At 53.2% G+C, this 69,234-nt stretch overlaps 3 protein-coding genes and 1 long non-coding RNA gene across 4 annotated transcripts in view; 2 read left to right on the forward strand and 2 right to left on the reverse strand.

The window, feature by feature from the left end:
* Window positions 1-5,095: 5,095 nt before the first annotated feature.
* LMCD1 (LIM and cysteine rich domains 1) lies at window positions 5,096-29,035 on the forward strand. Its single transcript, XM_069027568.1, has 6 exons — window positions 5,096-5,133; window positions 17,131-17,219; window positions 18,415-18,670; window positions 23,182-23,517; window positions 27,253-27,468; window positions 28,487-29,035. The coding sequence occupies exons 2-6, from the start codon at window positions 17,131-17,133 to the stop codon at window positions 28,640-28,642; spliced, it is 1,053 nt and encodes a 350-aa protein (XP_068883669.1). The 5' UTR covers window positions 5,096-5,133; the 3' UTR covers window positions 28,643-29,035.
* A 14,169-nt stretch (window positions 29,036-43,204) lies between these two features.
* On the reverse strand, window positions 43,205-46,746 carry LOC138117621 (uncharacterized). The gene is made up of 3 exons (XR_011154739.1): window positions 46,537-46,746; window positions 44,777-45,060; window positions 43,205-43,336 (listed from the first exon to the last, which is right to left on the reverse strand). It is a non-coding gene; the product is annotated as an uncharacterized lncRNA (long non-coding RNA).
* Window positions 46,747-62,856: 16,110 nt separating this feature from the next.
* CAV3 (caveolin 3) lies at window positions 62,857-68,782 on the forward strand. Its single transcript, XM_069028105.1, has 2 exons — window positions 62,857-63,021; window positions 65,841-68,782. The coding sequence occupies exons 1-2, from the start codon at window positions 62,908-62,910 to the stop codon at window positions 66,180-66,182; spliced, it is 456 nt and encodes a 151-aa protein (XP_068884206.1). The 5' UTR covers window positions 62,857-62,907; the 3' UTR covers window positions 66,183-68,782.
* A 28-nt stretch (window positions 68,783-68,810) lies between these two features.
* Window positions 68,811-69,234, reverse strand: part of OXTR (oxytocin receptor) — a 6,121-nt gene continuing 5,697 nt past the window's right edge. Inside the window, exon 2 of the mRNA XM_069028104.1 lies at window positions 68,811-69,234. This exon is cut by the window's right edge and continues 804 nt beyond it. The gene's annotated coding sequence lies outside the window, so the exon portion shown is untranslated.

The following is a 69,234-nucleotide window of genomic DNA, read 5'->3' on the forward strand; positions in this document are numbered from 1 at the left end:
GCCTGGCCATGGTGCCACAGTCCCCGAGCAGCCTCCAGCTGGGTTTGGGCAGCACAGGCTGGCCAGCCCCAGTGGCATCCACATGCCCCAGCACAGAAGCTGGCTGTGCCAGGCAGCCAAGTCCAACAGGTCCAGCTGCACTGGAGCAGCTTCCCCTGGGCAGCACGGCAAGGGCAGAAGTAAAGGAAGTCCTTGATTCAAAATAAAAGGGCAAAAGGTAATTAATTTTCTTCATGAACATTGCATGTCATTTCTCACTTTATAGACAGGCCCACAGAGTTCCAAGCCTCCAACTGATTCATGATTTCAAGGGCTTTACTCACTACAAATAATCTTATGATGATGAAACCATTGCGTAAACTTTGGAAGAAAGACCCTGCATGAATATAGCCAAATTAGGAAAGCCCTACCATAACAGCTGTGTTCAAAACCACACGTATTGCTGGTTTATTTTTTAATCTACATTACTGAAGCTATTTTTGACTACAAACGGGATGACTCATTTGATCACAACCAGTGAAAAAAACATTGTGTGTGTGTGTGTGTGTGTGTGTGTGTGTGTGGCTGCAAAATATTTCTTAGAGTGGATGCAGTATTTTCTTTCCTTCCTACTTCAATCCTATATCTCTTTAAATCAACCACAGGCAAAATCAGCACATACAGAAATTTAGGTTTTCTTAGTCAATATTTAATAGAAAAGGAGCTGCCTGGATTTAAGTGGCCTTTGTCTGCCTTTTTGATTTGTTTCTTCCATTTATTTTCCTGTCAGTTCCCTTTGATTGCTCTGCTCCAACTGGGGATCCAGGAGATGAAAATTTCTTCAGAAATACTTCAACCAAATCTGTAGCTTTACTACTATGCTCACGGAAGGGGGGAAAACACTTAACTGAAAGCAGCTGCAGAGCCGTATTTTCAACTTCATTTATCCCTTTATGTTTTTACAAAAGAGAAAAATTGAAAATTAGCCAAGAATGTAATACCACAGATTCTCTCCCTAGAAAACACGGCAGAGTTTGCAGTAATCCCTTTAGCCACAGCACCAGCGTCTCTTTCTTCAGCACACAAATGCTGCTCTCAGAGGGGCAAAAGCCCCGTCCCACGAGGTGCTGCTGGGGTGGTCCCTGCTGGCACCTCAGGGTGTGCTGGCTGCCACCTCACCAACCCACAGCATCAGAAATATTCATCACTTTGGGCCATTTCTGTTGTCTGTGGGTCAGATTTGCACTTGAATTAATCAAGGAGCCATTCAAGCAGCTCTTTTAAATGGACACTCTTGGTATGGATTGCCCAGGAAGCATCAGGGCTCCGTGGGCTCATCAGCTCCAGAGCCCCACTGCTTCAGTCTCCTGGGGGACAGCAAACCTCACTTCCAGCTGCCAGGTTTCATTCCCTTTCCTCACAGATGCCTTTTATTTCTTCACAACAAAGCAGGTCAGCATCAATTCCAGGCAGAAGTTTGGCCCTTTCTTGCATGTCGGATTCCTGAGGAAATAGTGAAATCCTTAAGAATCTCTTTCTGTGCCCCCCACTCTGCCACTGCCCTGTGGCCGGGCTCCAACCTCATTGGCCTGCTCCGTGCATGCCTGGTCCCCCAAAGCCCCCCTCAGTCCCCAGCCAGGCAGCTCCCAGCTGCCATTCTGACCAAGAGATACGGTGGCTTAAGGAGCTTTAAATCACAGAATGGTGTTCTCACAGAGGATCTCATACATCCTTTCCTCTCCTGTCCTTGGTGACTCCAATAAACTCCTGGCCTCATGGACCGATGAAGACGAGCTCAGAGGAGCAGGGCAGTCTGGCTGCACCTCCAGCAGCTCATCAGAAACGGCCAGGAGCAGAGCTGGGATCACACACCACTGCTGGTGCCATCCTGCCAGCAGAAACGGGATTGCCCAGGGACAGGCTGCTGCCTCCAGAGCTCAGCAGACCCCGAGGGCACCTGAGGAAGCCCTGTCTGGTGACACCTCTGCGGGGATAGTTTTGTGCTGATAAAAGCTGCCAGTGAATCAACAGGAAGCTGAAATCCCTGATTCTCATAACTGAGCATCTTTGCCCGGTTGTCAGCAAGTGACGGGGAGTGACTCCTGCAGGGATCAGCTGTGTTTAGTCATAGGATGATTCTGTCTCTTCCTAGCAGAGAGCTAAGTATAGCCCAGCCTCATCACTCAGCAGTGATCCCCGCTGCTGGCGTCCCTCCCATGCTCGGAGCCGCCTGGAACTCACCTCCACCTCTCCCTGGCTGCCCCACTCTGCTCCACAGCCTGCCGGGATGCTGCAGCACATTGCACCCTCGGGGACAGCATTTACGGTTGTTTATTCCTGTTTATTGACAGGCTGAGTCGTTCAGAAACCTGGAAACTAAAATAGTCCCCATCAGCTTGGCTGCATTTCCCATCCCAGAGAGCTCCCACCATCAGGGGCTTCCCAAGGAGGTTCTGAACACTGGGAATAACCTGCCCTTGATGTGCCTTCTCACTCTGCCTATGTTTCACTGTCACTTGTCATGATTTGTGTTATCATCAATTACAACCGTTCCAGATGTATTTTATTGTAAATGGAAGCATCTAGAAGGGTTTTAACTCTTATTCTAATGTTGGTTTTATTGTCTTCCAACATTCAGTAAGCACAGAGCCTCATTACACCCTGTGTCGAGCTGTTTCCATGCTGCTGGAAAGCCTTGGCTGCCCAGTCCTGCCCAGCACCTGCAGCCTGCGGGGGCACAGCTTTGCAACTGCTGTTTAAAACTAAAACCAACAAACAGAAACCCACCCAAATCTGTCACTTTTACATGTAACATCTCCCTGCTACATGAATTTGCCCCTCCACGCTTGTCCCACGCATGATCTCAGTTCCTGATGAGCACGGGAGATGACAGGGACCTGTCACAGTGGGAGGCAGCATGGCAGTGCCACTGCTCCTGCTGGGTGCTGGCCTGTCACCCCGTGCCTCGTGGCGCCCTGAAATCCCTTGGTAAGTTCTTTCCTAAGTCCCAGGTCGCCACGTGCGTGTGTGCCTTGGGAAAGGGAGATAATGTCACCCCATTGCCATGTCAAACGTTTCCCGGGGCTGCCAAGCCCTTCATGGGGTTTGAAAAACAATATCCCTGTGCTGTTTGTTCTCTCTGCTCGCTCCCAAAATGCCTCTGGAAGGTCAGGTTCAAACACCCTCCCTGGAGGGATTTTATCTCTCCAGAATTTCTCTTCTGCCTTTGCTTTTTAACCCAGATTTTTTTGAGGATGTTCAAATACCTCTTCTAAAAATGTTCAGACATTCACTCAGGGGCACATTCCTGCTCTGCGGAGGGGCTGCCAGCCCCCAGTGCCCTTGGCCTCTTTGCTGTACCTCCCCTGCTCCTTGCATTCTCTGTCCTGACGAGGATGAATCCCTTCTCCCAGGGCCGGATCCCGGGAGCACTGCCCGCTCCGTCCTGCGCCGGGGGGAGAGCCCCACCAGTGCCCGGGGCCGCGAGGGCGATGGCATTGCTGTCCCAGCGGATTCTGGGGCTCGACTGGAGAATTCAGTGACCCAGCTGCCCCTGCACGGAGCCGGGCAACACATCCCACAGCCGGGAGCAGCAGAAAGTCCTCTTCTTGCTGGGGAAGCAAAGCGGGGTTGGGGACGGCAAACACAGTCCTCCGTGCCGCGTTCCCATCTCCCCCCAGTGAGGTACCGGCTTCTGCCGCTGTTCACTCATTTCCCTGTCCACAGGGCTGCTGTAAATTCTATTCCTTCATTTGGAAAAGCATATCCAAGTCCAAATGATCCTGGGATATCTGTTTCCCTGTTCCCCTTCTGTGCAGGAATGCTGCGAGAAATCTCAGAAAAAAAAATGTTCCAACATGGGAGAAATTAAATCTACACGAGTTTAGGATTTTTTTTCCAGTTCAGCTCTGAGCAGGGCTTGTGCTCCCAAATCACAATAGGCGGCTGGATCCTGGTTTCTGTTATTTCAGGGTTTTCCCTGGACTCAATGAAGGCACAATGAAGAAGGGAGAATGGCTGGGATCAGTGGGAAATGGAGAAGCGGGGGAGTGAGCTGGGAGCATGTGGAGCCCTCCCTCCCTCACCTGCACAAAGGGGCTTTGTGCTGGACCTCCTGGCCACAGCAGGAGCAGGCAGGAATGTTTGTTGGAGCAGGCAGGAATGTTTGCTAAAGCAGTAAAGACCTCACCAATCCATGTTAAAAAAACCCCAAAATACAAAAGGCAATAGATTGTCCTTCAGTGCTCTACATCCATTGAAATAACAAGAGAAATATGGTTTTGGGCAGTTTCTTCTGCTAAAAACATTCTGTGTCCGTCTGCTGTGATAAACTGCCCCAGCACATTCCTGTCTGATTCGGAAATCCATTTCCCTGCACTTGGTGTCAGAGACTGGGATGGGAGGATGGTGGAGCAGTGGGACAGAGGGACTGCGGGACAGAGGGACCGCGGGACAGTCCCAGCCCAGCCACAACAGGCAGCTTGGCTGGAGAGCTGCCAGCTCACTGCACCCCAGCCAGGGGCTGCACAGTGCTTGGGTACCCACAAGCAACAGCCCCATCCCTCCTCTCCGCACCCCTCTCTGGCACCGCAGCTTTGGGGCAGGAACGCTTACAAATACCATTCTTTTCTTTCTTTGCCCTCTTTTTTTAAGCCCCGGGGGCTGTGCTGTCCTAGCACAGAATCCCAGAATGGTTTGGTTATTGAAAAGGATGACCTTTATCCACTTCCATCCTCCCTGCCATGGGCAGGGACACCTTCCACTGTCCCAGGGTGCTCCAAGCCCCGTCCAACCTGGCCTTGGACACTTCCAGGGATAGGGCAGCAGCAGCCTCTCTGGGCACCCTGTGCCAGGGCCATACCACCCTCCCAGGGAAGGATTCTTCCCCAGTTGCCGATCTCCCCGTGCCCTCTCTGAAGCCATTCCCCCCGCCCTGTCCCCGTCCCCCTTTCACGATCCCCGTTCCCGCCGCGGGCACGCGCCCACGTGCGCGAGTTCCCCGCGCGCCCCGCCCCCCGCGCGCCATTGGCCAGCAAAGTTCCGGGGCGGCGTCGGATTGGCTGAGAGCGGCGCGCGGCCCCCGCGCGCGCCAATGAAATGCGGCGCTCGGGGAGCGCGAGCGGCGGCGGCGCGCGAGCAGCGGAGCGGGCGGAGGTGAGTGCGGAGGGACAGCGGGAACGATCCCGATCCAGGGACAGTTCGGGAGGACACCGGGAGCGATCCCGGTGCCGGGGCAGCCCGGGGGGACACCGAGAACGATCCCGGTGCCGGGACAGCCCCGGGGGACACCGGGAGCGATCCCGGTGCCGGGGCAGTCTGGAGGGACAGCGGGAACGATCCCGGTGCCAGGGCAGCCCGGGGGGACACCGGGAGCGATCCCGGTGCCAGGGCAGCCCGGGGGGACACCGGGAGCGATCCCGGTGCCGGGGCAGCCCGGGGGGACACCGGGAGCGATCCCGGTGCCGGGGCAGCCCGGGGGGACACCGGGAGCGATCCCGGTGCCGGGGCAGCCCGGGGGGACACCGGGAGCGATCCCGGTGCCGGGGCAGCCCGGGGGGACACCGGGAGCGATCCCGATCCAGGGACAGCCCGGGGGGACACCGGGAGCGATCCCGGTGCCGGAACAGCCCGGGGGGACACCGGGAACGATCCCGATCCAGGGACAGCCCGCGGTGGACAGGATGCGGTCCGGTCGGGGACCGGCCGAGTGCGGTGCCCGGGGCCGAGCGCTCCCTGCCCTTCCCGGGGGCTGCGCCGATCGGGAGCCGCGTCCGGAGGTGCCCGGGAGGGGCGGGTGCGCACCGGGCACCTCACGGCTGAGAAACGCCGGGGGTTTATTTTTTTTCCCAATATCTCTCAACTCCTGGTTTTCTTGCCCGCGTAGCCCGCCCGGTACCGGCGGCTGGGCATGGACGGGACAGACATCCCCACTCGGGGCCGTGGGGGACAGACCCCGTCCCTCAAGTTCTTCCCTCCTTCCTGCCCTTCCACAGGCACCTGAGCCGTGCACTGCAGTCCCCAGACCGGCTCTGGGACTGCCCAACTCCGTGCTTGCCTTTGTGCTTTTTTCAGTGCAAAAAATCACCCCACCAAAGCTTTTGCTGGGAAAGCAAGTGTTTGTTGTCTGAATTAACTCGTGTACGGCACAGCTGTGCTGAGCTGCAGCCTGAGGGAGTGAGGGAGTTGCTTGTCCCCTTCTAGACCCTCTGGAAAGTGTTTACTCCAAGAAATCCCGGCTCTTAGCACAGTGTCCTGTGAGCCGGCAGGCACTGAGCTGGATGGAGGGGATTCTAATTGCCGGATAAAAGCGTGTGGAACGGGAGCAGCTGCTCTCATGACCTTCCTCGCTGCACCTTTGTCACCGCGTGGTTTGGGGATGAGTTCAACACCCCATATCAGCCTGGTGTGGTCCCGTCTCGCTGGGCAGTGCCCAGAGCTGTGCCCTGGGACCAGTGGCCAGGGATCTCCCAGGGCACAGGGGCACCTCAGACCCTTCCACATGGGGGATGGTTCCCTCTGCCGTGAAGTTTCTTGCCAGTGCTGGCCTTGGGGGTCCATCCTGCCCGTCGGGATGGGAAGGTCAGCCTGGCTGTTGTCGAGGTGTAGCACCTTCTGTCCCATTAGGTTTGAACTGAGCCGCTGCTGGATCCCAAGGAAAACTGTGTACCAGGTTTTACTGAAAACTGGCTGTTCCTTGCAGGATAGGCGGGCAAAGGTTGGTGTTTGGCAGCAGGAGCTGCTGTCTGACACGGTCTGGGTGGCCGGGCTGTGCTGTGCTCCTCAGCATCCTCCTGTCCTGCTCTCCCTGAAATACACAGTGCTTTGAGGTGGGACTGAGGGATACAGGATTCCTCCTTCCCTATCTGCTGACCCTGTTGGCTGCCCACCATGGGGACATGGTCAGTGCTTGCTGACAAGGGCAGGCACCCCCAGCGTGGCACTGTGGGGTGGCCCTGTCCCTGCAGGAGGTGGACCTGCTGGTGTGCCATCGCAGAGACTCTGAGCAATGTGTCCTCTGCCAGCAGGTCTGTGCTGCTGATACCTCAGGCATGTCCACAGGGTGCTGCCTGCCACAGCTCCCGTGGGTGCCAGCTGGAGCCCTCGGGAAGCTCTTGCCAGGCACTGAATGGAGATGGATCCCACGGGAGTGAAAACTGAGCCTTTTTCATGGGGCTGTGTGCTGGCTGCTGGGCTGTGGTCAGGCTGGGTCTGCTGCAGCAGCTCAATTCCTGCCTTGTCTGGAGCAGGGGGGTCTGAGCAGGGCCAAGCTCCTGCCTGCAGCCCCAGGCTGAGGGTTCCTCAGGGGAGGGAGTGCAGGAGCAGGGCTGGACTTGGACAGCAAGGAGGGCTGAGCAGGTCCTGGCTGTGGGATGTGCCCTGGCAAAGCTGTTTCTGCACTGGAGCCATCTCCCAGGAGCTTCTCAAGCATCATCTGCAGGGAACAGAGCAGGGAGGGCTCACACTGCACCCCAAAAGGCTTGTGAATGCAGAAACCATCCGAGACTTCCCAAAATGTGCAGCTGGACCCTCAGCTCCCATCGGTGGCAGGGCAAAGGACAAGATGTCACGTTTAAAGTCACTTAGATCTGAGGCAGTAGCACAGATTCTGCAGTGCAAGGGGTAGTTCTGTGGGGCACCCTCTCGGGGCTGCCGTGGGCAGTGCTGAGTGAAGCCCCTGCGTGGGTGGGGGATGCCGGGCTCTGCACGTTTCTGCTGCCCAGCTGCCTGTCTCCTCTCACCTGAACACTGCAGCATGAAAAAAAGATGTCCCAGCTAGTTTGTACTTCAAAAGGGATATGAAATGACGTAATGAAAACAAGGAAAAAGAATAATACAGACCCTGGATCAGTGTCTGAAAAATCTACGTCCAAACATAAATGGGTGTCTCTGCAGTAGACGGCTGTTTAATTTCCTGAATCCTAAGACGGGCACTTTTTCTGGGCACGGTGTGGAATACTGTCAAATTTTAATTTAGCTTGGCAGTGTCACACAGCCAGTCTGAGCAAGTCGGGGAAGGCAAGTCTGGAACTCATTAGAGCTTGTTGCGAGGCCCCGAAAATTTGATTTTCAATCACTGTTGGGTTTAATTATTGTTGATGTCTTGCCTAGCGTATTCTGGGATTCTTTCTGAGGAAATTAAAGCAGCATGAGTGGGACAGCATTCTGTTTGGCACAGGGCTTGTTTAGATTAAATTCTGAGTGGAGAGTTAAAGCTCAAAGCAGGGAGAAGGCGATGGCTGGCACGGCGCGAGCACTGGAGCAGGCCCAGCTGGCCGGGCGGGCCCTGGGGCTTGTGTACTGTTCTCACTAAACTCTGTCCCTTCTTGTCAGAACAAAATAACCCACGAAGCTAAAAGCACCCATCAAAGCCAAGGTAAAGTTTACTCAGTTAATACAAATTTTGGTTCTTTAACTTTTTCTTTCTTCGGTTCTTCAGTATGGGACTTGCAAACATCCAAAGCATCCTGCAGGACAGGAGAGAAGTGCTGCTGTTGCAGGGATAAATGGGCTCCAGGGGATGGTCTGGGGGTCTTGGTGCCTCAGGGGAGAGGCAGGAGCTCCCTTTTTATCAGCCAAGTACCTGGATGCTTGAAGAGCCCTCTGCGTGTATCTGCAGATGTGGATGGGAATGCTGGTAGGGACTGCGAGTTTCCATTGGTAAAGTCCAAAAACTTGGAGCTTTTAAAAACTTGCCATCACAGTTAGAAACTCAGCTTTGTCCTTCATGTTTTCACAAACTGGGTGCCTTGGTCAGGGCGTGCAGGGTGCCTGGGCTGAGCCCCGAGCTGTTCCTGTGGCCTGGCAGGTGCCCGGCTCTGTGGGAAGGATGCTCAGCTCCCAAATAACAGGGGGTTCTGCCCAGAGATTTTCTGTGGGACACATCTGAGAAGTCTCTGTCGTGTCCCCGAGCTCTGTGAGCAGTTTGGGTGGGTGCTGGTGAGGATGCTGAGCAAGGGGCCATGGAGGCAGTGCCCGAGTCCCTTGAAGGTGCTGCTGCTCTGTTGTGTAAACGTTGTCAGGGCTGCAAAACAGCTTCATCCCAGCTCTGTGGGGTTGGACCACGGAACTTTGAACAGTTACACGCCTGGGAGTTGTTTGTCCCTTGCAGAGTTTTCATGCCTGTCATTTCTGGTTGTAGTCCCCTCTAGCAGAAGCTTGGTTTCATTATGGAGCTGGTACTGTCTCTGCAGAGCCACTCCTTGAGGATGAGGAGCTTGGTCCCAGTGCTGGGGACAGGTCACACATGGCTGGTGGCCTGGGGAGATGGCTGTGACCTGCCCTGAAAGCTGGTTTGTCCTCATGGGACTAAATCCCTGCTCCCAGAGCAGTGTCCACGTGCTGGAGCCCAGGGGAGGAAGCAGCTGCCACTGGGAAGCAGATGTGGATCTTAATAGAGAAACCTGCTCTGGGCAAGTATTTATAGACATGAAATCATAAAGCAGCACAGGGGTTAAAGACCTTATTTTGGGACTTGGACTCAGAGCTAAACTGAGTCCAATAAAATGCAATTTACAAATTACAAAATCCCTCTGGTCCTGCAGAGAGGCAGTGTCTGGCATATTTGTTTAGGCTGGGGTTTTTCTCCTTTTTTTAAAAGAAGGAAATACTGTATTTCAGCCATCCAGGAAAGGCAGTACTCAGATGTCCCATCTTGGAGCTACTGTTCCATTTAGAGATGGGGCTCAGAGAAAGGGAAAGGTTTCCAGGCAGCTATTTGCAATTTTTGAAGAGCAGGAGTTTCCTAATGCTGGTACCAGCTGGATTCCCCACACTTTTACCATCTCACCTACTCCCAGCACTTTGCCTCCGTCACTTGGTTCCATCAGATGAACACAGGAAAGTAAATTCTCTCCAAAGCATCGTGGCTGGTTGCCTGTGTCTTGCCAGTATTTGGGGTGGCACAGTCCCTCAGCTTCTGCCTTGGTTTCAGGGCATCACCAGCCACAAGATTCACTTGGACTTGTTCATGTGCTCTTTCTGAAAACCTGCAAATGTGTTGCTCAAAACCACCGCACTTTATTTTCCATCCAAAAGGGAAACTTGTGTTGAGATGGTGAAGCTCAGGGCTGATACAGAGAGGCTGCAGTGCAGGACAGGGTGAAGGAAAGGGATGGGGGGCCCAGGCATGGCCCTGCCCTAGTACCCACCTTCAGCTTTCTCCTGTTTCCTCGACTGTAAAGATCCTTCTACTGCTGAGAAGGTACTAAGTCCTAAATCAGTTGTTATATGGAAATCTGCTGGAAGCAGCTCCATCAGTGCATCCTGTCAGGGTTCTGAGGGCTCCCCATTCCCAGTGGCATCCAGAACCTTCTCCTCCTGTGGGAGATGGGAGGACACAGCTGGTTCTGGGCAGGTAACTGGAGATCACCAAGGCTCTTACCTGAGTGCTCTGGAACTCTGCACGTCTGCTGTTTTAATTAGGTGGGGGGTGGGGTTCTTCCCATTCCAGACACTTCCTCGCAGCTTGGTTTGGGTTTATAATTAAGTCCAAGTATCTGAAGCACTGTCTGGCTCGTGAAAAAATCTGATTTTTCAGCATTTGCCCTTCTCTTATCATTAATTCACACATTGTTAGTGAAGAAAGGAATGCTGCCAGCTATGTGCTCTTGGAAGAGGGAGATATTTGCAGAGGCCCTGGTTGTTGGAGCTCTGTCATCCTGTAGGTTGGGATCTGGCAGCTCCATTGAAATATTTTCCTCCAGTATCAGTGCCTTTTCCTGGTCTTTATGTTGCTAAAATAAAAGGCAGCAAACTTCTTACTCTGCAAAGTTTAATACAATAAGTGCTTCCAGTATTCGAGATGATATCAACTCATTCACTGGTGCCTTGAATAAATCCAGTGGAGAGAATTTGAGATGAAAGACAGCCTTTTGTAAGGGAATTTTTTTCCTGTGAGTGTGATAATTGGGATAGCGCTTGCTTGGAATCTGGCAGGGAAACAAATTGCTTGCAGGTCATGACTACAATGGATGTTTTCTATGAAAATGAGAAGAAAATAAAACATCCCTTTGCTGTTCTCAGAACTGCAGTAGTGAATGTGTGTATTGGTTAATGCACTTCTAAGAGCAGTTGCTTGCCTTGCACAGGTTTATTCCCCTTGCAGTTGCTGTCAAGGAGCCTCTCCTGAAATCCAGAACAGCCCCAAGTGTCCCACCTGAGCTGAACCCTCCTGCAGGAGGTTCAGGGGATGTTTTGGACTGTTCTGTGCCAGGACTGGGAGTTGGTTCCTGAGCACACCTGAGGCTGGACCTCACCAGACATCAGGTGCAGCCAAGGAGGATGTTGAACTTTAAGGTCTCTTTCAGCCCAAACCATTCTGTTTGTTGGGCATCAGCAGGAGAGGAGAAATTGAGCCAAATGCCCGATATGTGAACTGGAGTATGCAGCATTCCCCTTGCTGGCACAGACACCTCTTTTGTTAGATGTAAACCTTTGCACCCTCCAGTTGCTGGAAATCCATAAGGAACTTTGAGCTAGCCCCAAATCCATAAGGAATTTTGAGCTAGACCTCTATTATTATGCAAGCTTAGCTCTATTATAGTCAATTAATGACAACAAATGATCTGCTGTCCATCCCTATCCCGAAACTCCTCAGCAATTGTGCTCAGCAGACTGGTCCCACCCATGTGAATATTGTGTGGCTTTTCCCTGTTCCTTTGTTCAAGGGTCTATTTCAGAGTTGGTTGTTAATCTTCCAAACTCGTTGCAGCTGGAGGAACCCCCCAAAGGGCTCTTGAGGTCCTTCAGCCTCCCTGGAGCTCTCTCCTGCCACGGCTGTGATTTAGGGGTAGGGTATCTGATCCGAGGCTGCAGGGAAGGGTTTGGATTGAGCCTGTCATGGCCACTGGGGAGCACTGGCTGTGGGGAGAGGTGAAATGAGGACCTCAGCTGTGAAGGGCTGTTGTGAACTTGGAGTAACTTTTTGGAAACCAGCTTTTCCTCTTCCCTCCCTAAAAAGGAGGGGAAAACATACTTGAGGTAGTTACGTGTCTCCAGCACCGTTTTCAGTCTCCAAATAGGGTGTTGTGCAATAAATGCTTTCGGGATCCAGAAGCCTCTGTGGAAGCAGGAGGGCCCCCTTTGCCAGTTCCTTCTGGACCTGTGGCTGTGGCACTGTGTCCCCAGAGCCCTTCTGGGGGCTGGAGAGCCGCAGGTGACTCAGGCAGCAGTGCCAGGAGGGATAACTGCTGTGGGATACCCTTCACCCTGCCCATGGACCTGCCCTGGTGACACTCGTGCTCTGCTGGCATCGAGCACAGCAGTGGGAGAGAGCCAAGTCCTGCCCTGTGTCCCGTCCTGCCCGTGGTGGGGACGGCTGTGCTGGGATGTGTGATGGGTCCTTGGTGGTCCTTGATTAACCACCACACTGGCCAAGCTTACTGAAACTCTGAATGTGATTTCAGGCCTGAGTTCTACAGTTTCTGCTGCCACTGAGGACAGTCCCTGGCACCAAACCCAACTGTCTAACTGGTTGCAGCAGAGCCTTCGGCAAAGGGTCCTTGGCCAAGGTGTGCTGGGCTGGCCAGAAGGTGACAAAACAAAGACCCTTCTGGAGCCTCAGCTGAGCAGCAAACAGAGCAGGCTGTGCAGCTGGAGCCTGACCTGCTCATAGCTGCTAGCCAGGACTCCATCTCACCAGACCTGCCTGGGAAGCTCAGTGCTCCTTTCCAGAGGAGTCCTCGAGCTCTAAACCAAGGTGGAGCCATGTTTGGGTTCTTTCCTTGTCACTTGTCACTCTGGACTCTCTATTTTCCAGCTGCTCAGGGAATGATGGCCCTGCCTTTGGCCGGTGTAACAGCAAACCATGGCATTACTGGTGTGTTCCTGAGACTGCTCAGCAATGTTTTTGTGGGTAGAACAGCCTCGATTTCCTATCATTTCACTACCCAAGAATTTCCTCTGCCCTGACATGCTTTCTCTCTTCTAGCAGCAAGAATGCTGTGAGGCACAGAAAGCCAAAACAGAAATCTTGCAAGGAGTGTCTATCTAGTCCTGGTGAGCAGGATTTGCTTTTCTTCACCCAGTCAGTTGACACAAGCCTGGTTTGGGGTTTTTGGCCCTTTTTTAAAGCATTACAAATGTCTCCAAACTCTTTATCTTAAGGTGATGCCGAAGTTCAGCTGCAGTTCCCGGATGGGCTTGGGCATAGGTGGAGCCTGGGACAGTCGGAGCATTTGTTTCACATTATCTTACCGGCTTTGGGGTTTTTGCAGTATCTTGCATAATTTTTAAGAAGAAATCTCCTTTTATGCCTATGTGAGGAGCTGTAGCAGAGCACAAGGAGAAGCTCCGTGCCTGGGCAGGACATGCAGTGACCGGGCACTGGCGCCTGTTGTGTTTGGCCCCCGCTCAGGGATGGGAGTGAGTGTGGCTCAAATCTCCCTCTGCTTCTGAAGGAGTGAGAAATAGCACTCTCCTGCAAACAGAACCTGCCTGGGCTTTCAGAACCTCGAGGAGATGCTGCTCAGAGGGGTCTGAGCTTGCTGGGCATGGCAGTGTCCCCTCCCCACATGGGGTGGGCTCAGGTGTCTTTGCCTGGGCTGCTCCTGGTGCTCTGGAGAGGTCTGCCCACGCCACAGCGATGTCCCTGAGGCTCCATGGGATCACTTGAGCAGCAGTGGGGATCAGCTGCCATGTCAGCACCTTCCCCTGCTGCTGGACACCTGCACCTCCAAGGGCAGGGAGGCCTGAGCCATCCTGGAGCCACGTGTTGCCTTGAGGAGCCACCCAGTTTGCAAGTGTTCCCCCATGTGTTTTCCTGTTGCTCCAGCTCAGGTGAGGAGCCTCCTGCTGCTGACACTGGTAACAGGAGGTCCCCAGGTGATCACAGAATGGTTTGGATTGGAAGGGACCTTAAAGATCATCTCATTCCACCCCTGCCATGGGCAGGGACACCTTCTACTATCCCAGGTCGCTCCAAGCCCTGTACAGCCTGGCCTTGAACACTTCCAGGGATGGGGAGGTCAGATTTGGAGCCTCTGGTCTCACAGGTATGGTCTGGTCCTGGCTAGAGCAGTGCCCAAGGGGGAGGGCTTGTGGGCAGGTCTCCTGCATGTGTCTGGAGCTGTTTGTGCCCAAAAGTAATGGCTCGGACTTCATTAGTCTTGTCTTGAGGAAATGGGTTCTCAGCTTTTGGTTATAGCCCCAAGGCCCCTGGGATTGGGACCACTGGTCAGACCTGTCCATCCATCACCCCCAGTGACCCCAGCTCTGCCCCCTGGGGGCTGCAGGACACTCGCCCTGCCCTTGGCAAGGGACAGCCGGGCCCACGCCATCACTGGCAGCGTTTGGAGCACAGAGCAGTTAACCTTGGTTAAAGCTGGACCTTGGACAGGGAGCAGGAATTGTGTTTGGACAAGCAGAATAAGTCACCAGGAAAGGGGCTGGTTCCCAGGGAAACAATGCAGTGGCCCACAGGGTTTGTGCCTCCGTGTGGAGGTCGCTGGCTGGTGCCACCCAAAGGGCTGCGAGTTCCTGCACTGACACTTCCATGACCCCAGTGTCAGGTTGTCTGGGGAGGTTCCGCTGCTGCCTCGTGCTCCTGACCACACTTCTCCCTGTGCCTTTCCCTTTGTCTGTAATGAACCTTTTCCAAATGAGTTCATTTAATCCAGATGTTTATGTTTTAGATAAACCACCACTCGCAGTCCCTTGCTGATACTCAGCTCCTGTTTGACTCACTAAGATCAGAGTCAGCTAAGCCCCAGCAGTCGGTGGGTACCTGGCACATGGCTCCAGAACTGGCAGGGTTGTGAGTGGCCTGTGGGAATCTTCTGTGTCTTTATCTGTCCTGGAGAGCTGGCATATGGCTGAAGAACCAAGAACATCCTGTGTTTGGATATTAGAGGCAGAGGGGAGTGTTTGGGCATATTAGGGCCATTTTTAAGATGAATTTTTATGAACTCTGAGGGTAAGAGGTCTTTTCATTGGCTTCAAAATATTGGGACAAACTGCAGGTGAAAATTGAGATGAAAATTACAGATAAAAGGTGAGGCAGAAATAAAACAGCAGTCCCTGGGGCAAAGGGAGCTGAAATAGACCATTCCCTACCCCTTGGGCTGGGTTTCTCCAGGATGAGCAGCCTTGTGTGGAGACTTATTAGTTCTGGGCAAGAAAAAAAGGCATGTAAATTCTTGTCATCTACCTTGAAATTGGCAGACAAACATCTGGTCATTTCTAGAACATTTGTTTATAAAAGCTTTGTATTTGTTAGCAACATCGTGTTTTCCAAGTAAGTGAAATATCTTTCCTGAGTGCCATCAAGTAACCTTTTCCTCCCAAAAGCTGCAAAAGGAGTTTGAACATCAGATGAGAGCTCAGGATGCCCCAGGTCCATGCAGGAGCTTTGAGGAGCCTGGTGCTGGAAGTGGGACAGGTGGATGTAGGAGGGAGCAGGAGGAAGGAGGGCTGCCAGCATCATCACTGGGTTTGCCTCTGAACAGAGATTCAGAGCCTGGAGCTGCTGGACACAGCTTGGGTCAGCCCACGGTCCCCATGGGGCTGGGGAGCTGCATCTGTTCTTTGGCTTCAGTCCTTTCACTGCTGTTTATCTGTCCCTTTGAAAATAGGCTTTGGCAAGGACAGCCTCTTCCGAGGTGCCAAAGAGAGATTTAAATAGTGCATGACCTTGTAATGAAGGACTGTGACAATGCAGGGACTGGGGTCAGGTTGCATGGGCAGGTACCAGCCCTCTCCAGCACTGGGCACCTCCACAGCCTCACCCGTGCTCTGCTGGGGTCTGAGCTCCTGAGCCTGTCCTGGACCAGGGAGATGCAAGAGGATGATCCCTGTGGGTCCCTCCCATGTCAGATATTCTGAGTCAGACAGGCTCTCAAGGTGTGTGCACAGCTGGATAGTCAGTTCCTAGAACAAGCTCAGGTCAGAGATTAAAGACCTTCTACAAAATCTGATAAATGGCCCAAAAAAGGCCGGGAGTTGCAAGAGCTGTGTGTGTTCCCAGGCCCTAATGGGAAATGCCACCTGTGATGCCCAGAGTGGTCAGAAACCTGCCCAACCCTGACACTTGGCAGTGCTTCCTGGGGCCCGAAGGTGTGGGGTGTGCTGGAGGGTGGGTTAAGCCGTGTGCTTTGATCTCTGACTGCACAGGGTCGGATGTGCTGGGCTGGGGTGACGCTGCCGTGGTGCTGCCATTGCTCCTGCTGGGCCTGGGACTGCCCTTGTTTTCCTTCAGCTCATTTTTACAGGGAACAAGCATGTCTTTCAGGCAGGAGCCTGACAGCTCCTGTATAAACATCCAGGCTGAGATAAATTCAGTGTCTGGTGGTGTCACCTTGCCCTGATGCCTCCTGCAGCACTTTGTTTTTGTTTCCTGCTGTACCCCCTGCATTCTTCACATTCAGAAAGCCATGTTTGATAAATTCATGGGGCAGACACTAGGTTTATTTTCTGATGTTACTGGCTCCTGGTGTGGATTTTTGCTCATCTTTCTCCTGCTGGGAGGTTGTTAGGATGTCTCTGCAGCAGTGAACACCCTTGGATGAGTGACTTCCGTCTGTTTTCAGTGAGCAGTGAAAAGGGCAGCACAACCACAGCCCCCCATGTCGTTCCACCACCACCTCTCCTCCCCAGAGCATTTCCCCACTGTATTTCCTGTTCACTGTGGAAACCACCCATGAAGTCCAGTGCCACAGGCATGGAAACATGCCACATTGCCAAAATACACTTGGAGAAAGACCAAGGAGGTCCAAGGTGCAGTAAAGCAAGTTTAGCATCAGGTTATGGCAGCACATCTCCATGTCTCCTGCCTGATCTTCTGACTTGCACAGATCCATGTGCAATATATGAACCCTATAGACTGGATCAAAACTGCCCTTAAATGAGACCTGAGGTCTCTGTGGGTGAGGTTAAGGTGGCTGCCCAGTGTGTGGGCAGGTTCACTGGGTTTGATGTGCCAGCCCCTCCATCTGCCCTCACTTGGAAGTGAAAACCTTCATCCTGAGCTTCCTTAAATAAACTCACATCAGGGTTGCATGGATATGGTCATATGGTGTTTGGGAGATTGGAGGCTTCTTGGGACACAAGGAATGGCTGAAGAAATGCCTGTCTGAAGGACAGTATACACTCTCAGTGCTGTCTCAGGTAGCCTCTGAGGCTAAAGCCTTTCCAGCCCGGTGTCCTGCTCTTTTCCAGATGTCGGGGAGCCAGCCACAGATGGGAAGAGGTGTGCCTTGTTTGCGCTGCAGAGGGCTGTGCACGGGCTTCGAGCCACACTCCTGGAGGTAACGTTGGTCCTGTCCTGCATCCTGACTGAAACGGGCTTAGTGACAGAACATCTCGTTATTTGATACTTTATTTCCAGTTTTTCCTCTTAAAAACACAAATTTGGGTAAATAGCCCCTGTTAGCAGCAGCTGGTGGGAGCAGACCAGACAGTGCCTGGCTCAGAGCAGGGCAGGGGCTGCTCCTTGCCCCAGCAGGACTACAAAGGGGCTTTAAAATGGAATGCAGACGTCCAGGTATCAGTAATTAAAAGAGAATTGGTGCCCTCTGAGCTGCCTCACAAACACTGGGCTCCTCTCTGCTCCTGGGGAGCTCCCCAGGCTGCGTGGGCTGTGGTGGTGGTGCAGGGAGGCTGTGGTCCAGCTGTGCTCCCACTTGTGATAACTCAGCTGTGTGAAATCCAAACTTTAAAACATTCATTTGGTGGAAGCACAACTTTTTTTTTTATTATTATTATTTTTTTTTTATTGACTCCATTAAAGGCTGGTTGGACTCATTCTCACTCCAAGATCCTGCTGAAATGCTCGGGGTTGTGTCAGAGTTACTTTGCCCCTTTTGCTATTAGTGTTTGATGGCAGTGCTGGCCACCAGAGTGTCCTTAAACACTCGTCTGGGTGATTTATACCTATTATAGTCAATTAAGCATCAGTTCCTTCCAGCAGTCACTTTTTTAATGGCACATAAAGCTTCATAATAGGCGAGGCTGGTGCTGGGCTGTTGCAGTCTGGTGAGGAGACCAATCTCCAATTTAGTGATGCTTGAAGGGGTTTCCAAAGTTCAGGGGAAGCTGCAGCTCCCCACAGGTGGGAGGCAGCAGATTTTGTAGTGCCAGAGGGCAGGGTTAGATGGGGTATTGGGGAGAAATTGTTCCCTGGGAGGGTGGGCAGGCCCTGGCACAGGGTGCCCAGAGCAGCTGGGGCTGCCCCTGGATCCCTGGCAGTGCCCAAGGCCAGGCTGGACATTGGGGCTTGGAGCACCCTGGGACAGTGGAAGGTGTCCCTGCCTGTGGCAGGGGTGGCACTGGATGGGCTTTAGGGTCCTTTTCAACCCAAACAATTCCATGGTAAGCCTTCTGTCCTTGCTGTAAGCCCAGGCTGTGTTTAACCCTTGGGATAGGCTGACGCCCCATGACTGAGCCCTTGTGTGACCCCGTGGCCCAGCTCACACCCCGGGGATGCTCTCTTGTCGGGCACAGGAAGATCTGCAAGTCGTGCAAGTGCAGCCAGGAGGAGCACAGCCTGAGCTCGGAGCTGGAGGATGACCGCAAGATCGGGCGCCTGCTCTCGGACTCCAAGTACTCCACGCTCACGGCCCGGCTCAAGGGCGGGGACGGCATCCGCATCTACAAGAGGAACCGCATGATCGTCACCAACCCCAACATCTCGGGCAAGGACCCCACCTTCGACACCATCACCTACGAGTGGGCTCCCCCAGGGCTCGCCCAGAAGCTGGTAAGGGGATCCCCGGCGGGCTGCGTGTGGGCTGGGGTCGCTCTTTCAGAACAGAACTCGGCTCTGGAATAAAGTAATTGGGGAAAAGTGGTAAATCATGGTTTGCCTCAGAGAGCAGAACTGTATAGAGCACTCTGTGTTTCGGAAAACTGTGTAAATAAGCAGAGTAGGTAGGAGAGGGGGATGGAATGCCTTTGGGTTTTATGGGTTTGTTTACATTTCTAGGAGAAGTCTTAATGGATTTTACAACTAGAAAGCTCCCTCTTTAGTGAAGCTCATCTGCAATAAAAGCATGGCTGAGGAGAGATCCCATCCCTGCTGTCCTGCAGCCCTGTGCAGCCCCTGCCTGCTCCAAGGCCTCAGGCTGGATGTGAGAACAATTCCTCCAGGCCTTCTCGGGGTGTCTGGGCTGGGCAAGCAGAGGAGCAGGAAGGGGTTTGGCTTCTGGGGAGCAGCTGGGTGGTTGTGCCTCAGGGCTTCTCCTCTCCTGCTCACAGAGAGCATCCCTGTGCTGCTGGGGGAGTCCTTCCCTGGAGCAGCGGGCTCAGAGGCCCCATTCCTGGGGTCCCCCCTGCTCCCTTTGATGAAGATCAGCAGCAGCCCATCCCTGTTCCAGCAGCCTCATGGAGATCCTGCCCCCGGGAACAGGAGTGGGAGGGCTCCTTGTGCCAGGGCGTGCGAGCCTGGCCGCGAGCTCAGCTCTGTGCCTGAGAGCTGCTGCCTGCAGCTCCTGTCTGCGTGGGCAGGAGCTCTGCCCAGTGCTGCTGCCGGCAGAACCACTCTCACATCCAGCTCTGGAGCTGGGAATTTTTTTTCCTTACAGTTTAAACATAATCTGATCTAAAAAAATATATTTTATAATGAGAACTCAGGGTAAAAAGGCGAGATGGGGAGTGTGGTCCCATTTCGAGGGCTGGGTCCAAAACCAAGCCCCCAGCCCAGCTCCACCTCCCTCCCATGCCTGGTTTCCATCTGGACCAGCTGTGTGGGAAGGGGTGGAAGTGGTTTTCAGCGTGTGGAAGTGTGAGCCAGCAGAGCATTTCTTGCGGGAAAGCATTTAGCTGGCTTTTCACTGTGCCATGGTATAAAACCATTCTGTATTCCACGGTCAGGAGTGGGCAGTGAGGAGCCTCTGCTCCTCAAATGAAACAAATAGCTGCAAGCTGTTGATAACAAACAGCTGAAAGCTGCTGAAAATGCAACCTGACTGTTTTAAAGAAGAATTGGGGATACAGATGTGAAAGTGCAGCCACAGCCCCCAGTGGTTAATTCTGCTGAAAATTCCCTTCCCTTCCCTTCCCTTCCCTTCCCTTCCCTTCCCTTCCCTTCCCTTCCCTTCCCTTCCCTTCCCTTCCCTTCCCTTCCCTTCCCTTCCCTTCCCTTCCCTTCCCTTCCCTTCCCTTCCCTTCCCTTCCCTTCCCTTCCCTTCCCTTCCCTTCCCTTCCCTTCCCTTCCCTTCCCTTCCCTTCCCTTCCCTTCCCTTCCCATTTGGAGCTGGCCCAGCAGGAATGTTTGTGAGCAGCCTTTGCCTTCCGCAGGTCCCAGGGGGAATCAGGGAGCTGCTGAGGGATGGGGAGAACAATGGTGGCACTGTTCCAGCAGCCTGGTCACTGAGCACGCTGCCATCCTGGGATTGTCAGGAACCCGGGTTCCATGGGCTGCAGCGTGGTGCTGCTGGTGCCTCGGGCAGGCTTGGCCCCTTGCCCTAAAGGATGCCCAAACTCTGTGGCTCCTGGGCTGATTTCATCTTCCATGGCCCTGAACCCACCCTCCTGGGGGTGTGTGTTTGGGGTGATCCTGAATGCAGCCCTGGGGAGCCCAGTTCTCCCTCTCCTGCAGTTTCCAGCTCCATCCTTGTGCTGCTGGCAAAGGGGCAGCTCCGAGGGTACAAAATATATCTGTTTAGGTTTTATAAGGAGAACTCAGGATAAAAAGGGGAGATGGGGAGCTGGATGCAAAACTAAACCCCCAGCCCAGCCCCACCCTCCTGATGGGGGAGGTTCAAAAACTTTATGAAAGCTTTTGATCTCGTTATAGTGCCTGGACAGGCTGGAATATATCTTGGTTCGAGTAAACAACAAGCAGGAGCTTTGGAGACAACCTTGATAAATTCCGGCTTGCAGATCAACTTGACAAACTTTGAGGAGAAGTGTTGGATGTCAGCCACTCTCAGGATAGTTTCAAAGGGATTTGGGCCAAAAAGCTGTTAGTGCAGAACTGCCTCGCTCCAGTGGTTTCCTCCTGAAGGCAGCCAGGAAACTTGGGATGGCTTTTAACCTTGTTTTGCTGGAGTGGATGGTCGATAATTGGAGGAAGTTCAGGGCATGTTCTCTTTAAGCCGTGCCTGCAGAAGTCATGAAGTAGATACTCGGGTCCTTGGGGAGAGTGAAAAGAACAGATCATAAAATAGCTCCAAGATCCAGTAGTGAGCAGTGAAAACCTAAAATGCTCTTCCTCAAAATTACCTGCACTCAGGCAGCATAGTGAAGCATTGGCCATAACAATAAGTGATAGCAGCAGATGTAGCAACTTTTTCTTTTTCTTCATGGCAGTTTTTGGTGTCAGGTTGGATTTTTTTCCACCCCCTAATCTTTTCTCTGGACACATTTTATGACATCTGCAATTATAACTGTAAGCAACAGTAAGATCAGGGAGTGAAATCTCACTGCATGTCTGGGCAGATAGTGAAACCTGCCTCTGAGCAGGCTTTAAGGAAGCCCTTAAAAAAGCCTTGGGGCTTTGCTTTTCTCACTCTCAGCACAGACACTTTGCATTGGGAAGGGGGATCCTGGAGGTGGAGGGGAACAGGAGGCTCCAGGTGCCCGTGCTGGCTCCTTGCTCTGGTGTAAGTGTTCATGAGTCTTGGCACATCGGTGGATTAAGGATTTCTTCCACTGAGATCCCACCACGTTACTGCTCTGCTGGAGCTCGTGCTGGCCTGGTGTTCCTGGTCACACAGCATCGAGCTCCTTTCCAGTTGTGGGGCAGTGCCTGTGTGAGCCTGGGAGGAGCTGTCAGGGAATTCCTGTCTTTCCTGTCATTCCTCTTATTGTTTCCTCACGTCTGTGAAAGGCATTTGTGCACCAGGTCACTGCCCCAGCATCCCACAGCTCTCCAACCAGCTGTTCCCAAGCACCACCTTCTCACACAGGGCAGCAACCTTCCCAGGAAACTGGACATCAACCCCGCCTTTGCACAGGGGCACAATGTATGAGTGTTGATGTCTCATATCCCAGTGTGCAGTGATTTTAACTTGCACCCCAAGACATGGGGAAAAAGCCCTGCTTCCATTAAATCATTATCTGTTGCTGTTCCAAATTTCCTGTCAGGAATTCCGCCTGAGACAGAGCTGCTCTCTGGCTCAGAGTAGCCAAAGTGGAAGTGACTTGGAAGTTTCTCCTGACATGCTGAGTTGTTCAGTGCTGTGCAAGCATGTCTGTGTTGAAAAGCTCAGCCTGAGCCAGCTGCTGTGCCACAAACAGTTAAATCTTTTTGCTAAGTTTTTTAGATTGAGTTTTCAAGTGCTGACCCAGTAAGAAGCAAATCTAATGCAGCTGGATGCTGGTCTAACAGGGAATGGCAGGGAGCCAACTGGCTGCCCTGTCGCTCTTCACACTACAATAGGAAAAATGCTGGAGTGGGAAACTCCCTTCCCTTATTCCCAGCCAGGAGAAGTTAACTGTGCAGCCCCCATGGCCCACAAGCACTAACCCAGCCTGAGACTGAGATGGGTTTACTCTGCTGTTGAGGTAGTGGCCAGTTAAGTCAGAGACTTTATTTTGGGCGGTCTCTGGGCATTTCCTTTCTATGTCACAGGGCACCGGTGACCAAACACCTTCCCTCTGCTGTGAAATCAGCAGTCAGGTGGAATTGGTGGCTGTCGGTGTCACGGACCCAGCTGCTATCTGAATTTTTCCTGTATTATGATAATTTTGTTAATTGATAAAGGATGATCTTTCACTTTGGACTGCTCTGCACGCAGCCCCGTGGGGCTCTGCAGTGCTCCGAGTGGCCTTTGACTCGCTCCCCGCAGCTCGCCCTGTCCCAGCACAAGGCAATAGAGAGCTGCTCATGGGTTTTGATATTTATGGGTTTTTAGTCTTTTCAGCAACTGTGTTATCAAATTTCATGGAAAAGTGTCATGGTAGTGCCAGCGAGGGAGTGTGTGCTGGGGTTTTTGTGCAAAGCAGGTCTGTCTGTGCTGCTTTGTTTTCCTGGGCAGACTGAGTTTTGTTTTTAAAAAAACAAACAAACAAACAATAATCTAAAACACCATAGAAATACCCAGTCTGTTTTCTGAGGATGAAATGATTTATAACAGCCTGGCTACCACTGGCATCCACGCCAGTTCAGCCTTTTATTTCTGAGCCGTGGGCTCGAACACCTCAGAGGGAGAAGGGAAGGGAAGGGCCCGTTTGCTGCTGCTGCTCCATCGCACGAGTGGAGCATCTCCCTGCCGAGCTCGGCGTCCCTGGCACAGCAGCTCGGGTGACTCGTGTCTCCTGTCGCAGGCCATGCAGTACATGGAGCTGATCCCCAAGGAGCTGCAGCCGGTGGCGGGCACGGACGGGGCCTTCCATCGCCGCCGGCGGCTGACACGGCAGCTCCCGCTCTACGACCAGGACCCGGCCCAGTGCCGCGGCCTCGCCGAGGGCGAGCAGAAGCTGATGGAGGAGTTCGTGAAGAAGTACAAGGCCGAGGCACTGGGAGTCGGGGAGGTGGCACTGCCGGGCCAGGGCGGCGGCGGCAAGGAGGAGGAGAAGCTCCAGGACAAGAGCACCGGCCCCGGCAGAGCCCCCGAGTCGCCCAACGGGGCCCTGGAGAGCGCGCCCGCGGCCGGGCACTACGTGAGTGCTGGCAGGGGATGGGACAGGACTGCTGGGGCTGCTCCAGGCTCAGGGAGCAGGTGGGAATAGAGTCAGCCTCAACTCGAGGGGCAGAAGATCACACCAGCCAGGGTGATCTGTGCTGCCTTGTCCCCATCCTGCTCGCAGGGGATTCTCCATGCCTGCTGCAGGTGCTCGGTCACATCATGGTGCTTTGGAGCAGCACTGTGAGAGAGCCTGGAGGGACCCTCTGCTCCAGCCAGCCCTGCTGAGCACAAGGATCCATCTGACAGGGCTGGTGAGGGGGGTTCTCCTTCATTTCCCTTTCTCTGCAGCAAAGGCCTTGCTGAGCCACCAAGGTAAGGGAATTCTCACTGTAGGAATTGGTTTGAGCTCTGGGTTCTCGGCAGCTCTGAAAGGTTGGGCATGACATGTCCCTGGATGATATGGTTAGTGTGTATGGTGGTGTTTGGTTGAAAGCTGAACTTGATGATCTTGGAGGTCTTTTCCAACCTTCACGGTTCTGTGATGCAAGTCAGTATTTCCAGGTCGGCTTCCAGCCCAGAAAGACCACAAATGACAGGAGCTGAAGGCTCTGTCCAATTAACACAGAGCTGTGAACATGGAGGTAGTGCTCCTAGGGCTGTAATTGCTCTGGGGAGATGTAAACAGCTGCCCTGTGCCCCTGGGCATACAAATACACTTCCACAGGGAAATGACTGAGATTCCTCAACACCTTTTTAGATTTATATTCCCCCAGTGCTGTCTGGAGTGGCTGCTGAACAGATGCTTATCATAAAATATGGTCAGTGGAAATACCTCGTCCTGGTCCTTGTGAGGGTGACTTGCAGCAGAGGATTTAAAGCTGAAAAAACAAATGGTGTCCAAGTGTTTTTAAGAGGAGATTCTTTCCTGCCATTCCTGCACTGAGGTTGTACATGTTGAGAGCAGTTTTCATTTTCAGCCCATATTGGGTAATGTCTCCCCTCTGCCATGGTCTGTTAATGTCCTTCTGACTTCGAATCTAGTGACACAGTAAAGATTTTCACTATTGCAACAAAACACTGAATTTTAAGATAAAAAATAGCCAAAAAAGGAAAGTTTCCTTTAAACATATCAATAAGTCATCCTAGCAATGAGGGTTTACTTAAACTGCGAGTTTGTCCTTTCAAATAAATAAATACATAACTGTGATGTTATTCTCCTTAGTTTGAAGCATCATTTCTCTCAAGGCACCAGCTGAAAAATGGAGCAGCTTTCACAGCAGTGGCAGATCCACTGGGACAGCCACACTGTGCAACCTCGGTCATGGCAGACCCAGGAAGGACTGGGGCCACTGGCCCTGCTGACCACAGGCCTCATCTTCTTCCATATCCCTGCTGCAAGTCTGTCCCACAAGCTGGGTGTTCTTCACAGAGCACAAAATCCTTACCCCCCCAGAACCAGAAACGCTCTGGTGTTGCAAGTCACTGCACTGGAATCAAATCAAATACTGAGGCAGTTGATCCAAATAAGTCATTGCTCCCAAAAGCTTGAGGCCAGCGATGCAGGGAGTGCTCAGGGGAAGGCTGGTGGTGTCTGGGAGCTCCTTCCCTGGGAGCTGGCACTGCAGAACAGGAGCTGGGGAAGAGTGAGATGGGAAAGCTTCAGAGAACAGGACACTGTTTTGGCCAACACCTCTGGTAATTCAGCTAATAAAGTCTTCACTCCTCTGCCTGTATGATGGAGATGTAAAAGGAGCACCAAGCTGTAATCCCACCTCAAATTTGAAGAATCACTTCTTTGTAGTGTGTAAATATCAGGATATGGAGGTTATACAATGCTTGGGAAAAGCCCTGTGAATAGTGTTTTCCCTGTGAATAATTTCCATAGAAAGGAACAGCAAAATGAGTTGTTTTTTTAACAGTTCTTGTTGGCAAGAAACTTGAGCTCAGGGTTGGAAACTGCTGTGTTTGTTCTTGCTTTAGATCCTGCAAGATAAGCAGGGCTGGGGCTGCTGGGTCTGTGGCTTCTTGGGGCTGACAGGGCAGAGGCAGCTGCAGGGTCTGGCTCTGGGGCTGATCCCAAATCTGGTGCCTCAGGGAGGTGTTGGGGGCGTAGCGAAAAGGCCTCAGTCTGGTATGATGGGTGCAGAACTCCTCAGTGCCCGTCTGCCCATGAGAGCTGTGCCAGCTGCTCCGTGCTGTGCTTGTTCAGCCAGCCCAGAATCGCCACAGCTCCTGCTCCGTGCCGAGTTTCCCCCTGCACTGACGTGGGGCTGGGAGCACTTGGAAATGTGTCTGAAGCCCTCCGTGGTGGAAGGAGCAGTGTCAGCACACATATCCCCTTTCAGCTGCACAGAACAGCCAAGCCAGGAAACATTCTGTCTCCTGTTCTCGTCAGCCTGGATTTCCTGGGAAAATGGGAGATGCCCATCAACGAGGTGGAACCATGCCAAGGACAGTGGGGCAGTTTCTGAAAACCCAGCTGAGGGAGGGAGGAGGCGATGGTGAAATGTGTGGGATGCTGGAAAGATCAGTGACCAAACAGAGAAAAGCCACCTGGGGGGTGCAGATGCCCCGTGGCCTCCACTGGAATGGGAGGGCAGAGGGGAAGGAAACTCCATCAGTGCAAAGAGCAGTGTCCCAGCACTCCTGTGTGAGCTGGGGCAAGGGGCTGACAGCAGTGGGAATTGTCCCTTTTCTGTCCCTGCCCCATCCCTGATGTCCTCCTGCAGCTCAGGGACTGTTATTTTCATTTTCTACTGAGAAATCTTGGGTTTGCATCTCCTCTTGAGCAACCTGGGCAAGTGGAAGGTGTCACTGCCTATGGAGGGGGTCAGAACTGGGGGATCTTTAAGGTCCCTTCCAACCCAAACCATTCTATGGTTCTATTATTATACCTATTAGAAACTGTTGACTTAAATTGGAGTGTTTGTAAGTCACCATCTGATCACAGGGACATTCCCAGTCCCTGACCCTGTGCCACTTGGAGCATGCTGGAGGGGGACACTGCTGTGCCAACGCTCTGATGGGGCACAGCAGTGTAACCACAACCCGTGTGACACACAGGCTGCTCCCACTGCCTCGCCCAGGCTGCTGCGGGATTGCTGGTAGAAATCCAGGCAAGGCTCTGCTGGAAGAGATTCCAGCTGCTGCTGAAGAGAGTTTCTTGTAGGGAGTGACAAAGCCCAGACTCAGAAGCTCTTACCCTGACCTGGACTATCCAGCTTCAATGGGAACTGGAACAACATCCTTCCAGTCTCCAAGTGGAGCTTTAACATTGGCTCTTCACTAATCACAGGATCTCTCTGCAGGCACAGATAAAGAGCAAACCCAGTTGGTATCATGTGTAATGTGCACGGATGCCATTAATCTTGAGATTAACCACGTCTAATTCTGGCTCTTTGGCCTGCTAGAAATGGAAAACGCTTGCTGAAATCCGTGGAGTGACAACTGAGTTAGGCACAGACAGAAAACAATGAGAAGAGACCAAATTCCTGATCTCTTTTCAAAATTGCATCTTTGATGTGCTGCATTCCTGCGCTCTAGGAATTCTTAGCTTTTTCTTCGAGAACCTTTGGATTTTGGTGAAGGTTTTCGTTTGGGAGGGGTCCCAAAGGCCCCTCAAAAATAAGCTACTCAGCACCACCTTCCCCCTGTGCCCATGGTGCTTGTACCTATTGTCCCATGGCTGCAGAGCTCAGGGCTCCGGTGGTGGGCTCGAGCACTGCCCTGCTGCTGCCCAGCCCCGCTGACTGCTGCCTGTCTCTTGCAGCGCTGCGAGAGCTGCAAGCAGCCGGTGCCCGGGGACTGCCCCGTGGTCTACGCCGACCGCGCCGGCTACTCCCGGCAGTGGCACCCAGCCTGCTTCGTGTGCTGCCGCTGCGCCGAGCCCCTCGTCGACCTCATCTACTTCTGGAAGAGCGGGGCTGCCTGGTGCGGGCGCCACTACTGCGAGAGCCTCCGGCCCCGCTGCGCCGGCTGCGACGAGGTACGGACCGGCCGAGACCTGTGATCCCCCCCTGTGCCAGCGTGGGGTCTGACCAAAGTCCCTGTGATCCCCCCTGTGCCAGCGTGGGGACTGACCAGAGTCCCTGTGATCCCCCCCTGTGCCAGCGTGGGGACTGACCAGAGTCCCTGTGATCCCCCCTGTGCCAGCGTGGGGACTGACCAGAGTCCCTGTGATCCCCCCTGTGCCAGCGTGGGGACTGACCAGAGTCCCTGTGATCCCCCCTGTGCCAGTGTGGGGACTGAACAGAGTCCCTGTGATCCTAGCTGTGCCAGCGTGGGGACTGACCAGAGTCCCTGTGATCCCCCCTGTGCCAGCGTGGGGACTGACCAGAGTCCCTGTGATCCCCGCCTGTGCCAGGGTGGGGACTGACCAGAGTCCCTGTGATCCCCCCTGTGCCAGCGTGGGGACTGACCAGAGTCCCTGTGATCCCCCCTGTGCCAGCGTGGGGACTGACCAGAGTCCCTGTGATCCCCCCTGTGCCAGCGTGGGGACTGACCAGAGTCCCTGTGATCCCCGCCTGTGCCAGGGTGGGGACTGACCAGAGTCCCTGTGATCCACCCTGTGCCAGGGTGGGGACTGAACAGAGTCCCTGTGATCCCCCTTGTGCCAGCGTGGGGACTGACCAGAGTCCCTGTGATCCCCCCTGTGCCAGGGTGGGGACCAGCTGGAGACCCTCTGATTCCACCAGTGCCAGGTGGGAAGCACCCAGTGGCCCTCTGCTCCTGCTGGTGCCACGCTCAATCAGGGCTTCTGAGCAACCTGGTCTAGTGGAAGGTGTCCCTGCCCAGGGCAGGGAGTTGGAACAAGGTGACCTTCAGAGGTCCCTGCCAACCCAAACCATTCTGTGATTATTTTATGTACCCATTCCCAAAGCCTGGCCTCCACAGCTGATGGGCTTGGTGGGAAGTGTGGGGCTGGTTCTCCCTGCTCCAGCCACCCTCCAGCTTGGTGTGATGGTAGAAATAAGCAGTTGTCTGTCTGTCTGTCTGTCCCATAGATCATCTTCTCGGAGGACTACGAGCGGGTGGAAGGGCTGACCTGGCACAAGAAGCACTTTGCCTGCCTGGAGTGTGAGACGCTGCTGACGGGCAAACCGTTCTCCCTGGCCAATGCCAGCCTCCTGTGCACCACCTGCAGCCAGAGCAGGGTCTGAGCAGGGGCAGCCGGGGCCCCGTGGGCTCCCCGAGGTCCCACCAGGACTGGGGGCATTTGGAAATACAGCAAAAGGAGAAGGTTAAAAAATGTAAGAGTCTGACTATTCAGTTTCAAGCAACTCCATGTCCCCTTGCATCCAGCACAGCCTGAGGAGAGTATTTCCTTGGGCTTCTCTTGGATCTGACAGGGAGCCCTCATGCCCACGGGTGGGAGGTGTGCAGTGTACCTGGCCAGGAGGAACTGGAACGGAGGGTCTGTGCTGTGTCTGTGCTGGTTTTTATCAAGTGTGTCCAACCTTCTTCTGACCAAGATCTTGCAATAGCCTTTTGGAAATAATACATCTCAACAGTAACCTCTGGCATACTAAACCTACGGCTGTGGTGAAAAACAAGGGGTGTTTGTGGTTTTTAAATCCTTACTGGAATTAGGCTAACAGGCTGCTGCCACTGTGCCAAAGCAGTGGGTTTGAGGAATTTGATCAACTTGCTGAAAGCAAATGATAAAAAATCGCAGCCACACGCAGCTGGGGCTTTGTCCTGTGCAATGATGCAAAACCAAGGAGTGGGCACACAGGGCAAGGGGTTCACACTGGTGAGAGGGGCAGGGCACATCTCTGCCCGGGCAGCGACTGGCTCAGCCCGTGGAGCTGCCTCCCTGGAACTGGAATGTAAACAATTTTGTGGAAAACAGCTTTACAGCCTCAGCTGTCTTGGGGGGCAGAGTGCGTGTGTGTGTGTCCCTGAGATGCTGCAATGTCACTTTTCCCTGCAGTACTTCAGTGACCCTTCCAAGTACCAGGGAGCTGCACCTTCCCCTCGGAGCCAGCAGCACCTTGCCCTGGGCCCTGCCCTGCTCTTTGCCCCTCAGCTCTCCCGTTGCCTCTTGGGTCTGGTGGCAGTGGCACTATCCCAGGATCTGGCACTGAGTCCTTGCGGATCATATTCGTTCCCTACATACAGTGATGCTTCTGGTACTCACTGAAAACATCAGGCAGTCCAGGCTAGCAGGTGCCTGTGCTCAGTCTCTTTTGTTATACTGAGTATCTACATGATTTGCCAGAGAACTGGAATATTTTCTCACCAAGGTGAGTGTCCATGGAGCTCACAGCTGCTGGGGGCTCTTTCTGCTCAGCAGACTCTGGTTTCTCCTCAAGGCCTGCTCCATTTGGTGGGTGTTTGCTTGCTTCTGTTGAAATAACTTGGGAGATGAGAGCTGGGTGAAGCTGGACCTGCTGCAGGGCTGGAGCAGGCGAGCTGTGGACCTGCCTCAAGGAGTGGGACAAACCCATGGCTGTGCTGGGGCAGCTGAGCCCCATGTGGGGCACAGCCATTCCTGGGTGCCTCCTGTGCCTCGAGCAGCCCTGTCACAGCCACTGTGAGTGCTGACGCTCCTGGGGACACTGGGGTGCCTACAGGAGTCAGTGGGAAGGAGCAGAGCAGGGAGGGGCTGAGGTGCAGAGAGGGGTGAGGTCTCTCCCAGCCCCCATGGGTGGCACTTCTGCTGCATTTGGGCAGCCACATGTACACGTGAGCACTCCAGAGGTGGCATATTCCTGTAGAACCCTGTTTTTGTGGGTAACCCTGCCCTCTCCCCTGCTTGGGGAGCTGTGGGGGAAAAGGGGATCCCCTTCCACCCCAGCCAGGGTTAAAAGCCAGCCCAGGCTCAGCGGGTGGCAGTGGAGAAGAGGTGGTTCTTTGCTGCAGAAGAATGTGGGTGGGAGCTTGGGCAAATGTCAGAGCAGAGGCACAGGGTGAGGAGGGATTTGGGGAGAGCACTGGGCTGGCCCTCTCCTCTTCCCCAGCCCTCACTCCTGAGGGCTGTGAGGGCAGGGCTGGGTCATCCCCACCACCCTCCCTGCCCTGAGATGGTCTCTGACAGGAGAGGGGTCATGTTCACTTTATGTACAATGAAAGACTCCAGGGAGACCTTGTAGATACCTTCCAGAACCTAAAGGAGAGAGACCAAGAGAGCTGGAGAGGGACTGTGGACAAGGGACAGTGGCAGCATGTTCTGAGTTTTGATTTTGTGATCTGTAAATTGTAATTCTCAGAAGTCCCTGTTCCAGCACGCACTTGCTTCAGGCCTTTGGGACTGCTGGCACCTGTTTGAGCCTTGCAGGTATTTCTGCAGCTCGTAAACTGCTGTCTGCTAAAGAAATTTACTGCAATTAAACAGCTTAACAGAATCCTGTGCTAGTGTCAGGAGCAAAAGCATGAAATTAATGCATCAAGCAGCTCGAAGCATGTGGGAGCCTTTAGTGTTGATATTAGAATGGAAATTCTAGGGGTAGGCATGAGCTGATCCTCCCCCCAGCAAGGGCAGTATTTTAACTTGTGGGGCTGCAAAGGACAAAGCCCCTCGTGTCCTGTCAATGACCAGGGCAGGTGAGCACAGGGAATTTGTGCCTCCTGTGTGAGCATCCAGCTCCAATTTAAACTCAAACATTCTGTATAGTCGTTCTAAATACAACTGACAGTACATTTAAATGTTCCTAAATCTTTAAATAAAGTATTTCTGGATACAAAAAGCCTTCACCTGCTCCCCCACTGCCAACCCAGCCAGGAGCAAGGGTGGGAGAGAGGGAGGGCAGAGCCTCCCCACAGAGAGAAATAACCACTGACTGGGCTGAAGCCACATTTCAGTAGAAGTTTTGCAAGCTGAAGTTTTTCGGAGCTTAACTGCTCTGAATCTGCAAATATTTGCGGTGCTGTCTCATTTGTAGTGTCCTTTTTTTTTTTTTTTTTTAAGAAATATTCAGGGCAGAGAAAGGGCCCATCTGTCTGTGATGTGGGAGATTGAACCTGGGAGAGGCAGAGGCTGTTGAAGGACAGTGGCTGCGTGGGGCTCACCTTCCTCCCCATATCCCCCATGGACACCGGGGTCATCCCCACCTGGGGCCATTGTCCCATGGGACCAGAGGAGGACCTGGCCTCAGCCAGGGAGGTGCCTGTGCTCTGCACCTGAGCACAGGGAGCTTTACCTGCTGAGGCAGGGAGGAAACCATTGAGAAATGAGCAGTGGCCAGAGCGATGCTGTTACACACCCCAGAGAGGGAGGGAGGGAGGGCCAGGGGGAGCCCTTCAGTCACTGCTGGTTCCTTGTGTACATTTGCAATATTCAGGCCAAAACAAACAATTAAACTTGAAATTCAATTTCTCAGCTCCTGTGAATAAGAGAAAGCTCCTAGTCCCAGTGAGAGGAGGACAGTAACTCACTGTTAAAGAGCTGCCACTCCGAGGCCAGGGGTCACCAGAGGAACCCACCAGAGGAAGCTGGTTGGCATCTCACAGCAGGGCTCACTCCCACCACTGCCCCACACAGTTCTCTCCAGGCAGCCAGGAGAGAGGGAGGTCTGGAGGCATTTAACAGGTTTCCCTGGTCTATGGAAAACACCTGGACACTGAGATTGATTGACTGACTGACTGATTGATTGATTGATTAGCACTGGACACATGTGGAAGCCCTGTCCTCAGGGGTCGGTGGGTAGGAGGAGGGATTTGTGGGGTACAGATGGTGTGGGGAATCTGGAGCCAGCTCTGCATCCCCTGTGCTTCTGGAACTGTGCAGAAAATCCTTAAATGAGGGGGAAACCTACAGTGGTCTGTGTTTCCCTGCAGTGCCTGGCTTTGGGTGTGAGAGCAGAGCCCCAGGGTGGGGGTTTGGACTGAAGGTGCTCAGGCTCTGGCTTGCATCATTCCAGGCAAGAAAAGCAAATCAGCCTTCTCCTTTACAGTTTGTTTCCAAAAACAACTCTTTGCTTGGATGCTTCTCCAGTGAATTGATGCAGACCTGATTTATTGGAATGGATGGGATTCTTGTTATTTACCTTGGTGGTAACAAACAGCCATAGAGAAGTTGTTGATCCTGGGTATAACTCAGTAAGAACCTGATCCTGGGGTGGAGGACAATTGCCTTAAACAGAAACTTTTAAGGGGTTTTATTAGGCCGTCAATTCTTTAAAAAAAATGTGATTTCAGGTACCTATAACTAATAAAGCTCAAAATTCAGTGGCTGCAGGCGAGAAAAACATAAACCAAAGGCAGAGTGAGGTGGCTGTATAAACACTACAATAAAACTTGCTTAAAAGCCCCAGAGAGAAAAATTTAGAGGTGAAAAAGCAAGTACTCATGAAGTGCTGGTGTGTTTCAGTGGAAACTTCCGAGACCTGCAGCAGCTGCTACTTTAGGGCAGAGTTAAAGAAAGCCTATATGGCTGTGTGTTCTTCTGTAAAAAGTGAGGTTATGTTTATATAAATCTAATTTGAGCTTTTATTTACTTTTCAACTCCCTTTCTTCAGCAAAATCACCAAAAAATCACCCTCTCCACAGTGATGGTTTTGTAGATTTTGCCTGATTTCAGGATCTCCAGCAGCCCTGGGGCACAGGGCTCATCCCATGGTGCTTCCCCCCAGGAATACCTGATTGATGTTCTTGCATGTCCATGCACAGAGGGGTGTTGTAATAAAGTAAATGGGCAGCAGCCCTGCCCATGGCAGGGGTTTGGAGTGAGATCCAAACTCACCACACGCACTAAAGCCTATCATGAAGTGCCACACCAGCTCATCTTCTGAACACTTCCAGGGATAGCGACTCTGCCGTGTCCCTTGGAGCAGGGCTGGGGATGCTGAAGGAGCTGGCAGCGCTGGAAGTTTCTGGGATTCAGGCAGAAGCTCCAGGAAAAGCTCTCTCTGCAGCAGTCTGGTGGGAATTTTTGCTGAGATCAGCCCAAACAAGAAGAGCACTGTAAATGTTGTTCTCGGAGCGAGGGGCTGGGTTCCTGCCCAGCCGTGGTGCCTCTGCATTCCCCTGGCTGGGAGGGGCAGCCCGGACAGGCCACGGGCTCTCTGCATGGCCTGTGGGCAGCCCTGAATACCGAGGGGCTCATTGCCCCAGGCCATCGTCAGCCCTTGGAAAATCCCCTTTATGGAAGCCCTGGAGTGACCAGGAGCTTCCTGTTCCCACCAAATGCATCTGCTTTGGGTCCTTGGATTTATCCCTTCATCGCTGCCACAGGGGGCTGGTGCTTTGCCAACCCATTGTGTCTCGGTTGCAAACAGATGGTCAGGGCTGAAAATGGGATGGGGTTCAAAACCAGCCCAAAATGTTTAATGCCAACCTGCTGGCCAGATGCCTGTGTGGAAATCTGACCCTCCGCCCTGTGCCCTGGGTGGTGGCTGCAGCATGGAGCCGGGGACATGGCACACAATGGCCAGGCACAGCTGATGCCAGCAGCCCCAGCCCCACCCCTGGTCCCACCTCTCTTTCCCAAGCAGACAAACCCCACCGCTGAAACCCATGAACCCACAGACTCCCTGCTAGAGCTGTTTAATTGCCCAGCCTCTGATTGACCTCTGCCTGGAGCTTGTTCTCAAACCAAGCGAAGTCAGGAACCAGAAGTGACCCCAGAACTTAATCCTGATGGAATGCTTACTCCCCCTTGGAAGAGGATCAGGAGATTAACACTCACCTTCCTAGCAGCCTCTCCAAGTGACATTTTGATGATTTAAGACACCAAAAAGCAGCTTCTGCAGGGAAGGTCAGTGCAACATTTTAATCAAAATTGGTCAAGACTCAACTTTAGGGTTTTGCAGGTGCACGTGATAATTCGATATTTGTCCTGATTTTGAAAACAATTATGACTTTTTTTTCCCCAGGCAACAACATTTTTAGGAAACCCCTTGAATAATCCTGGCTTTCTGCTGGTAAAAGATCCTGGGGTAAAATTCCTGGTGCTGTAATAGACATTCTTCCTGGAATCCTCTGCTTTGCCGTGAAGAGTATTAACTACAGTCTCCATCTCTCCAGGATTTGTGCTTGCAACAGCCCCAGCTCTCTCCAGGCTGTTATTCAGCCCCCAACACCTGATGCCAAAATTCTTCCCTGCAGGCAAAGTGGGTCAGGTTTTCCCTGCTGCTGCTCAGCTGGCTGGAGTGAGAGTCCACAGGGGAAGGCGACCCAGTGAGTTTAATCCAAGGGCACTTTCCTGCTCTTTTAAAGCATGGCTATGTCACACCAGGGACTATTGACTGGGATGTGACAGCTGGAGATGCCATCCCTTGCCAGGATGTTTAAAGCCAGACCAAGGGAAAAAATATATATAAGGCAAGGAAGGTTTTCTCTTGAAGATTGCAGAGTAAGCTGCAGCCTCAGATGGGTCAGTTCCATTTTGAGTGCCCAGGGACATGGAAAATAAAAGCACAAGATTCTGGAAAAGCAAAGCAAACCAGAATTGAGCTGCTGATGCCATCAGCTGCATCCTCCTCCTTCCAGAGGGAAAAAGCCTTTCACACTGGCTTGATTTCTGCAGCCCCAAAAATAAGGTTCCTCTTTAAGAGCAGCTTTACTCGTTGCCCTAAGCAACCATCTATATCCAAGTGTTATGGGCTGGGATGTGAAACAGCCAGCAGGAGGGGCCGAGCAGTGCCGGGGATCAGAAGAACACGGGGGCAGCAGGGCAGGACATGTGCCTTGGTGGCATGTGGCATTTGCCATGGTTAGCAGAAAGCACTTGTCATTTCTTGAACCTTTATGCTTTAAATATTGTGCCTGACAGTCAAGTAAATTCTGGTCTGTTGTAACCCAAGCAGGAGCTGCCCTCTCCTCACTGGTTGCTTTCAGCTGTAAACATTCATTTGTCTGCATTTTGCCCTCATGGGGAAAAGTAAATCTCAAAGGGTAAGGTATTTGTAACCTTCAGTTTGTTGGTACTAAAACAGTCAAGGGGCTTTTCCTGTGACTGATGTGCCTCTGCAAAGGCATCCTTGGTGGCCATGGTGGGCAAATGCTGCCCCCAGACTGGAGCTGGTGTGGCTTCCAATATCACTGGAAGCTCCTGGGAACTGATTTCCTGGGGGTCAGGTTGTTCTCTCTTTAATTACATTTAGTGGTGCTGGAGCCTGACCAGCAGCCCTTCACCACAGCTGGGGTTTGGGCTACTGCAAAGGCACTGGGTGTCCCTCCCATTTGGTGTTGACCCCTCTGGATACTCAATCTCTTTGAAAATTCCCTGGAAAGTGAGGAAATATCTCAAGTGACACAAAGTCACATTTTTCAACCTACAAACAGTAAGGCTCTGTTACAAAAAATGCTAACATCACCGGGAGCAAAGCAGGATAAATACAGGAACTGTATTTATTGTGGCTCCAAAGAGGTACTGCTGCAAGGCCAGACCCTGAGCGCTGCCCCGTGCCCAGGTCCAGCCCACCCGCCCCCGGAGCCAGTGACACCGTGTGGCAGTGGTGTCCCAGGAGTGGCAGCAGGAGCCTGTCCTGTAAAGCCACCCCTGTCCCAGAGGCTCTCCTGCCTGCTCACTCCCTGCCTTTCCCTTCTCAGAGTTTCCAGCCAAGGCCTGCATTTAAAGAGGTGTCTCGGAGATGCCGCGTCTGGCAGTGGCCGGTGCTGTTCCGGATGCTGGTGTGACAAGGAAACACCTCCACATCCTCTGGGCAGAGTTAATATTTGGACAGTGTTAAAATATAACCAGCATTGCTCAGCTCAGCTGAACGCCCTGGCTGTGCCCCAGCCCTCTCCAACCTGCGAGGCACTGCCTGGCTCCCCTCCCGCTGCACGGGGCTCGGGACTTGACACTGGCACTTGGGATTTAAACAAAGCACACTTTAATATCTGCAGGAGGAATGCCTGAGCAGTGGCTGCAGAACAGCAACGATTAAGGGCTGAGGAGAAAAACAATTAAACTGGTCAGGCAAAATATTAGGAGAGTGGCTCTGCAAATACTGGGGGTTTTCTCTCTCAAAAATAAAGAAGGAGCCTGAGGTTGAGCGCTGTGCTCTGAATATTCGTGGGGCTCTGCTGGTCCTCAGGCAGCACTGGCTTGCAGGAGGGTGAGGAAGCCCTCCAGCTGTTCACCTCTGCAGTTCAGTCTGTCATTCCTCAAATTAGTACACTATGGAAAAGGCTGGAAAAGGCGGAAGGTGGTGGTCGTGGTGTATCAGTCCTGATAACGTGGCGTGAAATCAGTCCGGACTCCCTCATGTCCCAAGGAGAGGAGCCTGGGTGCGAGTCTGAGGAGAAGAGCAGGGTTTTCTCACAGCCCCAGAGCACCAGTGGCCCCAGCCATGTCCCCTTTGGCAGCACGCCCTGAGCTGCAGGGCAGGGCCCACACTGGCCCCCTGGTTTGGGTCCTGTCCCCTCGCTGTCAGCACTCACTAGGAGCTGCGGTTTGGCACCGAAAGGCCTGGAGACACCCACAGAAAAAGGACCCCGAGCCCAGGGCTGTGTCTGTCCCACACACAGCCCCTACAGCTGTGGCTCTGCGGCCCCTGCAGCTGCAGAAAGTGCTGGGGAATTACAGGCAGAGGAACGAAATGTTTAATTTCAGGTTGTGGCATAAGCATGTGTGCAGGGGCTGCAGGAAGCACAGTGAGAGCTGTTTGGCTCTTTTCCCCTCAAAAAAGGGAGTCTAACTCCACACCAAGATGAGCTTTAAGGTCCTTTCCAACCAAAACCATTCTGTGATTCTAGGATCCCTCCTCTCCCATGCCACAGTTGCACCACCAAAGCTGCCTGTCGCAACCCTGTGGTCTCCCAGCTGCAGGAAGGTCCATCCCAAAGCCCAGGAACTTTGTGAAAACCCCCCAACATTAGGCACAGTCAGTTTATCAAGATTAGTTAATTAAAGGCCACTTGTTATTAATTTGGAGATTTCCAGAATATGTTTAGTCCCTGTAAAGTCACCAGAAAAGAAAAATTGCTGCAACAAGTTTTCCTTGGATATGAAAAATGACCTTTCTTGCCCGAGTGCATTCAGAGCTGCACACCCAGAAGGCAGGTGCCTCCCAGCTGAGCGGCCCCGAGTCCCCTCTCACTCACAGGGCTGCTCTGCAAGCGCTGTCAACCCGGGGAAATTTATTTAGGCAGTCTCAAGGGAAGGTCTTGGCAAAGCATTAATGGCCTTCTTTTATAAAAGAGACCTTTATTCCCTGGCCTGTGTCTCGTTCAGCTGGTTGGGTCCATGTGCAGGGCCAATATCCATCTCTGAGCGTTTCCGCGGGGCTGCGGAGGAATTCGCTGAGCCCGTGGTGAAACATCTGCCTCAGCAATAACACAGCTGCACGTGGTGCCCTCTCACCCCGAGGGCTGAGCTGCTGCACTCTCAGCTGGTGGGCACCTTGGCATTTCGTGTGCTCAGTGTCATGGGCACCTCAGAATTCCGTGCTTGTTCCACTGGGAATGAGCCGGTGCAGAGCTGGAAAGGAAGAGACCGTGCAGAAAACCCCTGTGAAAATGAAAGGCTGACAGTAATCCCCATATCCTGGCACTGCATTCAACTGCAGCTGGATGTGGAATCCCAGAGAGTTCTGAAGTATCAAATTCAAAGTGATGTGTGTGAGCCCCAGTCACAACTCTCCGAAAAAGATCCCAATTCTGGGAAAACAAATTCCAAACAGTTAAGAAAAAACACATCTGAGACACTCCAATTAACTGCAACTCTCACATGGTCTCGGATTTGTCTCGGAGCCTCCCTAGATTTTCGTCCTTAATCCTAGAATGAAATTCAATTTATTTCATATGTTCTTAGTGCCTGAAGGATTATTGTATCCTTGCAGTTACTTGTAGGGCCTTCCCTTCCCTTCCCTTCCCTTCCCTTCCCTTCCCTTCCCTTCCCTTCCCTTCCCTTCCCTTCCCTTCCCTTCCCTTCCCTTCCCTTCCCTTCCCTTCCCTTCCCTTCCCTTCCCTTCCCTTCCCTTCCCTTCCCTTCCCTTCCCTTCCCTTCCCTTCCCTTCCCTTCCCTTCCCTTCCCTTCCCACATGGAAGAGTCATTTCCTTGGTTTCAATAGAGCAGGACTAGTGTGGCCAGCTGATACCTTCACCATCTGAGTGGTTCCATGTCATAAATAGATGCAAGAAGTCAAGGGGACTCCAACCTCCACGGAGTCACCAAAGGAATGAGCACAATTCCTGCTGCTGCTTCATTAATCTTCCTCAAATAGAGATTTTCGTTATGGTTTTCTACATAAATAGTATAGAAAATTAGAAATAAAAATAATATATCAAATTCTAAATTAAATTCATTAATTCTAAATTAATTCTAAAGATATAAAAGTCTCTTCTCATGATAAATCGGTTCTCAGAGCAGCTTACCCTGGAAAATATGGGCCCTGTCCTGGTCCAGCCGATGGACATCCAAAACTCAATATTCCTCAGCCATTCTATCACCAGAAATACCAGCAGCACGAGCTGGCAACACCACTTCTGGTAACAAAATAACTCAGATTCATTCTTAAATGTAGCAAAATAAATTGGTTTATCTCTGAAGAACCATTAATATGAGAGTTTGGTTTGGTTTGTGTATCTGCAATCAGGAAATATCCCTAACCCAGAAATATCCCCTTCATCTGATTTTTCAAAATCAGTCTTTTCATTTCTAATTAGCTCTTGGCACGAAAGCTTTTTATAGCAAGGTTTCAGCCAAAAGGAGCTGAGTTGGGCTGTGAATTTCTGACTTGTCAAGACAAAAGTTCCAGAGCGGGGAAATAAAGGCAGTTGTCCCAAAGTATCCCAGGGAAATGGGCTGGTTCTCCCACATCATCCTCAGATGGGAGCATGGGCACGGAAAATAGCCCCGCTGGTGCCAGGGGCAGGACTTTGGTGGCAGTGCCAGTGGGAAAACACCTGTTCCCAGGGGTAAATAACTGACAGTCAAGACACTGGTGTCACTGTCACACGTTCCTCAGAACCGGCCTTCCCCTTGGGACAGAGCTGCCTCGTCCCCAGCGCCCCGTGCATCCGTGGGGATGGAGACACATGTGACAGGCTCGGTGGGTGGCTCGGTGGGTGGCCCGGGCAGGATGCAGATGTTGCCCCCTTGCCACGTGCCAGCCGCAGAGCCAGAGCACCCAGCCTCTCCTGTGGAGGGAGGTTTCCTTTCCAAACCCAACCCACCATGCCTGTGCTGCATTCCGGGCCCACGGCCCCGCTGTCCCCAGGTCCCTGTGGGAGGGGACCCCGCGCCCCATCCTCCTCCACAGCAGCTCCTCACAGGGTCCCACCGGGTGATGGCCCTGGAACTGACTGCCTGGTGGGTGATGTCACCGGAATCACAGAGGGAAAGGCCAAATAAGGCAGCAATTTAGGGAGGATATGTCCTAAAATGGGAGTTGAACTGATGACCAGCAAGCACAGGACACAGGGATGATATTACCATGTTGAGAGCCCACAGCCCGCACAATCCCAATGCTGGAAAAATCCCTTCAGGACTTGGAAAGGGGAGAGAAAATCAGCTGAAGTCAGAGCTCTTTCCTCCCCAAATGCAGGCAGGGCCCGAGGTCAGCGTGGGAAGGATCCCAGTGCTAGGAGAGATGGACACATCCATGCCGTGAGAATTTTTTTCCTGGGAAGAGACAGTTTTTTGAGGAGTTCCTTCAACATTATTTTGGCTTTTCAACATAGAGCAATGAACCTGTTCTGGGCAATTGAAGAAATGTGATTTTAAAGGGGCTTGAAGCCAAATACAGGGAGGAAGCTGGACCGAGCTGAAGAAGGGGAAGGGGTGCAGATCCTACACCGGCTCCAGGGCTGGGGCAGCCTCTGCTGGGAGCCGCTGGGAAGCTGCCGGGCTTCAGTGCAAGGCTGTATCCCTCCCAGCAGGGAGGAGCTGTTTGGGGTATCCCGGTGTGCTCAGCACCCAGGGAAGGACAGAGCTGCCAAGGATTCCACGGAGGGAGCCCAGCCAAACGCACTGGGAATCTGCCCACCTCCCCTCTGCCATGCTGCACTCCCCTGATGTCCAGAGCAGGAGGGGCTGAGCTGGCAGCACAGACATTGCCAGGTTTTCATATTTATTGGATGAAATTGAATTTAGGGGCTGCGGTGTCAAAAGATTGAACTTGATTTATAAACCCCACCAAGACCCAGGTCCAAGGGGGCGGTGAGGGAAGATTTGGGCTCACCCAGCAGAATTTGCTCCTTTGGGCAGAAAGGTGAGATGGGGCCTCACCAAGGGGTTACTCAGATTCTGGAGGACTGGAATAACAGCCAATTTAATGAGAGCCACAGCTGTGCTCCAGCTGCAGCTGCCTGAGTGGCATCTGTACCCCTGGCAGCTGTACAGACACATGGGGTGGGTGTGCTCAGGACCACACTGTGGGAATTCCTGGGCAGCAAGTCTGTAAGGAGAAATTCAGGAGCTGGCCAAGGCCCCAAGCATCTCTAGTCATGGTGCTGGGAAGAGATGGCTGGAACTGGCCACACTCAGGTACTGTCCCCAAGCAGCATCAGTGACAGTCCAACCCAGCCAGGGTCCCTCTGCCCTCACCCCTAGGGCCTCACAAACACGCAGGCTGAGGATGTCAGCATCCCCACGTTGCTCTCCTCATTCCCATGCAGCACTAATAATAACCATGGAGTGCAGCTATTATTAACAGCGATGGCCAGTGCTCTCTGCAGTGACGACACCGAGCACAGGCTGGCAGGGCCCCCCTCTCTGCGCCCAGCAGAGCCCCAGGAATGCGATAGTTTCCTGTGAAAGAGGTCCTGCTCATTCATCAGGCATCAAGAAGTGTGTGCAGGCCAAGAATGTATTTATTTTTCATCTAAATATAGTTGAAGTTCTATTAAAATCTGCCAGGAGTGGCCGGACTCCCACTCCACACCGGGCACCAGGGAGGTGACACATGGCTCTGGGTGCCAGTCCCTCATTTCCACGTGTGCCTTCATGCCAGGATGCTCTGGGTGATGCTTTGGCACAAGGAGGGGATGTGGGCAGGGGTGATGGCACCACTGCCTGCAGCCCCCCCCACCTGTGCCCAGGTAAGACTCGGGTGGCCACAGCCTCTCCCCTGCATGGGAGCATGAGCAGCTCTGAGCATTTGGCAGAAGGAGAGCAAGAGGCCCCGAGACGGCTCCTGCAGGGACAGCCCAGGGATGTCAGGCAGGGGACACCCAGCCCCAGGCAGGGTCGGGGGCTGTTTGAGGGGTCACTGCTTGGCCTCTGGCAGCAGCACTGGAGAGGATGAAGTTTATCTCGTGCTTCAAGAATGACTCTTCATGAGCGAATTGGATTTGTATTTGTTCCAGAACAACCACTAGCAACTGCTGGGGCCAGCAGGAATCTGGCCGATGATTATTTAGGTTATCTGGATAGCTTCGAAAGCTTATCCAAACTGTCTGGGCCCTCGCTGTTGGTGGCTCAGGAGAAAAACTCAAAAACTGGCCATTTTTCCTCTCTGCCCTGACAGTGTTGTGTGGTCATCCCAAATGGCAAAGGTACCCTCCGACAGCCTCAGGTGCAGCCCTCCACAAGGGAGGGGGCCCTGCCTGTGGGATGGCTGAGAGCTTCTTTTCACTGCTGGCCTGGTTCCCGTGGGACAGGACAGGGCCCTGGGATTCAGCCTGGCCACTGCTGCTGTCCCAGTCCCTGCCCCTGTGCCCAGAGCAGAACACCCCTCACTCCCTTATCTCCCCACCACCCCTCACTGCCTGACCCATGGGAGCCTCCTTCAGCTCTCTCTGTGCTCTCTGCTGCTGTTGTCAACAATTCTCCCTCTGCAGGTGCACCAAGGCAGACCTGCTGGTCAGGTGTCCCTGCGGGTTCAATGCCCACGTGCAGGGGCTCAGGGAGGGGGCAGGAGGGGCTGCCACTTTAACCCCTCACACAAGACAAAAGGTTTGAAGGTTTAACGCCCAAACAAGACCAAATCCCACAGGCCAGCTCCAGGCCTGTCTGTAACACGCACACACACACAAGTTCATGCATATCTATATGCATGTATGGGAAGGAATGACTTTGCAGGGGCATCTTTTGCTGTTTAAGGAAAACCTGCCCCTGCCTCCTTCATGCTGCAGACTCTCAAAGCTTGGAACCAAGGGTTTGCCAAAAATAGAAGGAGAGAACCACCCCCCAGCTCTCTCCAAAAGATGGTGATTTTTAATCAGAAGATCTTCAGCCAACGACAAAAGGAGGGGTGAAAATCCACAGGTGGGGCAGCCAGGATTGGCAGGAGCCCCACACGGTGCTGGGGCTGGGCAGGGAGAGGAGGTGTCAGTGCAGTGCACAAACTGCCCTCAGCACCGAGGAGGGGACATTAGAGCCTGCAGTTAAGTGGAAGCCAGGAATTTGATGAAGAATTGGTTTTGACAGACCACATGGAAAATCAAACCATCTCACTTAGGGGTTTTTTGGTCTTTTGGTTTACTGGCATTTTTCCTGTGAAACCTTCTCTCCTGTGTGTGAAGATGGTATGTTGTAGCTGGGCTCTCACATCTGCAATCACATAACAGCAGCAACAGAGATTGCAACACTCCAGTGAGGATCAGATGGAGTAGGATCCTAATGTTTATTCAAAATTAACTACTATGATAAAAATAGCGGTAATAAATAATGTCTGCCTGGGCTCTGAAAATGTAAAAAGAACAGTAAGAACCCCAGTCACCTTCATCTTTCAATACATTTCTAAAAAATTATTTTTCTGGTATTTCACTTGGTAATTGAGACTTCTTTTAGAATTAGAATTTCTTTTTCATTTGCTAAAGATCTAAAATCTAAATAAAAATTTTAATCAGAGACTGTTCTCAACATTTTATTATGCTTACCCAAGCTCACTGATCGTCCCCATGAGGCAGGGTGGGCAGCAGGACATCGCCCTTACCTGCTGCAGGATGCAGGAGGAGGTGGCGAGTGCTGCTCTGTGACACCAGAGGGATCTCTGGTTCCAAAAGTCAACGATGGGGAACATCTGCAAGACACAAACCCAACCACTCAGAGAGACCCTGTTTGCCTGGCACAAACACATTGATTACACCTGTTACCAGCACATTAAGATGAGACCTGGGCAATACAGGGAGTAAATGCAAAGCTCCAAGTCCCAAAAGATGTCCATCCCTCTCCACACGATGCAGAAGTGCCCAAAGCAGGGTCCGTGCTGCAGGGAGAGGCTGGTGCTGCCGTGGTGCAGGACAGCTCGGTGTCATGGCTTAACCCCAGCCATTAACTAAGAACCAGCTACTGAGAAAAAAATGCACTCCACCCCAATCCAACCCCAAACACTGGCCTCTGTGAGGAAAACTAACCCTACCCCAGCCAAAGCCAGCACCCATGGGGAGAGGCTGCTGGTCGCAGCTGGCAGGTCAGATTAAAAACTGGCTCTGTTTACACTGTGCCCCAGCAGGATCCACTGGCACCTTCCCCCAGCAGCTGCTTCTCCTGCTGCTAAATCTGACAGGATTTTTCAAAACCTCTGAAACTGCCCCCAGGCTCTTTCGCAATGCCTGAGTATGTTCAAATGCTCCTTAATTTCCAAGGACAAGAGCCAATCCTGCCTAATTTATGTGCACTCCCCCATTAGCTTCTTAATAACCTTGTAACAGATGACTCTTGCATAAATAGTCCCGAAATCAGATCTCCACGGGGATCACCATGATTCCAGAGTCTCCTGTTAACTCCTGGCAGCGGGAGAGGTGTTATGTTCCCTTTCCAAAGGCACAGGGAACCCTTTTGCTCTATTACCTGCAGGACTTGGCTGCGGCTGGTGGCTCCCAGGGGAGCTGAAGGTCTCCTCCGGCAGAGCTGTTCTGACCTGGGGCAGTGCCCCCCAGGCACCCCCCGGGGCCCCCACCAGTGTGGTGGGCATGGCTGCACCATTTCCAGTCTCCTGGGATGGATGGAGATGTGTTTTGACAAACGAAGGCCTCCGCACACAGTAATTGAAGGCACTTTGTGGGGAAATGGGAAGTGCTCGGGAAGCACCCAGCAGGACAGTAATGGCTTTTTGCTGAACCTCACCAGATTTTCTCATCCCAGTCTGTGATCTCCAGCACTGCAGCTACCAAATGGAAATGCCAGAGCATTCCACCAGCAGCAGCCAGCGGCTGTCACCGAGGCCCTGGAAAAGGAGCCCAGGCACTGCCCCACATCACCCCTGGCGTTCGGGGGCCTTGGGGCTCGGACCGGGCAGAGGCTCAGCTCCATCCCTGAACTCTTCTCTGACCGCAAAGCATCCCCCACCTCTGAACCCAACTCAGCTCCCACAAGACTGCCCCCACTAAGGACTAAAGCTGCCCCTCCAAGCCCCTGTTTCTGCCTGACCCAAGGCAGTAAATCCCCTCCCAGCTTCCCCCCAGAGAGCCCAGCGGAACTCCTGAGCCTTCCAATAAAATCAGGAATGAAAATCACTGACCTGGACTCCTGCCTGCGCTGCCAGCCAGGTTGTCCCCAGCTGCTGGAAGTGCTGGAGCTGCTTCTCCCTGTGACAGGTGGCACAAGCCGCGCTGCCCCGGCAGCACAGGTGCTGCACCTTTGGGTGCAGAAACAGAATTTTAAATGGGATCCTAAGCACTGCTCATTCCCAGAGCTCTGTGGATCCACGGTGATTCCCTGGGTCTGTGTGTGCAGCTCGGCCGGGGTGGCAGCTCCAGGAGCCAACGATAGCACATTCACCATTAATCTGTCAGCCCCCAGCTCCTGCCAAGAAGGATGCAAGGTATTTGCTGGGGAAAACAAATTACTAATGCCAGCCTCAAATCTATCTGTAAATGCGGAATTAGCCAAAGAATGTATGTGTACATCTAATAAAGGACAATCTCATTTCCCCCCAGTGCGGGAAGCCGAGTGCCGCTCTGAAGAGGCTGCTGCCCGTGCTCTGACAGAGGCAGGAGCATCCCGACGGCAGCGGTGCAGCGCGGATTAGCAGCAGTTAACAACTGATTCATTGAGGCTCTTCAAGCCGTCATTAGCCCCAGTGGATTCATGCTTTGGAGTGACTGCCACGGTTACGCGATACCATCTCTGTTATTCCAAACTTAATGGAGCCGCATAAACAAAGCAGTTTTAGAACAGTCCCTTCTTTCTTTCTTTTTTTTTTTTTTTTTTTCTCCCTTAAAGATCACTGTTTGGATAAAGCAGAGGGTGGCAATAATTCTCCAGGCTGGCCGTGGCACCTCCAAGCGCAGCCGGGTGCTGCAGAGCCGGCCCGAGGAGCAGCTCCGGTGGCTCCAGCTGCCATCCCGACGGATCCTCCTCAGCACCCCCTGCCCGGGCAGCCCCGTCCAGTCCCATCCCACCACGCCCTTCCCGAAAGGGCTCTGGACCAGTTGCTGCGCTTCCAGCCCGAGATCTCGCCTCATTCCCACCCGTGCAGAGGAAAGTTCTCGTGTGCCTCTCACCACCGTAACCTGTGGTGCTGACAGCACACGGGGTAAGACATTTTTGCTACCTGGGCAGGACTTGCACATCCCTGTTCCGCATCTCTGCGGGACCCAGGAGCATCGGCCGGGAACCGGAGAGAGCACGAGGGGGTTTGAGATGCGGGGTAAGGGGGACCCGGGCGGCACCTGCACACAGCTGCCCAACCCTCGTAACAAGGGCAGCTGAACCCCAAAGTTAGAGGAGGAGGAAGGCACAGGCTGCCCAGCTCCTCCCCGACCTGCCCCGTGGCACTTCCCGCACCGGGACTGTGTCACAGCTGTGACACTCCTGACAGCAGGAGATTATTCCTGCACGGAGCTGCCCGGCGATTTGGGATATCTTGCATTATGCAAGACACACACTTCCTGCATCTAAATTCAGTGAAAAAATCCTGCTCCTAACGGGACACAATCCAAAGCCATAAAATTGTGCTGCACAACTATTAAAGCAGTCATAAATAATAATTATTTCACAAAGGCGAATGTCTCTGTAGAGCTGGCAAAAGAAAGCAATTTTTTTCTTTATTAATTATTTCACTTAAAAAGTAAAATAAATTGACCAGCTACCGAGCTTGTCAAAAGCTAAATGGGAACTGTCACACAAACAAATGTTCTGCTAACGTCGGAAAAGGAATTTCCTTTATAAGAGGAAAGATTATCCAGCACTGCTTCTGGATAAGGCTGTGGCAAGAGTTTGCCTCAAACTTACAGAGGAAAAAAAGCAACAGGAGGAAGAGATCTCTGGCTATTTTACCTGGCACGTAATGAGGAAAAAGCCAGAAAATGAGAACTGCAGTGAGGTGCCTGTCACCATCCCAAGGAGCGGGGTGTCCCATCAGCCTGGGGGGCTGCAGCCAGGGCTCAGCCAGGTGTGCTGAGCTGCCTGCGAGGGCTGTGCCTGGAACACCGGCTCCAGGGCTCCTCGCCTGTGCCACACGAAGGCGTCCTGGCTCACCCCCGTGCCCAGAGGGAGTGGCAGGAGTTCTGCTCCTCTGGGAAAGGACGGCCGAGGGCTGGAAGCCAGGGTAAATCGCAGGCAGATGTTGCTCACAGCTGCAGGAAGGTTTGGCTGCAGCAGCTCAAGCCATTCCCAGGTGAGCAGAGGGCTGAACTCGAACACCCCCACACCCCAGCCAGCGCCTGCTGCCGATCCAGCTCATCCCAGGGGCATTCCAGCAAAGCCCTGGGACAGCCCCCAGCTGAGTGGGGCCGGTGCCCAGGGCTGTGCCCGCAGCAGGGACCAGCAGCTCACCCATATTCCAACAAAACACCAGTGACCAAGGAAGCCCCGAGGCAGGACTGTGCCTGCAGAGACCAAACGGATGCCTCAGGCCCCCATCCAGACAGAGGATTGGATTTGCTGTCCCTTCCCAGCCCTGCTTTCCCGGAGCCCGGTCCCTGCGCTGCAGTGGAGCAACACTGACCCCCTGTGTAGGTGGCAAAGCCTTGCAGGGGCCCAGCTCCCTCCGGGGCCCGGGAGAGCCCTGGACCGGTCACCAGAAGCCCTGGAGGTCAGAAGGCGACCAGGGACATCAGCCCTCATCCTGTGGCATCTGCACACGGAGCAGTGCTGGCAGATGGGCAGACAGAGAGCCCCAGCCCAGACTGGGCTAAGCAGCCAGGCAGGAAAAAGGCTCCAGGAGCTTTCCAAAGCCCCAGGCTCTTTGTCTGGAAGCAGGTGAGGAGCTGTAGCTGCAGAGCTCAGAACTGCACACACACCTGCGGAGGTGAGGGGCAGGGCCCTGACTCTGTTGGCCTTTCCCTTAAAGTTTCAAGCTTATTTTCATTCTGCTCATGGGGCATGGGCTGTTTGTTTCCTTAGGTATCACTCTAAAAATAACCCCTGGGAACAATCAGTTCTCCTGATGTCCAAACTCCTTGATGTTATTCAGCCCATGAAAGTGACCTTCATATTGCAGCAGATTTTAAAAATTCCATCTAGGCAAGAAAAGAGCACACAGATGAGCCAGAAAATGCCAGCCTGGCCACAGCACCCGATCTGACGGCACAGGGAGAGACTCAGGGTGTCATCCACTACTGATTTATTGGAGTTTTCTTCTGAGAGCATGGGCAGCAAAATTAATTATTTCTTCCTATGAAAACAAAACCCCACATGCTTAACTGGAAATGTCACATCCCTCGTGCAGGAGAGGCTGTTCTTGAGCAGTAGGAGCACAGGTTCCCAAGGGATGGTGAGCAAGAAGCTCTGCAGGAGCTTCCTAGTGAAAAGGAAATCAGTAAGATTGATTCAGCATCTCAGTCATGTCCAGACCAAACAGGAGCATCATCTTCAAGTGGTGGGGACAGTGTCTCAGGCCGTTTGAGAATTAGTTCACAGACAGTGGGAATCTGGTCTGGGTTGGAAGGCATTAAGCCCACTGGGATCACTGGGCTGTGCAATGTGTAACACCTTCAGGTCACAGACCTGGCGCAGCCCTGTGCCAGCCCTCTCCTCCCCTTCCACAAACACCGACTGCACCGGCCCGTGCACTGATACTTGGTGAGAGGGAGTTCGGTTCTGGAAACAGTTATTTTTAACATATCACTTGGAAACACAGTTTAAGAATAGCTTTAAGAAGTACAACCGCACAAAAATAGTAGAGACTCGTCAGCGTGGCATCCGTGTGGCAGTGCCAGGGGCTCGCTGCTGCCGCTCTTGTTTTGCTGGAGACTCTCTTGGAAAGTGCTTCTTTTCTATTTTTGTGCTCTGAAATGTGCGAACAGTTTAAAACTGACGAGAACGACGCTAAAGAGCTCGGAACCGTGAGTGTTTAGGAGTGTTCACACCCTTAAGTGCATGTGAATAGGGCGATACAAAGGAAAGCAAAGCTGTAAAAAAAGGACCTGTTGGACCCTGATAACAGTGTTGCCGAATTTTTCCCTGTCACTGGAAAAAGCCACCAAAACCCCCCAATCCAACAGCAAAGGAAAACCTCGATTCTGTGGAATAGGATAATTTGTTATGCTTAACAGCATTAAACAGTGGGATTTGGGGATTAGCGCAGGCGGTCAGAAGCTGCTGCGGCTATCTACGAGCAAAGCAAGAGCTGCTCCTGCTCAGAACCGAGTGCCTGCCCCATCGTAACCAACAGGGGCAATTTCTCGTGTATCCTTTACCCAGGCAGTCGGGTCCCTCTGGCATTGCGGCCAGGAGCTGGATTTGGGCGAGCTCGGACCGCTCTCCCGCGGGTCACCCTGTGACAGGATGAACCTGTCCATTACGACACCCGACACCTGAAATCCATTCTGGTTTGGAATGAAAATACAGGATTTGTGATCAAATAGCTAAAACAAGACTCTGGGGTTTCCAGGTCGATATCGTTCCAGACGTGCTGGCTGGATGAGCATTCCAGTGTTGCTGACCCCACGGCCATCAGAGCAGGCAGCTCTCCCAGGCAGGAGCCACACATACCCAGCAGGACAAGGTGCTGTCACCCTCTCCCTGACCCTTCTGCCCCTGAGATGAGCCCTTTCCTTCACCAGATGTCACCTCCCCACTGGCTCTGACACCCACCTCTGCAAACAGCTGAAAAACACCTTTTCATCTGAACACAGCAATAAAAACACACCTGACGTGACCATTCTGGATGCTTAAAACCCACACTGAGCTGACTACAGATGGACAGTTCAATAAAATAATATTTACAGATACAGGAGAAGCACTTTCAGCATTAAACTGGCTGATACTAGCCCTTATCAACACCTCAGCACCCCCTCACATGACAGACCTTCAGGCACGTCCTGACACTCTGCTCCAGCCATCAGCACTAAAATCTGCCCAGTGACATGGTTGTTTTATCTTTCCATCTCAGTGCATCCCCATCCCATCCAAAGGGACACAGGCCTGGCCACCAGCCTGTCCAGACCCGCAGGAGAGCCCAGCTGCACTCCTGACTTCTCTGAGGTGCCTTTACCATGCAATCACAGACTGGGAATAATTTCTCTCTAATGTCTAATCTAAATTTCTCCTCTTTCGGTTTGAACCCCTTACTTCTTGTCCTATCACAACACTTCCTGATGACTTATCCCAGGAGTACAAATAGTTGAGGTTTGGTCCTTTGGGTGGGTACAAATAATTTTTAATGGCACTTGCCCATATAAAATGCACAGTTCAGACTATTTCAAGCAGTAAAAGCAGCTCTTTGCCAAAACCAAGTGCTAATCCTTTATCTGGAGCCATTAAAATACAATTATTAGTCCAAGCAGAACAGCAGTGCTTCAAACCAGGGCCAGAGTTATTTTTTGTTATCATTAAGCCACGAAGGAAAGAAGCAATAAGCATAAAAGTGCACCAATAACTGCTTGTTCTAATGAGTAAAAATAACTCTGGCAGAACAGGCACATGTAGCAGAAACTTTCCCCAGAAATACAGAGCTGCAAATAACAGTGCAGTGAGTTTAAAACAAATGTGTGCTCTGGCATTTGCAGCTGGAATATCAGGATATTGCCAAGCTCTGGTGCCACAGAGAGTCAGGTGCTGGTGTGAGAGAGGGGTTCAGCAGGAGAAACCCCAGGAGACACTCCCAAAGCACAAACTGCCCCTGGTGTGCCAGGAGCAGCACGAGTGGCACCCGGCACGGCAGGTAAGAGATGAGGGGATCCCTGCCAGGGCTCCTGCAGCCCTGAGGGACCCACCCGAGGGGGCACAGGAGCCCAGCAGGACACTCTGCCCTGGGCAGCTCTGATCCCACACACAGCCAGATGCACTTTTCCCAAAGGAGAAATTCTTGCCTATTAAAGTCTCTCCTGATGAACCTCACATTCTCCATCACTGGTCGGGGCCAGAGCAGCCCCTGCTCAGGGTCAGTGCCTGGGGCTGGACACCCCCTGCCAGCGCTGGAACTTGTGTTGGCTCCTACGATTTCAGATCCATAACATTTCTTTACATCCTGCCGCAGGGAGAGGGGACAATAGGAGACATTTACAAACAGTCTCTGCAGGATATTTGGGCTCTGAAAGGATCTTCCCCACCGGAGTCAGGCACGTGCTCTCCTCCGCTTCAGCGCAAACACCTGCAGCAGGGACAGCAGCCTGGAGCTCTTGCAGTGCCGGGAATTGCTTTCTCCCCTTTTACTGCCTGCACATGCACACATCCAGCCCTCTGTCCTAAGGGGCAGGTGCAGCGCATTCCCTGGGGCCACTGTCAGCTTTGCACCGTTCCATCCCCTCCTGCTGAGCCCAAAGCTCCCCGGGCAGGCAGAAGGCTCCGCTGCCTGCTCTTGGGAAAAACCACCCGTGCCAGGCCAGAGGAAACCACAGCAAACTTCGGCTGCTTCCTTTAGGGGGCAAATCCACCAGATCCAACTTTCCCCGAGGAAAACGGGAGCCAGGCAAAGGAGGAGGCTGCTCTCGGGGCCGAGGTGGTGGTGCAGGAGGAGGAGGAGGATGCTCTTTCTCGGGCAGCCCTCACTAGATGGTGCTGTGAGACAGCAGAGCAGCACCGGCATCTCCCTCCGCTGCCTGTTTCAGTAGCGCCAAAATCCCGCGCATCCTGCTCCTGCAGTCTTCCGTACTCTATTGATCCAAATCCAAATTCCAGATAAATAATTACAGTTTGATAAAACATTCAAGGCTGGCATATTGATTGCGACATCTATTTTTCACTCCTAGGAGCAAATCTCCAGTCACCTCTATGAAACATTCCTTTCACCTCCTTTAAAGATTCTATAAAAAAGCTTTTTAAAAATACAGACAGTTTCACAGGAGAAAGTTTAAACTCCCAGCCCTTACTCTGCACACGTGCAAAGAGATTTTCTAGACTCCAGCTCCAGCCACCACTGCATTTACATTGTCTAAAACAAAGCCAGAAGTGCTTACATCTGTTTTTACTCCACCTCTGTGTTCTACACCAAGTAGAAAATGCCTGATCATTTGTTTAAGGAGGGATATAACACTGCAGGCAGCACTGGTCCTTTGGGATATTAAGTTCATTCAGGTCATTTTAAAGGAAGAGGAGCCGTATCCACGTAACAGCCACAAGGAAGGTGAAATTGCTCCAGACCCTGAGCATTTGTGGTGCCACAGCCCAGCTCCAAAAGGTGCCAACCATCATCCCTTCTCCCTCCTCTGGTCAGGATTTGAGGGCTCAGAGCTCTGGAAATCACACCAGCAATGCAGATTGACAAAAAAAGTGGCATTTGGCCCCAAGCCCCTCCAATATTTGCTTTTACTATAAAAGGAGCCTTGGCCTGTTGATGGACACAGACTCAATTTGGTTCCATGGAGACTGGGAAAGCTGAGGGTTGTGTTTTCAAACACCCTGTTCTGCTTTTGACAGCTCAAATTCCTTTTAAGCCTCACCTCAGGCCCCACGAGGTCTGTCCCATCTCCAGACCTGAGCGATGCTATTTTAGGCACTGAGCCGTCTCAGTGACAGCCACTGCTCATCCCAGCAGCCACATCCCAGGAGCACCTGGAAGAGCCCAGCAGTAACCCCAGCTCTCTGGTCTTCTGCACATCCCAAGACATTCCTGCTGAGGGAATAAAGCCATATTGTGGCAACCCAGGCCTGGAGAGGAAACCCGAGGTGTGTCCCGTTGAGCTGTGGATGCCCCATCCCTGGAAGTGCTCAGGACTGGGTGGGATTTTGAGCAATGTGTTCCACTGGAAAGTGTCCCTGCCCATGGCAGGGCATTGGAACTGGATGATCCTTAGGGTCTCTTCCAACCCAAACCATTCTGTGATTTCCATCACCTTCTCATGCTGTGAGCATACCACCAACCCCAGAGGCCCAGGTGAGCACCTTTACCCTCCTCCTCTCCTGGATTTTCCAAGGTAAAGTCTTTGCCATAAGTTTCTGCAGGCAAAACCCAGCAGAACAAACCAGGACCTATTGCAGCAGCTGCCAGCTCCACCTCCAGCAGGTGTTGGGCTCAAAGGCTCAGAGGGTCACTGCTGTTTTCATTTTACAGCCATTTAACAGACAGCAAACAATGACAATACAGTCTCCAAAGCAAGGGCAGTAAGAGGTTGAATCCAAAGCAGCACAGAGCAGCCTGGGAGCTCTGCCTTGGCTCCAGCTGCTGGAACTGGAGACTGGAGCCAAACTGCAAAACATGTAAGGTGGATTCCCAAAGCAGAGACCTGAATCTGCCCAGAGCTCCAGGGCTGAGACCATCCCCAGCAGCAGGGTGGTCACAAATAGCCTTGTTTTAGTCAAAGAGATGGGATGGCAGGGTGGAAGCACACAGAGTAAAAACACAGGGAGCAAAGGACTGTCAGCAGACACCTGGCCCTGGGGCACAGCCCCCCTCAAGCTGTCCATCAGCTACAGCAAACCTGGAACTCCTAACAGATGTGCAAACAAAGCCATGCCTTCTCCCTGCATGCATCCTCAAAACACTCACACACTATCACTGGGAAAAATTGAGTGGAAAATGTCAGTCTGGGGTTTTTGATTGCTCAGGTTCAGCAGGGGAAGGGCATTTGCAGCCAAGAACGTGGCAAACCAGGCACGAGCACACAAAATATTCACGTGTATTTATATTTCTCTGGGAAAAGAATGTTGGAAAATGTTGCCCTTCTGCTTATAACCACCACGTCCTGAGGACAAATAATTCTGGCTTTTTCCAGGAAAGAGATCCAAATCAACAATCACAGTAGGGCTTCAGGCTACTCCTCCTCACCGGGGCCAGGGTTGGTTGAACATACATTCCCTCCTGCTGGCACTTCCTCAGGAGGGGCAGGGCAGGGAGGAGGTGACCCTGCACACCCCTGGATCCCTCAGCTCTCCACCTGCACTGCTGAGATGAACTGTTGAACCCCAGCTCATGGAGCTGGCTTTTGCCAGAGCAGGGGCACATCAGCATCTCCCCCCAGCACAGGTGAGCCCAGGCACAGAGCCCAGCTCAGCCTCCAGGCTCTCCTCCCCTGCTCCCTCACTCCACTCTTGGCTTTTTTTCAGGGAGGTGCAGTTTGCCCTCTCCATATCTAAGCAGTAGGGCTTAAATGATGGAAGAGGTCAGTCTTCAAAGTGATGAAACTTTCTTGCCAAATGCTTTTTCTCAGTATAAAAACAGGGGAAAGAATAACATTTGTTCAATCACATGGCTCTTGCAGTGTCTATTTTTCTGGACTCTGGCACTGCTTGGCCTGAAGGCTGAGCAGGTTCTTCATGAAATACCAATGAGTCTTGGGCCATGACTTTGGAGAGCACCATAAATAGTGTGTGGAAGGAGAAAAGCAGCATTGTTTTCCTTCCACATATGGAATCCAGTTCCAGAGGGGGATTTACACACACAAACATAATCCTTTTTAATTCTGACATATCTGGGATCTTGTTGACCTTCTTCTATTTTTTCCTCCCATCTATTATATCATTAACAATTAATTTTCTTACTCCTTTTTTGGCCATCTTTTTCCTCAACTTCAGTGTGGCTCAGCCACAGTTTCTCCACCAGCCCCCACAGCCGCTCCTTCCTCTCCCGGTGCAGTCGGGGCCGTCAGGGCACTGCTGACACTCCAGGTCTCCAGCCCCAGAACAAGGTGGACACATCTCCATGTCCCTGCAGGCCACAACTTGTCTTGGACATCCCCACGAAGCCACAGCTCTTCTGCTGTGGGGGACACACTCAGGTCCTGCTTATGCCACCCCGAGCAGTGCAGTGAAGGCTCTTACCCCACCCTTTGCCTTCCCTGCTGCCTTCCCGGGCACCTCACGGGGGGTCGGCCCTGTCGTGGCTCAGGCAGGGGTTTGGTGGCAATTTCCATCTGCCCCAGTCCTCGGCAGGGCTGTGCTCCCGTGCTGGGCTGCTGCAGTGCCACCTCCACTTGTGCAGTGTTCCAACACATGTGTCCACCCCACAATGTCCTTCAGATCTGAGATCAGTCTGCAGAGCTCCTCTGTGCTGCCTGAAGGCCATGTAGATCCAAGTTTGGACTGGACAGCCCAGAAATCTCCTGTCCATCGATATGTGCCCATGGGATGAGGCTCACCTTCATCACAAGGTGTATCACTGCCACTACACAGACTGGCTTGGCAGTGCTGAAGGCAGAGGTCTTTCAAAAAGCTTTAATTTGTGCACCAAGACTGTCCAGCCACATCTGAGCAGCTGCCACACTGTGGCTGGAACAAGGGCCCACTGTCACAGCCCCTCCTGATTTATATGGCACAGTCAGGGGAAGCTATGAATATTAATTCCTTTAGTTCTGTCGTAAATAGTCCCAGTCAGCAACACCCATAAAAATACAAATAGTTCAGTGTTAACTCCTGGAAAGCCCCAGCACAGACCTGGAACAGGCTCACAGATCCCAGCATGGCCAAGCCCCACAGGGGTCACAGAGCAGCTTTACCCACGGCGGAAGGACCAGCACCTCACAAGGTTTGGCTCTTGGGTACTCACAGGTGGACCAAAACCTGTTGTTTTTTCCAGCCCTCAACAGCTTGCCTTGCAGTTAAAACATTTATTCTCCTAGAGCACAGCTTGCCATACAGAGCAGTTCTATCCATCCCAGAGACCCCGGGAAGCTCTGAGCCAAAATTACACCTCAGGCACAGATGTGAGTCACGGAAGGAGCTGGGCCAGGCCTGGGCACAGACGCTCCATGACCTGACCCCAGAGAGGCACCGATGCAAGGAGAGCACTCCCAGGAGAGCCGTGCCCAGACAGGCATCTCCCCTGGAAGCAGTGGGACGAGGGGGAAGCACAGTGGGGATGGGATTGTCACTGTCACCACACCTAGGCATGATCCATGTGCGGCCTCCTGTGCCTGACACCCTCTGCTGCAGGTGCTCATTGCAGGAACATGGACAGACAGAGCTGAAATCCCCAAAGGCTGTCTGCAAGATAAAGGCAATGGAACAAAATAAAGAGTATTTATTCTAGTTCTCCCTTTTATCCTGAGCAGAGCAATCAATAATTTTATGTACTAAATAAATGTTTATTTTAAATGGAATTTCCCTTCTCCATCTAACGAGCCAATATGCACCTTCCACTACTCAGATCTTCTTAGACACTGCTGAAATCACCTGGTTCCTACAACATTACAAATGGGTTTGTGTGCCCTGTTTGCATTAAAACACCACAAATTAGGTACCGGGTACTGGCTATGCTCCAGTGGACATGAGAGCATCCACATTCCTGCAGAGTTACAGTGCTTCCTCCACAGACTGGATTTGTAGCCACATCCAAACTAAATAAATCATGAACCACAGCCCCTAAACCAGCTCACTTATCACACCAAGTGTGAATAATGAAATGTCATAATATTTGCTCAAGACACGTGGTTTGTTTTGCTTTCAATAAATAAGGTCTAGAAGGGGAAAAATAAATAAAAGCAGAGGAAACATTTCCTCTTGTTGTTGGTTATTGTTGGGAGTGAGAATGGCCTCTGGGCTGCTGGAGCCAAGGCAGAAACAGGGAAAGAACCCAGCTTGACCCATAAGACACCACCCTCTGCTCAGCATCCCTGGGCTGGGGCAGCTCCCCAGGGAATGCTGCAAACCCAGGACAAGCCTTGGCCGGGGCAGCCAGGCACAGACCTGTGCTCAGGGCAGCTGGAGAGGCACCGCTCACACCAGCCAGCACCAGGGGCCACAGTACTGGGACAGCCCTGCAGTGATGGGCAGGGACACGTCCTGAAGCAGCGTGCCACTGCCTCTGACAGCCCAGGGGAAGAGGAAACTGCCAGTGGGGTTTGGGCAGCCTGCTGGGGCTTCTATTCTTCACCAGAGCAGTTTTTCCAGTCGCACATCATCACATGCACTGCTACATGAGACTTTCCTCTGGTGGAGAGGGAGACAGGAAGCTCTTTTCATGTTGCTATATTTGCCCTCTCCAGCCCTGGTTCCAGCAGCTGTCAGCATGCTAAGCTGGGATATTAGGTGCTCACAAACTTGTCAGCTTTTGCTTCTGGCTCAAAGTAACCCCCCCTGCCACGTTAGGGCTAATGCTGTCCTCAGGGACCCCCGAGCCCAGCCAGCCCACCCATCAGTGCCACAGAAACACAGCCTGGCCACCTGCCTTAGCTCCACAGTTGCCACTTTGGAAAGGGAAGGTATTCGGCAGCCACACTGGAGCCTGAGTCCAGCCCAGTATTCAGCTTCTAGACAGGCACTGCCAGAGAGAAGAGAACCACCATAGGTCAGAACAAGAGCAGGATGGGGAAGAGCAGCTGAAACCTCCACATGTAAAGCTCACAGTGCTAGAAATAGGATCTAGATTCTGTGCTGAGTTATTATGAGACTCATCCTGCTCCAGGGCTTGAAAGGATTTTATTTGCAGGCATTAGGAGCCTCCTGGCTGTGCCACAGCCAAGTAATGTCAAACCCCTCTGCACGTCTCAGCCACAGGGCAGCACCCACTGGGGCAGCACCTTTCCCTCCTCCTGAGCACTCAGGCACCGCTGCCTCACACACCCCTCACCCAGGGCTGGCTCACACAAAGCCCAGCTCTGCTTTCACAGAGAAATTGGACACTGCCATGGGGGAATCTGGTCCTGAAGAGGAGATTTGGAGCTGGGGTTAGACCAGGCCAGGCGAGCAGCCAGCCCCACCCTGAGGGTGCTCATCACAGAGCACACACAGACACGCTCACTCTCTTCTTACCTTAAACCTGTGCTACAAAGCCCCTATTTGGGCTCGTTTCCTTGCCAGTGAGACAGTTTGAACCACCTGGTTTCCCACTGCATTCACTGTAGCTGGCTAAGAACCCTTCCCTGAGCCATGACTGGGTTCCTGCCTGCTGGTAGTGCCCCTGGTGCCTGGCTGCTCATCCTCCGTGCTGAACAGGAAAGCATCACTCTCCTGCTGCCTGCTCTGGATTCCAGAGAGAAACACCACCAGGACAAATGACAGCCCAAGGCAGGTTGGGACCCCTGCTCTAACCAGCAGCACAACTGGTTAACTCTGATTATCTCAGAATACCCCACTGGTTATGTCACAAGTGATAAATCAAGACAAGACTGTCTCTTGATAAGGAATAGCCAAGTGAGGCTATTTTAAAATGAAAATCCGAAGGAATTCAGAGTGCTGGTGTGAGAGAGAAGAGCTGAGATTAGGAGGCGACATAAACACGAGCTGAAAGAGGCCACTCCAGAGCTGTCCTGTGCCTTCAGCAGGGGAGCAGCAACATCCCGTGAGTTACCCAGAGCAGTTTTCAATCACAGCAGCCTTGGCACTATCCACAGCAGTGCTCTGAAGCCCCTGGCTTGGCTGGGGCTGGTGAGACCCCACTGCTGGACACACCTCCAGCCCTGCTCAGCCTCAGCACCATCAGCCAGGGTGCTCCTCCAGCACCAACACTCCTCCATCCCCCATACCCAGCAGGGACAGTCTCTGGTTCAACATCTGAAACTCAGCTTTGTCCACAGCTGTAAGGACCTGCCAGAGAGGGAATGGGCTCAACCAGTGCCTGATGGGCTGCATAACAGGAGAAGCAGTGGCAAAAGGGGCCCGAGACACCCAGAGCACTGGTGTCATTAAACAGCACTTGGGTGTCTTAATGGGGTTTCATCTCCTCCCAGCTCACCCTGAGGGACCCACAGTCCAGACCCAAGGGTGCTGACAGCAGCTGATGCACCCCTGGCATCCCTATGACTCAGAAGAAAGATGTCCAGAGCAAATAGAAGCTCATAGCTCAAATTAAGGAAAAGGAAGAACTGTTGATCACAGACCATGGGATGAAATGCAGCCTCCTGTGGTGTCACAGCTGAGCTCTCCCAGCCTGATCTACACTGAGGGGCTCCATGGCAAATGAAGAACTCGTAAAAAAGGAAAGAACTTATAAAGAACAAATGAAGTATTTCCACAAGGACAGCCCAGACTCTGCTCCATGTGGCCCCACACTTGCCCCCTTGGGCTCACGACTGCAGAGAGGCAGCACCCACCAGCCCCCAGCCCAGCAGAGCACCCACAGCATCCCACCAGGACCCCCAGCTCCTCTCCCAGCACTTACAGCAGAGACCAGGATGCAGAGGGATTGGTGGTTGTGTATCACAGGGACATGAATCTGATATTCATAGACTTTCTCTCTTTTTAAAGGGCAAGACTCCTGGTATAGAAACAAACAGACAACAACTTGAATGATAAATTACTGTTCTTCTTTACTTCGTCCGTGAAATTTAATTTTAATTGATATTAAACATGACAGAGCTTCTGCTCAAACTTGTATTTGCCAGCCACGATTTCCGCTGCCTCTGCAGAGGTAACGCCAGCACATCCCTGCCCTGAGCATCCTCTGTCATTGGTCCTGGAGGACTGAGGGGTCACCGAAGCATAAGAGCCCCATGCAGGAGCCAGGACACCAATGCCCAAGGCAGGACTTTCACCCAAGGGCTCTGACACAAACAGCTCCAGCAAGACTGGAGTCCTCTGTGATGCTAACAGAGAGCAGAACCAGGCAGGAAAAGGGCAAGGTGCTGGTTGGGATAGAGGGGAGTCGTGGCCTGAAATCCCTGTGAGAGAGGTGGGAGAACAGGAACAGAGGGGGGGAATTTGAGGGAGATGGAGAAGATCCATCCCATTCACTTGGAAGCACACAATCCTCAGGTGTTCTCAAGTTCACCAGCAAAATTTCATTAAACACCCTCACCTGGGGCTTTTGCTCCTCCCCTGCATTTGATCCAACTTGTTTGCTGCAATAATAAATTATTTCTGAGCAAACCCCTCAGCAAAAGCCACAGAACTGGAGGTGCTGCCCAGCACAAACCTCCCATGACACGATGTCACCACTCACCTTCATGCCAGGGCTCTCTGAAGCCAGCACAGGACACGAGCACTTGGTTGCAGATCCATTGGCCAGGTTGGCAGATTTGTACCCAAAACAACAGCAATCGCTCCCCAGCACCATCAAGGCCAGCCATGGGTTCTCCTGGCACTGAGGGCAGGCTGCAGCCTCTGACTGCACAGGGAGATACCCAAGAAACCCCAGGCAGGACCACCCCCCACCACTGCAGTGAGAGGTAACAGATCATTAAAACCAAGCTTTAGCCTATAACAGATTATCACAGGAGCTGAAAGATGCTCATACAAAGGAGGCAGGGAGGCAGATTTGTGCTGTTTTAAAATAAAAGATGAAAGGAGAGCTCTGCTCCCAGCACTGCAGGCAGAGCTGCTCCCTCACCCTCACTCCCATCCAGCAGCACATGGCACTCACCTGGAACACTCCCTCATTTGCTGCCCCTTCGGAAAAGCTGAACTGAGTGAAGGATTAAATCCCCCGAGGTCAGGATTTATGCACAGAGCCATTCCTCCTGCTTTGGCCTGAGACCTAATTCACCAGCATCACTTCACCTGGCTCTCCTCTCTCCCCCACAGCACACCACATCCTCTCCCAGGACTCCATAGAAACACTCCCAATTTCTCCTTCTTTGCTATTCCTTCACTGCAATTCTGGTCTGTTCATTTTCACAGTAGATTTGATCTGTGTGAGCTTTATTTCTGCTTTATTCTTCTCTGCTCAAGAGAAATAAATATAATTTGCTGACTGGGTCCAAGCAGCAGGTTATCTGACTTCTAGAAGGCTTCCAGGTCCACAGTCCGAGTCCTACAACCTGCTCAGGTCTTGACAGTCTGTTCCCAAAAGCAATGCTCCCCCTGAGAGCATGTACAAGGCTGGTCAGGGCAGGGGCAATGGTGACTGCTTGTTTCTGCAGAGGGAAATGCGTCACCCGGTGTCTTAACAAATGTTCTCACAATGAAAGGTTTGGATTTCAGTGAAAAAAACCTTCCATGGCATCCCTTTTGGGGCAGACCTGTCCAGCAGAGCACATGGGGGGACGGGAGCAGCACTGAGCAGGTGTCCCCTGCTCCTGCCTCCGCTGTGTATGTGACTCCACTTTTACACGGTGTCCCATTCACAGCCTGAAAGTACTCGGAAATACATTTATTTATAGCACCTACAGTGCAACAGAATATCCCCCTCCCTCTCCTTGCTGCTGGAGACTTTGGCTACCTGCAGGCTGCCCTGCGTGGGTGCGCATTCCCCTCCTCCCACGCCCGGCACGCCGGAGCCGCCTGCCCGGTGGGGACAGCACGGAGCAGCCCGGCCCGGCCTAAAGGCAGGGAGTGACTCATGCCACCAGAAATGCCGCACGGAGGAGGGGCAGGGGTGAGTGCCCCGACACCCCTGTGCCGCCCTCCGCCCGGCCCGGGGCAGCCGGGGAGCCCCCCGGCCCTGGGGAGCCCCCCGGCCCTGGGGAGCGCAGGGCACCCGCGCCCGCTGCCCCGGCAGAGCCGCCCCGGCGGGAGCGGCCCAGGAGAATCAGGGGAGCAAATGCCCGAGGCCGCAGTGCCCCGGCGGGCAGGGACAGCCCCGCAGAGCAGCTGCGCCTCCTCAATTCGGGGCTGGCTCCCGGCCAGGGCAGCCGCAGCTCTGAGCTCACACCAGAGCCTGTTCCTCGGCCCCGACGCCGGGAAGCAGCTGATTTTGCTAAAACACCCTGCACAGTTGTGCTGAGCCACTGAGCTCTGCTAGACAATCCAGCTGTGACCAAGCAGGTCTGGCCTTGGAGCTGCTGCCCAAAATCTTGGAGTGTGGAAGGATTTTACCTCCAACACCAGTCTGTGCTGTGTTTGGGACCTTCCAGCTTCTGTGGAGTAGCAGAGGGGAGATGCAGGGATGTGGAATGGGTGCCATCAAAGAGTTTTCCAGTGTCCTTTTGCCCCGAAGAGGGGCACTGATGGGCACTCCTCTCCAGAACAACCTGCCAGATTTACACTCACAGCCCCACGCTCATGACCCTTCCCAGAGTTTGTCCCCTCTCCACTGGTGCCTCGCATGCCTTTGCAGGATCCTGCGGGTTCACAGACTTTCACGCCCCAGCGCTGCCCTTTCTCTCCCTGCAGAGGGAGTCAAGGAGGTCTCTGACAAGCTGCATTCACCTCAGTTTCAGCCGTCGATGTGTCACACTCAGGGCATCACCACATCAGCTTCCACCGGAGCTGAAATCCCAAGGAAAAAATAAAAGTTTCCAGACTGAGGCACCAACCTGACTCCAGAAAAAATAGTGAAAAAAAGGAGTTGGAGGAGGCTGGCAGCCTTAGACCCACAGTCAGGCTCAGCCAGACCTTTGCCATCACAAGTTTTCAGGAAACATGAACATGTCCGAGACCTGCAACACCTCAGCCCAATGAAGGAACTCAATCCCATTTCTGCTCTGTATTCCATCAGCCCCAAGGGCTGAAAGCTCCAGGCACGGAGCCACGAGGGTTTGATAAAAGCAGCACTGTCCAGGCACTGATGGTTTTGGAAGGCAGCAGAGCCTTTTGCCTTAAAATACCTCCCCTGCCATGCCAGCTGTGCTCACGGGCTCCACGGTGGCCCTTCCACGCTCAGCACTTGTGTGGGCACCTCCAGCCTCCTCAGGGAGCTGCCCATCCCTCCCTCTCCACCCCTCCTGGGGGGGACACATAGCCTTCCCTCTCTACCCCTATTTTTTGAAGTGCTTTTTTTACAAAACCTTTACTTTTGAACAAATCTTCAGATCATGAAAGCCAAGAGCTCACAGGAGACATTGAGGAGGATTAGCAAAATACAGCCCAAGTTCAATAAATCTTCATTAATGTACTAAGTATCCCTGGAAGAGAAATTCCAGCCACTCTGGTTCTGTGGATTGGTCTTGGATTTCCTCGAGTTTCTGTGGATGAAAAAGCTGGAACCTAAGGAATCCAGGCTGGTACCACAAGCCTTCTCCTGGGCTCTGAAGGGACCCTGAGGAGCATTGGCCATCCCAGGACAATGTGGATGCTCTGGGTGATATTTATAGACATGGTTCCTGCCTCCCCAATCACTCAGATTCATAAACACCAATTTCTTTCAGGCTTTTGAGGACTTTTGCCCCAATTTGGGCATTGTTTCCCCCACACAAGAGTAAAATCCCCCCAGCACAACTGGGCTGGGGGGGCTGCACACCCACCCCACGCCACCCCTGCCCTGGCTCAAAGGCCACCAGCCGCCCACACACATGCCATGCCCCTGAGGTGACAGCACAGGGGCTGGCCCCAGAAAAGCCCCTTTAAGGGACACTTCAGGGTGGCCTCAGGAGTCAGGACATTAATTTTAGCCTGGAGCAGTGCCAGGGGCGCAGGGCAGCTGCTGCAGGCGGGGCCAGTGCCTCCCCCTTGCCCTCCCCGGGTCCCCCAGCACAGGCACAGTCCCCGCTCCATTCCGGGGCCAGCGGAGCAGCCATGGCAGAGGAGCACAGCGAGCTGGAGGAGAGGATCATCATCAAGGACCAGCACACCAAGGAGATCGACCTGGTCAACAGAGACCCCAAGCACATCAACGAGGACGTCGTGAAGGTAGGGCTGTCCCCCACTGCGCTGTAGAAGCGCCACGGGAACCAGGATTTGGGTGTCAGACCTTGGTCTGTGTTTGGCTCGACTCAGCCGGGGCTGTTGATCTTTGTCCATGCGCCCCAAGAGGTGCCATCTCCAGGGCTGTGGGGAGGTGAAAGCCCTGCTGGCTGGGCACCCAGACACTGGTGGGGTGGCATGCCTGGCTCCAGTTAATGCCATATTTCCCATTCCTTGAATGGGCTCTCCAGTTTCATAATGGCTTGAAAATTTATGGAGATGCCTTCCTTTGTACCAGCAAGTGGGCAGCCAAAAATAACACAGAGATTAAATATCACTGATTTAAAGGGATATTGGGGAAAGGCTGCTGGCCTTCAAGACACAACAGCCTCAGTACCGGATTGTTTGAGGTACGTTGTCGTATTTGTGGAAGATTGTTCCCCCAGGGCAGCCCAGAGGTGCAGCAGCTCCCAGCTCCCTCCCTCTGTTTCTGACCAAGAGGAATTCCCACTCTACCTCCGGGGCTTCCTCTAGACTCCCTTAGAATTGCAAACAAAATTTGTCTGTTAGCCAAAGGTAATTCCAGCCCAAAGGAGAACCACAGGAGGTGGAAGGGTTTTGCTAAAACTGTGTTTGTGACGGTCACAGCAGAAGGGACAGCGTGCACAGCACTGCTCACACAGGCTCTGCAACAGGCCGTGACCTTGGCAGCACTTGGATTTGGGCATTAAAACACCATTACAGCTACAACCAAATGGGCAAATTAAACTCCCTTAGCTGAGCTGTGACAGTGACAGTATCGCTGGGCTCCTTTCTGGCATGGTGAGACCTGTCTGCCCAACACCTCGGCATCCCGAGCACATTCCCAGCACCATGTCCAGCATCTGTGCCACTCCCTGCCAGTGCATCCCACAGCCTTGGCCTGGGGCTTGGACAGGTGCCAGGCCAGGGGAACAGCCCTCTGCCATGGCAGCAGGGACCAGGAGAGCCCTCAGCCCACTCACCCCAGGGCCAGGCAGCGCTTTGGGGCACACCCCTGCTCCCCAGCTTGGGAATGCCACCAGCTACTCCTGGGGGACAATGCCAGTGCTGTCCTAGCCACCCACATGCCTCCCACCAGTCCCTTTTCCCCAGCACACCCCTGCCTTTTCCCACTCCAGAGTCACCAAAGCCTGAAGAGACCTTCCAAGCTCCCCACTCCCACGGCCACGCTGCTGCTCCACCAGCCCTGGAAGGCTTCAGAGCTCCTGCTCCTCAGCATTCCTCCACCCTAAAACAGCCCAGCCGAACGAGCTAGGGCCGGAGGGCAGAGCCAGCCCCGGGACAGAGCACAGCTCACCCTCCTCCTCCCAGGGACAGCCAGAGGCACACTCCAAAGCCCCGGGGCATCCAGGAGTACTCTGGAACACGGGGAGCAGAGAGCCAGCCAGCAGGGGAGCAGGGAACTACAGGGCTGTATTTGATGAAGGGCTCACCTGGCCACGGATAAACATCCTGAGCATCACAAAGCAGCAGCCAAAACTTGGGATCGCGTTACAGGGGTGGCACTGGCCACAGAGGCTTTGCAGAGCTTCACAAACCTCCTCCAAGCACAGCAACAGAGCAGTGCACAGCTGCACTGGATGACCTTAAGAGAGCTTTTCCAACCTAAATGGTCCCACGATTCTATAAAGGAGCAGTACCTGCACATGCTGGTCCCTGAGCCTCTCCAGGCAGTGCCCAGGATGCAGAATCAGTCTGAGTCTGAAGCTCCACTGCTCCTCCAGATCCACTCCCAGTGTGATGGCAGCAAAACAAGCAAAGAGGCAGAGCCTCTGCTTTTATATCCTGCTGCTCCCTGCATTACTTGATCCCTGATGAGCTTATCAGGCAGTTGGGCAGTAACCTGGGCTAGTCCCCAGCACATCTGGACTTTCCAGGGGCTGCTGATGGCACCTCAGGACCAGCTCTTGGGGCTTCTGGCTCCTGACCCATGTCAATACTTCTCCCAGCACCTCCTGCTCACTCCAGGAAATTAAAGATGACACAGGGTGATTTTGTGAGCCAAGTGCTTCCAAAAGCAGAATGGATATTGTAATTTAACGTGAATGTACAGACACGTCAGCTGCCCAAGGGGAGGCCGGGCTGGATTTTAAGGCAAATAGCTCAGCTTATATATTCCCTAGAAGTGAGTTACACCCAAGGGGATCTCTGCATGGAGTTTTGGGGAGTGTGTGCCACTCAGAGGCACCCCCTGTGCCTGCACAAATGGCATAGGCAGGGCTGAGCCCCAGCTCCCTTTCCCAGGAGGAACATGGACAGACAGCACTGAGAACCTCATCCTGCAGGTATAAATAAATAATCCATAAATCCAGAGGGCTGCTGGATCTTTATTAGCACAAACACCTTCCCACTGAGTGGGCAGCCACGTCCCTGAATGCTAAAAAAGAGCAGGAATGGGCTCTGGCGGCCTCTGCAGCCAACACTCCCACGCACAGCTCCTGTTCCAAGGGCTCCCGCCTGGCCCTCACACCTCACCCAAGATCAGGGGATGGGGTGGGCACTGTGACCCCCTGGTGCTGGAGTCTCAGCCATGGGTTGAGCCCACCGCTGTGCTGCCCACAGGCTGCGGCCAGGCAGTGCTGGGAGCCTGAGGATCTCCCATCTCCGCAGGGGCTTGTCCCTGCTGGGGGTGCAAGGATCCAGGGATCCACCCCCAGCACAGTCCCCACTCTCCCCAGCCCCGTCCGTTTGGCATCTGCTCCCACCTTGTGCAGCTCCTCCTCCTTGCATTGGGGCCTTTGCTGACCCCCAACCTCCCCTATGTCCATCTGCTCTCCTCCCAGGTGGATTTTGAGGATGTGATAGCTGAGCCTGTGGGAACATACAGCTTCGACGGCGTCTGGAAAACCAGCTACACCACCTTCACCGTCAGCAAGTACTGGTGCTACCGGCTGCTCTCTGCCGTCCTGGGCATCCCCCTGGCCGTCGTCTGGGGCTTCCTCTTTGCCCTCATCTCCTTCTGCCACATCTGGGCAGTGGTGCCCTGCATCAAGAGCTACCTGATAGAGATCCAGTGTGTCAGCCGGATCTACTCCCTCTGCATCCACACCTTCTGTGACCCCCTCTTTGAGGCGCTCTCCAAGATCTGCAGCAACGTCCGAGTTGCTCTCCGGAAGGAGATTTAGGTCCTGACAGCTGCCCCAACAGCCCTTGCACAACCCCCTCTGTGCAGGCTCCCTGCCCTCAGGCATGTGGACATTGCACACACGGACACCCCTGCCTGGTGAGGGACCTGCACATGGACACCCTGGTAAGGGAACTGGGCATCACGGCAGGATCCCGCAGCAGAGCTGGCTCTCAGGGATGCTCTCTGCAGATGGAGGCAGGCCCCGAGGCTGCTCCTTACTCCATCCCAAAGCCAGAAGCCCATCATGGCTCAGGGAGCAGCCCAGACAGACCCTCTGCCCTCCAGGACCCCTGGGAGTTCCTGAGGGAGAGACGGCAGCACCTCCTGGACCACAGCCCTGGGCCACAGCCTGCAGGTGCAGGGCAAGCAGTGAGGCTGCAGAGCTGCTGCTGGCCACCAACTAAACCCTGCCCACTCCTCCATCCCTTCAGGCTGGGAAGGCACTGACAGAAACTCCCTCACAGGAGTTGTTACTTGTGGCAAACAACTGCTGTTGTGGGAGCTTCTGCATTAAACTGCTGCACAAAACTTTTAGGGATAGAATAGCTAAACCAAACTTTTTCATGTGTACTTGCATTTCAGCCAAGCTGTGAGAGCCAGACCAGGCCGTACATGACGTGTTGTGTCTGCTCTGAGAGCGTGAGCTGATCCTGGGCCACCGCCAGCTGCAAACCCGCTCGTGGCACTTTGATGCTCAGTTATGCACTCAGTTGTGGAGCATCGCTCAGTGCCGTGGGCAGGGCACGGGGCAGGACAGCACGTGTGGGACCCAGCCCTGTGCATGGCCCTGAGCACTGGGGCTGCAGGAGGGCAGGGGGGACACAGAGCCTGGGGAACCTCACTTGAGCTGGGCTCTAAGCAAAGCTTGGGTTTGTTCTGCAGGGACAATCCTCACTACACAATTGCTCAGTCGCTGCCGAGTTTGCTCCAGCCACAGCAGCGTGTGCATCCCACACGGGCAGCGCTGTCCCTCCACTGCGTCCTGGGATGGAGTGAGGAGGCTGCGGGAGGGGCAGGACCGCACCGACCCTCGGGCTCTGCCGGCAGAGGGGACTCACATCCAGCCAGGCCCTCCCTCAGCATCCCGGGGTCGCCCTAATGGGTGGGGAGAGCAGAGGAAGGAGCCTCTGCCAGGACCCTGCTGCTCCGGCTCCAGGGAAAGAGGAGTGAGGGGCGAGAGGGCGGATTCAGAGCTATTTCCTCCCCTGTACTGTCAATTAGTTTGCCGGTCCCTCTTCCACGGAGCTGCACTTTCACTTTGAGGCCCTTGAATGCTCTTTTGGCTCCAGCCTTAAGTGCTTTGCTGAACCAGGGCCCAGGAGGTCTCGTTGTTCAGAGGCTGTTCTCAATTGTGTCCATGTGCGCCTTTCCCTTGGCTTCCAGCAAAGACTTGGAGCCAAAGGTTCCTCTAGTGCCATGCCAAGGACGAGAGGGAGCCAGGTTTTCTACTGGAGCTCTTCCAAGGGCTTGGGATTGCATACTGCTGTTACTCCATAGCAATGTGGTACCCAAGCTCCTGCAACATCAGGGCCCAAGAAGGATGGAGTGATTAAAAAGAAAAATATATTTAGGTATTTATAGGGGGGGAAAAGTCTCAAAAAACACTTCACCATGAGCATTTTTTGTGGGAATAAAAAGAATTAAAATCTATTGTATAATGGGTTTATTACTACTTCTAATTTTTTTTGTTTGTTTGTTTGTTCTAGTAGTTCACTGCCTGAACCCAAAAAACCCTGAAATGCTGATGTCCCCACCACATTGCTCTCTGGGCTCCCAAAACTTGGGGCACACCTGTCAGCACCTCTGTTTCACTTTTGACTCTCCTGAAAAGCCTTTTGGCAATGCATTCCCTTGGGACACTCCTGCTCTCCCTGTCCCTGCTCTGCCGCAGCCTGGGAACAGTGCAGGAGCTCAGCTGTGGCACCACTTGGCTGCAGCACCTCCAGGCACGGGGCATGGCCCTGCCTGAGCCCCAGACCACCACCAGAAATTGCAGCCAGGGCTGGAGGGCAATTCCCGGTGTCTCCCAAAGCTCCCTCTCTTCTCCAGGCATCCGTCCCAGTAACATCTATTGCCATGTTCTCTCCTCCCCGGCAGGTGGAGGATGCACCAGGCCTCAGACTCTCGAGAAAAGGAGACCCCTCCTTCCTCGTTTTGTGCGGGAGTTAGTGACTCAAGGAGAAGGAGGTGAACGTGGGAGGAAGATGCTCTATAGTGTCCTGAGGATTTCAACCAGTCAGCAAATGTGCTGAGAGCTCACTTGGAGCTCCCACAAAAAAAAAAAATAATCAAAGGAATGTCAAGGTAGGAAAGGTGCAAATAGACCTGCTGGTGACAGTGAAAAAATAAAGGACATATTTAAATGTATTTTTCATGTTCATTCCCAACATGAAAGGCCAAATTACATCACCCTATGAGAGCCCCAGCTGTGCCCCCTCCAGTGCCCATGTCACAGCCAGCTCTGTGCCGCCGGGTGCGGATCCCAGCGCTGGGGCAGCGCTGCACCGGCAGCGGCACCGCGGTGAGCGCAGCTGGGTGTGTGCGGTGTTCCAGCCCTGCTGCCCACCGGCCCCCTTCGTTCCCTCAGCCCAGCGCTCCACCCACGCCTCCCTCCCACCCTCCACCAGACACAGTCAGAAAACTTTATTTACAGTTTTTGTCAGCAATTAAAATCCATGCCGTGAGCATGCCCTGTGCGCTAGAGAGCAAGCAAAAGGCACTGGAACCGTGGGAGCCTTCACGGGATCTGCGCTGACCCCAGAGCCAGGCCTGGTCTCGGGGACGTGACGGGACTGTCCCTGTCAGAGCCCACGGAGCCCAGCCCGGATCCCGCACACCCGCCCGTGTGGAAGCTGCTGAGCACGCTCGGCCAGGGCGTTCCTGCCCGGATCCCGGCCCCAGCCGTGACCGCTCCAGGCTCCTGCCGACCGTCTGTGCGGCCTCGCTGGGGATGAGGTCCAGAGCTGGGGTGGGGACAATCGGGCGGCAGCGCTGTGCCCTGCAAGGCTGGTCCCTGCTGCCCCCCAGGATGCCCGAGGCAGGGGGAGCAG

The sequence above is a fragment of the Aphelocoma coerulescens genome, chromosome 12, assembly GCF_041296385.1.
Source record: "Aphelocoma coerulescens isolate FSJ_1873_10779 chromosome 12, UR_Acoe_1.0, whole genome shotgun sequence".
NCBI lineage: Eukaryota > Metazoa > Chordata > Aves > Passeriformes > Corvidae > Aphelocoma > Aphelocoma coerulescens.

Excerpts from the sequence above, each read along its gene's own strand:
- LMCD1 (XM_069027568.1), top strand. The coding sequence starts at position 17,131 with ATGTCGGGGAGCCAGCCACAGATGGGAAGAGGTGTGCCTTGTTTGCGC. Across the intron at positions 17,220-18,414 it reads TTCGAGCCACACTCCTGGAG|GAAGATCTGCAAGTCGTGCA; the intron begins GTAACGTTGGTC and ends TGTCGGGCACAG. Across the intron at positions 18,671-23,181 it reads CAGGGCTCGCCCAGAAGCTG|GCCATGCAGTACATGGAGCT; the intron begins GTAAGGGGATCC and ends CTCCTGTCGCAG.
- CAV3 (XM_069028105.1), top strand. The coding sequence starts at position 62,908 with ATGGCAGAGGAGCACAGCGAGCTGGAGGAGAGGATCATCATCAAGGAC. Across the intron at positions 63,022-65,840 it reads TCAACGAGGACGTCGTGAAG|GTGGATTTTGAGGATGTGAT; the intron begins GTAGGGCTGTCC and ends CTCTCCTCCCAG.